A 72,089-nucleotide genomic window follows, 5' to 3' on the forward strand; every position below is an offset into this window, starting at 1 on the left:
GAAAATTGCTGACTGATGGGTCTTTAGCATTGATATCTATCCAGCATATTTATATATTAAGTTTTATTATGTGATATTGGATAAACTGCAGTGGTATTACATATAATATTGTATGCTCATGTGTGTGTGCGCGCATTTGCACATTCTTTTCTGCGGAATGAATCATCTTCAGTTAATAGAATACTTCATAACGAATAAATTTACTATAAATTTCCTGAGTTACAGCTGGACATCTACAATGGTGTGGAGGAAGTTAATCATTATAATGACATATCCATGAAAATGAAGTTCCAGTACTTATATTGTTCCTAACTGATGAAATAACGGTAAAGAGTTTTAAAAGATTAATCTTGTTTATACTTCATTGAAGATGTTTGTTTGAAATGGATAAGACAGTTTTAAACCAGTGGGATTGCTGATAAATGTATGTTTTCAAAAATCTGTTGATTCACTCCACTTACTTTAAATAAATAAAATCACTTTGACATCTTTGGGTATATTGCATATGATTCCCTAATTAGTTACACAAATACCTTTAACCTGTGCCAAAGTCACCTTAATGTTTCATTCCAAAACTTTGCTGTGAGGATTTCAATATAGCATCCCAAAAAGAGAAGCACAAATAGCTTACATTGCATTAAAGGCATTGGAGAAGTATCAATCGCATCTACAGTTATTCAAATTAACATTTATCCTATTTCATTTAAGATAACTTTATCCTATTTTGTTCCTTGAACTATAATGTAATCTTGATGTAATTGTTACGTATCATTGGTGTTACTTGCCTGGCCTTTAACCCATGAAGGATATGATTAGTTGTAACTGCAGAATAATATCGAAAGCACCCCAGCTTCAATGTCTTCACCCCTAATTAGCAACTGAAAAATTCCTTATAATGATAATTTAAGTAGAACACCATTAAAGCTAAGAGCATTTTATGTTTCTTAATGAAAAATACGTTGCATAGATATGGCTCTAAATTTTTCCATAAATATAAATTCATAATAGTGTGATTTAAACTCATGATTAGAATGATCTGAAGGAACTTTTAAAAACAATCCCTAGCAAACAGCTAAAATTTTCTTTTCACTTTTCACTTTTTTCTAGAAGGTTAACTGTGCAATTTACACTAACGTTACATTAGTACTGATCAAATGGGAAGTGTTGTACAGATTCACAAGGTCTGAGTAAATTGTGAAACTAGCATTATAACTCCTATCACAAACAAGAAAAAACCCTCAGATGCTGCAAATCAAAATAATACGCACTAAATGCAGGCTGTGGAAAAGAGTTAACAGTCGACGTGTATTATAACAACTATCTCCCAGTCTTATGTTAACGTGAACAGAGCATTATCTCAATCCTATTATGATGGTAGGGCAGCAGTTAGATTATCACATAGGTAATCAACAGCCAGGACTAAGATTCCAGCAACATGAGTTCAAATCCCAAGGTGGTGAATGAAGAACATAAATAGTTAATAATCTTTAATTTAATTAACCTCATAACTAAAGAATAAAAGCTACTGGATTGTTGTAAAAGTACAGCGAGTTGGGCAATATCCATAAGTAGACATTATTATTATTGTTGTATTTTTACCTTTCTCAGCTGAAGATGATAAAACCTGAGGTGCGGCAGAGCCAAGCACCCACATTTCTCAATTCCTAGGAATTTTCGGATTACTCTAGTGGTGTTTAGTATAATAGCTTTCTGGAGATTTACATGCTGTAGATATTGCTGTGTAGGCCTAATTGTTTAATGCTATTGTGGTGACTTTAGGATGACACCAGTTGTAGATATTACTACTGAGACAATCTATACCCTGTTCATGTTCCATAGTCTTTCAATTTCCTCCTTTAATTCAGCCTATTTCTAGTGTTTTCCACTTATTGATTTCTGGACATTATATGTCTTTGGAATTAAGTAAGTTGTTCTTGCTTGTTTATCCTGTAATATTATATCTGGATGATTATTATGGATAATCTTATCTGTAATAATGGATCGGCTGTAATATAATTTGTGGCACTCTGACTCAAAAATTGGATTAGGCTTGTATTTATACTAAGGTATGGTTTCTTTTATGAGTTTGTATTTTAAAGCAAAATTTTGGTGAATGATATTTGCCACTTGATTGTTCCTGTGTAAGTAATCAGATTGAGTTAAACTGCTGCAGGATTTTTAGTTTTATTATTAATAGACATTGAGGTGACATGGTAGCATACTGGTTAGCATAATTTGCTTTTCAGCACCAGTGATTGGGGTTCAATTCTTGCCACTGTCTGTATGGAGTTTTTACGTTCCCCCCACATGGGTTTCCTCTGGGTGCTCCAGTTTCCTCACACATTCCAAAGACGTACAGATTGGGAGGCTAATTGATCACATGGGTGCAATTGGGCACTGTGGTGTCATTGGGCCAGAAGACCCTGTTACTATGCTGTATCTCTAGATAGATAGAGAGAGAGTGAGAGAGAGGGGGGGGGGGGAGAGAGAGAGAGAGATGTAAGAATGTGGCTGTCCTTTCCTGGGCTGCCCCAAGTGTGACTCCAGACCTAACAATGCCATTGTCTCTTGGTATGTCCTCTGAAAGGGCCCAGAAAGTCATTCAGTTCAAGTTCTATCAGAGACAGTCAATAAATGCTGGTCTTCCCAGCAATGCAATGCTGAACAAAAATGGGCCTTTTTTAAAAATATGAGTCCTTACTAACAGATTTCAGAAAAAAATATATTATTTCCCAAGAGTGAATAATCATACCTTTAAAATTACAGGACTAATATATTGCAATTCTGAGAGTGTTGTTAGTTTTTAATATCTGCTGTGTTTCATAAGGAGGACGGTGATTGCGATTTGAAATATAGTCTGCTCCTGATAATTCTAAGCTCCCATTGCCCTAAAAAGTGAATTATTCAGTAATTTGAATGAAGCAGTATAAATAACATGGAAAGGGACCGACGGAGTAGGTTAAAAATGAATTATCAGATAATTCAAACTAAGTGACTTTGAATTAAACATACATAGTATTATTCAGTCGGAGTGATGAAAGTTCTTATTAGCCCAATAACTAACAGTGAAATGATCTCGTCTTTGAAGCTGTAAAGGACCGTATGCTTATTAGAAAAGGAAAAGAAAACGAGCGGGTGAAAATGAGAGTTTCTGGCACTGGGGACACTAGCTTGCTTCCTACAGTATAGGATAAAATATCTCACAGGAGCGTACATATCGTCTACCTCCGCCGTGCTCAGTTTATTCCTTGGCAGCAAACTGTTATTTTGAAAAAGTTGGAAATTGTTTAATTGAATGGACTTTAGTTGGAAATTGAGAATGGGAAATGAGAATTTATTCTTCGTGGGTTGTTACGAACTGTTTATTCCAATGAAAACTATACCTAACTGCAATCACCTGTGTCATTTGAACTAATGTCAGTGAGTTCCAGGTTCACTCTTGTGTAATAAGTAATCAGAAGCCGACAGTTCTGACTCCAGATTTGGCTTTCCGATCAAACTCACTCCTTCCTCCAGCGGAATTGTGAAGCTGTCTAGATTGAAATGCAAAGATGCTTAAAAGGAATCCGCATTATCATTCTAACAATCCTGAGAATTGGAAGTGAAGGAACATTGAATCAGGATGGATTTTATGACAATAAAACTAGCTGAGACCTTCCACGTGACCTGAAATAATTTCTGCTGATTTTTCAATATCTCCAGAAGCTATTAAACTGAATAATATCCTGGAAATTTTCGAAGACCAGCTGTATTTTAGAATATTAATAGCTGCATGTCTCAACACTTGAGGATAGGATTTGATCATGTGTTATTAGGAGGAGGTTCACTTCCTTGGGTTCTAAAAGTAAATGATGGCTAAAAGGTTAAAAATTCGTGACGAATTGATCGGATGTCGAAATGGAGCTGTTCGCCAGAAAATAACGCAAAATCATTCCGCTTCCCGTCTGCAATATTGTTACTGCACAGATCGGGGTATGTCAAAAAACAAAATTGGACAGAAGCGACCATTTCTCAAAGGGCGGAGATGCAGATTAACTCTAGTTGTAGATTACATGTGTTTTATTTAAATAAAACCAGTCCTGCCCGCTCCAATGAGATCGCTAGCTAAATATTTATGGCCTTTAAATTAGCATGGCGAAGTCTCAATTTGTTTATGGTGTTTTGTGTAAAAGCTTCGGCTAACTCGTTGAACTTTGTGTTCTTTTAGTTTATACTGCTGGGATTGCGTGTTGTTTTTACAGAATCGGCAGTGTGACAATACAAACGTCAAATTATAATGACAACATATGAAAAATGCCAAGTATCATAGAATCCTCCCTAGTTAATGCGCTGTTTCATGTTTAGTAAGTGTGCCTGATTAGAATTTGCTAGTATCAGATAACTTAGTTGTGAATGGGGTGGGGTTGAGATTATGATGACGTGTAGTAAATTTTCCCGCTTACTGACAAATCAGTGAAGCACTTTTAAGTCCGTTTCATTAATTTACAGCGATTCTGCTTTGCTGATTTCGAATCATTTTAGAGTATCTCCGTTGAGAAGAATTAGCTCAAATACAAAGAGAGGCCAAAAGATGTTGCTCAAATCTGGAATACAGTTGATGCAACTTTAAACACGAAAATTCAAATCCTGTAATCTATTGTTTGTTGAAAGTGTGTTTGTCATCTGAAAGAACAAAGTAGTACAATAGCTTAAATCGAACCCGGGTGCTGTCTCCCCCGAGCACTCAACGCAAGCTTTACATAGGCAAATATTCTGACCTGCCCAGCCTCGAAGAAGTGCCGAGCGTTTAACATTTGAACTTTTGTCGCCTTTCTCTGGCAGCTTTAGGTTGTCCTGGGGTCGCTGACCCTTCTGGTTACAGATCAGCTGCCCTGAAACGTTAATTGAATGACAGATGGTCAGCTTAGCCGTAAGCTTCAACTGGGCAAGTCAACATCTAGATCGCTAAAGAAAGGCAAGTCACCTATACTGGTATCAAGAAAAATCAGCCTCATCTCACATATCTTTTTGGGGTTTCCCATAAGTTGTTTGCATTATTATCAATAGAAAATTGATTGTAAGACGACTAAGGTCTGCTCTTACTATCCAAATAATTAGGCTAAGCGAGAGGAAGACGCGTGCTGGGTTGCGTATCAGTTAAGTGTCCCTATATGAGTGAAGTCAGTTGTCAGCACAGGGTTTTAAGTTGTCGCCCCTCTACATGGACGAGGAGGATGCAGGCAACACTCCGTGGGGCTCCATCGACGTTGAATATGCGCCTAACCGTCCAGCGACTGCAGGAGGTTGCAAAAGCACAGGGATTTGCTCGAGATTTTAAATGCTCGAAGTGATGACGCCAAAATCCGAAGCGTCAAGAAACAAATACTAACGATTTTATATCTTAAAATTACGGGAAGGCGTTTCACTTTTAAACATATATTTCAGCAGTTCTATTGTTAAGTCATATGCTATCAATGTTATTTCAAAAGAGCAGTTTTACGGATTTATATCTATAGTAGGTTTTTGCTTTCTGCATCAATAAAGAAAAATCTGTTTAAAATTGCGTTGGTGATTCTAGGGTTGTTTTACCGGGAAACCTTGTCATGTGGTCACATTTACAACAGCGCACAGCTCCGGGAGCTGTAAAAGGCAGTTCGGGTATCAATGACCTGCGTTCTGCTCAAAGGCAATTTTTAAGAATCAATGAACTATCCATTTTGATGATAAACAGCACAGTGGCCAGGCTGAACTTTGTGCTTTTTTTTTCTCCCAAAACCGGATTTAAAATCTATGGAGAGGGGGGAAATTCAAATTGCTGTTACTATTTCAAAACATGGATCCTCCAAACATTGGCCTGTGAGCGCTGGTCCCTGACACGCTGCGCACATGCTCGCTGATACTGCATTTGGATTTTATTTGATTTCTGGCCATGTATGGAGAAAGGTCAGAAAGGGCAATTTTAGCCTATAGCAGAGGGAACAGACCGCAGATTACGGCAATCAAAGCCATATTTTTTTTCATATTAGAGGTAGTGTGAGGTTAGACCAGGTACAACTGACGTTAGGAAGCGGTGTGTGTGATAAACCAAAAAAACCGCAGCAACACATTTTGCTGTGTTCATTTACTGCTTATATTGATTGGTAAGCGTTGGATTTGCAGTGTAGAGGCTCTGAAAAGGAGCTGGTGTCCAACCCCCTTCGTCCTGTTTAAACTGCAAGCATTTTCTCTAATATACTAACACACATTGCAACCCACCAGTTAACACCTGCAGAATGATAATTGTCTTAAAGGGGCTATTCAGCCTTCACTGGAGGGGTTGTTGGGGGAGGGCAGTCGTGTTGTGAGCTCTGTGTTTTTTTTTAATTAACAAGAATTTAAAACCCTACTTCACTGGGCAGATACATCTCGACTAATCCAGGGAGAGCTGACATCAGCTTCCGTTAGCGAGCACCCTCAGATCGAACCTTTCGATTGTAACTGAAACAATTTGCATACTGATTCCCTTTCATAGCCATCGAGGTACATAACAAGCCAGAGCTATTCGCATGCAACTGGCATTGCGAGGATATACTGACAGAAAGGAGCTGCTTCACTCCACGGACAAGGAAGAAGGCTAGAACGGCTTTATTTTGTTTTAACTGTTTTAATATATTTTCTTGCTATTTCCGGCGACTGTTTCGAAAGCAAGAGGGCGAGGTATAGGATGGGGCGGCGGGAGGTGAGGAGGGAGGGCAGGGGACCTTTGGTCTTTCTCCTGAAGTCCACAGGACGGGCCAAAGGTGGCTGCAGATTCCCCGACCCCAGGACAGAACCTTCTGACTCTCCGGCTGATGCGGGCGACTCCCCGGACAAGCTGATAAAACTTTTGTATGCTAAGAGGCAACCCCGAGCCCGAACCCCGAACAACCCTTCCCCACCACCCAAAAAAAAACAGGCCCTGGAACTGAACGGGAGATCTTCCAATTGAAATTATGCAGATCTATTTCTCCTTGGGGCACATACGACATTTGATTATCCGTGGATGCTTATAAAAGCTGCAACATGCCACGAAACAGCTGCAAATATGCCTTTAGCACGGATTTCGGTAAGTATGGCTCAGAATTGCAAAGAGATCCAAGGGGTACGATTATCAATAGCTATCGGCTACGTCCCAGTTACATGTGGCATCCCGCTGAGTTTGGAGTGGCAAATCCGCTGGTAACTCCGGCGAGGGCGAGGGGCATGTGTCACGGACGCGGAAAGGGACCTACAGCATCACACTTGTGTTAGGGAGAAAGGGCGGCTCATTCAACCCTTGTAAATAGATGTCAACATCCGGGCGGGGTGGATAAGGGAGGGGGGGGGAGAAAGTGTTGAACTGAGAATATGTTTTGATGTGATCTGGGAATGGGTTTTGAATTGCATAGGAACGATGGTGGGCGGAGGGGTGGATGACGTTGAGAATTTTTTAATACAACATGCCAACAAAAATATTAAACACAATTTGTATGTGCGTCTGATATCAAGAATGAATTGGACATTTGTGATTGAGACTTTTGAGAAATAAGCAAAAGTCTTGATAGGCGGGAGAACAGGTCGGCTTGTGGCAGTGACGATACGTGAAGGATTAAGCAACTAAGACCCGCTTGACATGCTTCAAGGGGGATCATTCATTAACTCTATTCCTAGCTTCCAAGAACTGCAGAAGCAGACCATTATAAACTTACTTGAATGGATAAAAACAGGAAGTGACGTGACAGGTCACAGCTCATAATATTTCATATATATTTCAGGGAATTTGAGAGCACACTAGCATACAAATCACAATGCGATTGATGAAAGATTTGCGTGATGGTTTGATGGCCGTACTAACGTGTAGTTTCCAGGATGTCTTGTTCGTAGTTCTTGATCGTTTAAAAATACTAATATAGTTTAGTTAAAGTAGATAAATCTCAATTATGTGACAGTTTAATAATATATTTTTAAAATATACAAAATTGAGATGCCTTCCTTTGAACCGAGATGACCAAATCAACTAAAGGACTTCTTGTGTAAATTTCAACAAGACAGACTATTATCTACACTCAGCTGCTTCGAACACAAACACTTATTTAAGCGTATAAAATTGACAGAGCAATTGCTTCCAGTCAAACTGATATCACTTCCTTAAATTGCATGCATAATTCGCAAAGTTGCGTATCTTCCTTCTGTTTTTAACTAAATGACATTTAAAACTTAATGTTGTGAAAAGTGCGTGAGTGAACTAGCAATCAGATATAATGGGTGGCCTGGCCTGTATTATCCATATAATGATTTTAAAGTACATTTTTTTTCAGAGGTTCAATAGTTAGTGGACCTTTATATTTAACCGTAGGTGTGCTTTCATTGTTAACGTGGAGAATACTTATAATTAAAACAGACGACATAAAGATTTCGCCTACTGCCTTTTGGTATAATAAATGCATTCAGTATATTGTCAGAATAGTAAACTCCGGATATATACAGAACTGTTCATGCTATGTATTAATGTTGTTTTAGAAGTAGGTTCAAATGAAACCCATATTAGCTCCTTTACCAAGACCGGTGAAGTTTTTGCTTTAGTTCTGACCTGTTATTAGGCTTAATATTAACATTGGGGATATGCGCGTTGTACATATTGGGGTAATAAATGTTACGCTATCTGAAATATTCTATAATTGTCTCAGGCAATTTACTGTATTCTATTTAAGAGTCTGTTTTAATTCCCTTCTTTTATAGTACCTGAGAATGATGATCATAATTGTAGAATAAAGATTGTGGATTAAGATGGGAAAGAGATGGCCGTTTGGTATTACAGTGTTAAAGGTAACAATTTCATCAATGTCAAGGTTCAGCGTTAGTTGTTTCCAAATTTCACAATATCTTAGTTAATTAGTTACTAGGGGGTGTGGTAATTTACAAGATATTATTTTTATCGTGATGGATTTCCCTGTACAAAATGCAGTGCTAATTTTATACAACAATTCTCGATTCAAAATCATGTCCCTGATTGAGTTGCAAAAATAAAAAAAAGAGTTGCAGTTCTCCTTGTTAGTTATGCTGTAGTTGACGCTATTAAGCAAAGTTCTGTTTCTTAGTTTGACCAGGGCGGCTGCAGAACACAAGGAGTAGTTCTCCTCCATGTTTGCCCGTTAAGTGCGGATGCAATGAGAGCTCCTCTGCATTGGTTGACAGAGCGACACTCAATGATCAAGTGGCGAAGCAACAAATAAAAAGATTTTTTAAATGTCATATACAACGATAACGACGCCAATTCTTAATGGAAATTTAGCTTATTGTGATATAAATTACGTTGCATATGGTTAAATGTATATCCAGTAAACACTGAACGTTTGTTGTGTGAACTATTTCAAATATCATTGAATTGCTTTGGTCAACAGTGTGAAAATGCTGAACTATCTTCGTCTCATTTATTGATTGGTGAATCGTGTTTTCGATTTTGTTCTCGCTGTACATTCTTTACTACGTCTGTGCGGTAAACCCGCAAAGGCCCACAGATTGATAATTACAAATTGATTGGCGTGGAACCATCTCTGTGAAACGCTCTCCTGTTTTAAACCTGCACATAGTTTCACTGAAAGATCTTGATAGGTTGTGCAGTAATAACGAATAGACTAGGCACTTTAACAGCCATATTTGTTGTGTTTATATTTACAAGACCATTACGATAAACCCAACGCAGTTCACATTGACCAATTTAACATAAATTTAGGTTACAGAAGAGACGGCGAAGCACCTCACGTTAACTTTCTGCATCTGGCCCTGCTTTGAATTAGATGAGAGTTAATTATTTTATTTTGCTGCAACATATCAGTTGCTGCTGTTGTTAATAGGCTATTTAATTGTCACCGGATCTTGTCCACTGGCCGCCGCTCTTCGGATCTTTTAACGGTTGGGGAATGGGGTTGAATGAGGTTATTTAACTGAGTACACAGTACAGAAACTTTCTAACCATTGGTGGTACACACTCGTCTCATGCGTTTAAATCCACACATTTGTACACACGCCATTCATTAATCTGTATTATGTCTGATGTTTCATGTTAAATTATACTAACTACTTTTTTTATAATTGAACGATGCTTGGGTTCCGCCCTCGCTGTTTGGTCTGTATTGGGCATTTTAAACATTAACAATTGCTTAACTGCATGTACGGATGATCCTTTTGTTGGATATGACAGGACGGAGCGGTTCGGTTTTGTTTGTGTTGTCATTTCAACCGGGAGTTTTCCCGCGCTATTGACTTTTTACAACTGTGTCGGAAAACCAACACAGCTTTTCAAACCTGTGCCAAAGTCGGCCCGAATTAATTAGCCCCGTCAATTCCGAGGACGATTGAGACAGCAAACTTTGTTTTTAATTTTGCCACTCGGCGCTGGGAATCATAACCAGAAACAGAGGATCACCTCTGGAGAGTTCAAAGGAACAAAAGTTTTAGTAGCATCTTTCAAGTCGTTTTTATTTTTGCAAATTCGTAATTCAAATCAATTTTGCTATCTAGCCAATTGAATTTTCTCCCTTGGTGGGTTACCTCCACTCGCATAGTGAATTACTATTAAATTTACACCAGTCTTTTGATTGCTTCTTTAAAAGTAATGATTTCAGGTGACGTTGAATGATTCAGTTGCTAGTAATGGAAGTTTTGTCAGTTACATAGAGCTCGTTTTGACACTTGAGCTTGAATATGCAGTGCATCAGGTAGAAGGAACTATCACAAAACCCTCGGAATTTATTTACTCATCATTACAGTGGGTAATATTAGGAATATTGGAAAGTTGAGTATTCAAAAATCCTTCCCCATTCCCAAACGGGGTCGACACTGAATATTTTGTCGTTTTAACAACTATTACCAGTTACTTGCTGGTCTTACAACATTTTTTTACCTGCTCTCGGTTGAGCAAGAATATCATTTAAGCAGCAGTATGGAGAGCTGAACAGAATTTCTGTGCGTGTATATGTCCAATGCTCAGATATTTAAATCGACTTTATTGTTTTAAAAACGGTTCACCCCTTCTCCTGTCACTGATTGTTTCGTATCCATTGAAATTCTGTAAAATATATTCCTCAACTTTTAGAACCGTCAACATTATCAATGTCGGGAATTTAATAAAGGATTTCTAGAAGTATGTATGGCAGTTGGTAGCAAAGTGTTTATTTTTAACATTTTTCCCCTAAAGCAAACTTGATCTGTGGTTATCTAGTTACACATTTCCTACCTGTTTCAGCACACGCCCAGCTCTGAATTCCTCCGTTGCTAGGGACGGAGTCGTTTGTATGAGATTTTGGTTAATGTCAATGTACGTGGACCTGTATATTGAACGTACCAAAAACCGAGTAATCGTATTGCTCTCACAAATTTGGCGCATTTAACCAACCCAGATATATCACATCCATTAATCAACGTTATTCTCCGTTTTCCAGATTGACTTGCCGTGCGGAATATGTTACGTAAATTCCGCACTTGTGTAACCTTTATAGATTTAAACTTTGCATTGTTTACCCGAATTTCTTGATTTACATTAAATTAATTAGTTTTTGAAAATGACAAACATCTTTTCTTAGTGGCTTTCGTTTGAAATGTGTGTTAAATACATTTGTAATTGCACCGGTTGGACTAAACAGGACAACCACTCTCCCGAGTTCTTTTCAAACGATGACTTGGAATTACCAGCTACATCTTTCCCTAAGTTAAATTTCCTCCATTCAACCGGTTGTATAAACTGATGGTTCCTTCGAAAAATTGAGCGATTTCGGCTCGCAACATTTTTTTTACAATTTAAATTTTAAAATATTCCAGGAATCAGAAAAGAAATTAAAAGTTGCATTCAGTTGTAAACTGTTTTCGATTATGGAAATAAAACCAAGTAATTTTAAAAAGCTACGTCTTGCGTGAAAATAAATGGTAGCAGTAGCTCTACTATTTTCAAATAAATATAAACCAGAAACAATGCGTGTATTAAAGAAAACGGAAGGTGATGTTGACTGAATATCTAAAGTGTTTTATCGACAATTTATTTTCAAAGCAAAAATGAGCAAAATGCCTTGATATTAACGGCACATGATCAAAGTGAAAGTCAATATCAAATATATTCGGACTGGATTACAAATGCTTTTTGAAAAAATAATACTGGTAAGTATCAGTATATTCACGTTTAGTTTTAGTGTGTGGTATCAAAGTAACGGGAAAGACGAATCTTTAGTTAAACATGTTGAGGCTGACTGTTGCTTAAGAGTACTTGAACCGAAATAGAAAGTTGATTTTAAGTTGTTAAAATACGAGGGAAATGGATCCGTCTTCTAACGCTTTTGCATTGATTTCTATGCAGAAAGGGTCACTTGGAATCCTCGCTGGTTACAAGTAGTCGTTATTCTGACAATTTCTCCATGTTTCTGGCGTTGTTACTGCAGATATACAGCAATTTGCCCGTTTTAATCCTGATTATTGTAGCTTTACGTTCTTATTTATTTTATACTATGAAGTAATTTACATGCCTGCTATCAATAATGCTGTCATTTGCAGACTTCCAGTTCGCGAATTTCACATTATTGATCCTTGAAGCTGTTAATCTCTGACGTGCAAGACATGAAATAATTTTCGCATTATAGAAGGCAGTAATAATTTGAAATCATATTTAAAGCCTCGCAGACTCTCCATTTCAACTTAAAATGACCAAAGGCGCCTAATTAATAATTTGAAACAAGAAGACATTAGAGTGTAAATATTTAATGGGAACAACTCTGCTTGCTTAGCAAATAGTTCATAAAATGCGAAATGGGGGGGGGGGGGAAATAATGTACCGGAGCAAGTGCAATAACTTCTGTTGAGATGGAGCCTGCATTAGTGGTGTTTGGGAACCATTATTTTGCAGTCAATAACAGATTTACCTGGACAATTATACAATGTATTCTTTTTATACTTTTGTCCAAGTGAAATGAGAACAACGCCTTTCCACACTGCCCATTATTTGTCAGTAGCCTCTCTCCTTCATGTTGGAACAATAGAAGGGTGCTTCGAACCCTAGTGGCTGAACTATGATAAAAAATACATTCATGTAAGTCCCACTTCCTTCCTCTTCACCTTATTCCTCTCGTTCCCACCACAGTGCCATTACCACCCCACACAATGGCAATCTTGAATCTTCAGTCACCAGTACATGGGCAATACCGCCCCACTTCCCCGGCCAATTAAAACAATAGAACCGAAAACGAATTAAGGTAAACCACGTGTTATTTGTATCAATTTAGTGAACAATACAACCTAAAAGAAAATATAATTGAAAAAATTAGTAAGTCTCCCAAAAGCCTTTATCACACACGAAATTGCTTTAAATAAGGAATAACCCCGCAAATTAAAACTAAGTACAAAATGTTTGGAAATTCCAACAAAAAGTGTATTTAAAAGTTGACCGCTTTAAAATGACGAATATTTATATTATAATTCTACAATAAAATCTAAAGTGAACGTGTATAATAATATAACAATTGTATAAAATTAATTTAAAACAATTTGCCAACAAAATTGAGAATGCCAAATATTTCCAATCCACGTGTATGTTTCATTTGATATTAATAACACAGGCATTTATACCAATTAATCTCCGCCAAATTAATTGCCACGTGCCTTTTTTCTAATCCTATTCTTCGTGTCTGCTGGCTTAGCGGTCGGGCTTTTTGGAGGATACAGAAGTGCCATCAGGTCACGACCATTTTACATTTTAATTCAGTCACAAAACATATGCGACAAACTCGCGTTCTAACACGAATAAGATTTGCTTGAGTGAATCTCAACAAAAGTCTAATTTTCCCTTTACAAGCCGCGGAGATGTGAGTGTGAATGAAAAATATCGACCAGTATGAGAATATGAACAGATGCAGTTTTAGCGTGAGGGCCGGCCTCTGCTTTGCTATGAGGGAACATGCCTTAATGTTCATTAAAACTACATGCGCCGCCGTCAGTATAATGAAGTTTGAGGCTAAACAGTGAAAATCTAAGTAAGGTCAATGAGTGTTTTCATTATGAAGATATCACTTGCAAGACAATTACCAAATCTGATGTCAGCTTCTGCCTTGCGTCGCGACAACGGTTAACTTAAGGTTCCTGTGTACTTCCAAAATAAATCGTGTTTACACTGGTGCTAATCACAGTGAGGCAATTAACTGAAATTCAAAATATTTCCAACTTTAGCGATATTTGCATTGAGCTGCTGGGCAGTGCACTAGGAGACTGGAATACTTCTAACGTAGGAGACTAACCTAAACTCGTCATGTTTTCAAGAGAATAACACATATATTTAAATACGGTTGAAACGGTGGCTCAAAACTTTTAAAGATTTACCATTGCTGCTGATTATCTTCCTGCTAACTCTAGGAGCACGTATTTCCTGTCACTCTCTGACGTTCAGTCCTGTTTATCGAGAGATCGTTAATGGGAAAACGTCGATACGAGGAAAAATGTATCTTGCATTTTTTTAAGTTTGATTTTTTTTTGTGCATGATTTTTGTGCAGAAGAAATAGTTGTTCAGGAACAGCTGCATTTATTTTCACTATTAGTAATTTTGAACATCCGCCTGGTATTTCTTATATTTTTTGGACTGACAGATGTGTGTTTTCTTATGACCAAGTAGGCTCCAAGAAGATCAACAGGCGAAAGTACAAAAAAAATCTCCAGTTAATCTGTTGAAACGGCAGCTGTTGGCTTTTGGAGTTTTGAAGCGTCACCTTTGACATGTCCCTTTTCAATCAAGACAGACCTTCAGCAACTGACCACTACAAGCCCCATAAAAAGAAAAGCAAGAAGACGCCTGCTCAAGATGCTGCTAAATTTACCCTTAAGAGTCTTTTCAGCGATTTGTTGGATTATCTAATGCCGGCCTTTAGATCCTAGCCACTACCCTTTTGATTTCAAATATGTGTTTTCTCCTCATCCTGTACACCCCCACACCTCCCCAGAACAACAAATACACAAACGTTGGCCGCAATGCTTCTGGTCCATTAATAATCACGTACACACGCTGGCACCTAGAGCAGCTTTATTTCATTAAACCAATGAGTTATAATCAGGTCTTGTTGCAACCCAACGTTACAAAATTCGCCATTCTCCAATTTGTTCTCTTATTAAAGTTTTGTGTGGTTCTTCCTGGGTCAACTAAAAGTCGGACCTTTAGAAACGCAAAAGAAATGCTCTGCACGTGTGCGAGTCCAACCTGTGCTAATGTCAATGCATAAGTAAATTAATTTTGGGTTCTAATATTTCCATGAAATCGTATTGACAGGGTTACATAAAGGTCGTTTCGTCCAACTATTTATCGCATCTAATCTATTGCATTGACTAAGATTCCACTGAATTAACACAATCAATAATCAGAATATAAGTTATTAATTGATAAAACTGCTGAGGAATATTTGAAGCATGACAATAGCTTGATAAATCATGGTTGTTCTTAATAATGATTATTTCATTGTTGCCAGGAATATATAGCAAATGACTACTTGAAACAAATATTGTTTAATGCTTCTGCTAAGATAGCGGCTTAATGATATAACTGATGTAATGTATCCATCACAGTGCTAAGTGGGGTTTGATTAAACAGATAATAGTAAGGCTGCTGCTGCGATGATCTGTTTTAAATTCTTTTCATCTGTTTGCTATTGATGTTTTCCTGGCTAATCGCATTTTGCCATGTCATAATTGCCATCATAGTAATTTTGTTCTCCTGAAATATAACACCGAATGATTGATTCCTTCTCACACTTACATATATGTGTATTAATATTATATATGAGAATTCTGATACGTAATTCGACGCTTGTTTCGTTTGCATTCATCATTCGATTCTCTCCCATCCAATCAATTTGATCAATTTCTCGTAGATCTGTACGAATTCAATCAAATATCATAATCTATTATGTCATAATTCCGTCCCTCCCGCGGCTCGCCTGCGAGAACAGGGCCACATTTTCCATACCCTTGTCTAGCCTCATCCGTTATTGTTAATCGTAGAACAATGGGCACATCTGTCCCGTTTTTGCTTAGCACCTTATCGGACCTGCGCCTGGAACAGCAACAGTAGCATGTGTCACGCCGCGTCCCTTTTAGAAATAAAACCATTGTCTTTTAACACATTTCAGCACCTCTGCGTTTTAATTGTTTAGCCGGCAAGCGTTAACCTTTAGAGTTTTAAGGGGAATCCAGTCCATTAAGAGAAAACTATTACTGACCTAAAAATAGATTGGTGGCTTGGAGTTTCTTTTCTCTTCCATTTAATTTGTTTGCCAATTTTGTAGCACTGTGCTCGTCAGAAGTGACTTGTGTGGTTAATTAATTCTACATCATCACCTTTTGTTGGCCTATCCAAGCTCAGTTTATTGATCAAACATATATTATACAAATTTAGCTAAACATGTTGCAACCAGTTTTTGACTGCACTTTACACCTGCTTCATTTTGCCGGAATATCCAGCCGACATGTTCGTCTCGCTGCTTTGCCTCGCTGCGATGGAAACCCGGGGGTTTGTGTTTTTTTTATCTTTACAAACCCTCTCGATCCCAAACAAGGAGATGGACCAAGGTCTGATTTACATCTTCAGCCCGAGGTTGCGGTGGAGCATCACATTAACCTAACGTTCCCCAAGGAACAAGAGCAAAACAAACTGGTTTCGGTGATATTTTACCCCCGATTTCAAACGTGGGATTAACAATCGTGCATTTGAGAAGAGAATGGATCTGGACAGGGATAACCAGTACGGAGCAGTCTTCGTCCGGTGCGATGCCCTCACTAAAATATCTCGGCTACCGAACAATATCGGGTCAGTTCTAATGTGTTTCTGGTGATCCTGTCCGCATTCTGCATCTAATGTATAACAATGAAGCAAGCTAAAAATAAAATGAACATGGGGAAAATGCACCCTGAGTGTTAGATGGAGAATTTGCTGCGAATGCAATGTGTGTTTGTGAGAGGGAGGAGGGGCGGAAAAGCCGCTGTAATGGGCAGCTTGGACCCAGCGCTGCTTTAAGCAGGAGGCTGTGATGTGATTTGATTTGATTTCCACCCCCCCCCCCCCCGGCTCTTTCTCTCCAGTTTGTGTTGACATGGGGAACCCGGAAGCAAACGCCAATCTCCAATTGGCTGCTCGACGTCAGGGCGGCTTGCAGAGGAGTGCGCAGACGGTGAGTGCGCACCGCTCGCGGCAGGAGACGGGAGGGAGAGTAGTGGTGGAGGGGGGGTGGTGTTGGTGATAGTGGTGGTGGGAGGGGGGAATGTAGTCGAAAGGAAGGGAGGGAGGGAGGGGGGTGGAGGATGGGGGAGGGTTGCGGCAGCGGCAGCGACGGCTCGGGGGGCCAAAGACAAGCGAAGTGTGGACCAAACACACACAGTGAAGATATGGCTGCAGAGGCGGCGAGGGACCGGAGCGGGCTGGCACCGCGGCTACTGGCGTTCTAAGCAACGAATTTACCAACAACAAAAAAATAGAATTGGTGGGAGGGAGGAACGGGAGGGGAGCCTTACAGCAAAGCAAGAAAGAGAAGAAAGTCGGGGCAAAAGTCTTGGGGTTGCTGGGGGGGAACAATAGACCAACTCGGGAGTAATAAATGAATGAATGAAATGCAAAGTACAAGTGACCACCTTGATGTGGAGATCTCCCAGGGACACGCCAGATAGATGTCTGGTGTAAAACCGTGCGCCAACCATGAATGCTCAGCTGACGATGGAGAACCTGGGCGATTTGCATGGGGTGCCTCATGAACCGGTGCAGCCGGGAGACCTGCTGAGTAGCCCCAGCCCGCACAGCCGCTCGATCGGCCATCGGAATCTGCCGGTACACGCTCGCTCCATGGTGTCCAGCATGGCTTCGATCCTGGACGGTCCCGGAGACTACCACCGGCCCCCGGACCACGCGCTGGCCGCCCCGCTGCACCCGACCATGACTATGGCTTGCGAGACGGTGCCGGGGATGAGCAGTACGTACACCACGCTGACCCCTCTGCAGCCGCTGCCCCCCATCTCCACCGTGTCCGACAAGTTCCCTCACCACCACCACCATCACCACCAGCGGCTGGCCGGCAACGTGAGCGGCAGCTTCACCTTGATGAGGGACGACAGAGGCTTGACTTCAATGAACAACCTGTACAGCCACTATCACAAGGATATGAGCGGCATGGCTCAGAGCCTTTCCCCGCTCTCCGGCTCCCCTCTTACCAACGGCCTGGGCACCATCCACAACTCCCAGCACGGTCTGCCGCCCTACGGGCACTCTGCACCCATGCCCGCCGACAAGATGCTGACCCCGAACGGCTTCGACGGACACCCGGGCATGTTAGGCCGGGCAGAGCAGCACCTGAGCCGGGGGCTCAGCCCTCCCTCCGTGGGCATGGTGCCTATCAACGGTCTTCACCACCACCCCCACGTCCACCCGCACGCACAGGGCCACGGGCAGGTCCTGGGCTCGGCCAGGGGCGAGCAACCGCCCCCTTCCTCCAACGGGTCGCAGGCGGGCGGCGGAGGAGGAGGAGGTGGGGGTGGCGGTGGAGGAGGAGGTGGCGGCGGGTCAAGTCAGCTGGAGGAGATCAACACCAAGGAGGTAGCGCAGAGGATCACCACCGAGCTCAAGCGTTACAGCATCCCGCAAGCCATCTTCGCGCAGCGGGTGCTGTGCCGCTCGCAGGGCACTCTGTCCGACTTGCTGAGGAATCCGAAACCTTGGAGTAAGCTCAAGTCGGGCCGGGAGACCTTCAGGCGCATGTGGAAGTGGCTGCAGGAGCCCGAGTTCCAGCGAATGTCGGCCCTCCGCTTGGCAGGTAAGCAGAGCTCGCCGTTTCATTGGGGTTTATGTTCAGTCCTGCGGCCACCCTATGGTGGTCTAAGCAAATATATAAGACGGGGATATGACACCGTGATCGAGAATCCGATCCTATTTTTTTTTAAAAAAACCTCAGAATTAGTCCAGTTTGTAACTGGAACTGGCCATACCCCAACCCAGAACAGCCCTCCACCCCAGTCTCTCACTGGTATGGTAGCATTTCCTTTATGTTACAGGCATAGCCGCTACCTGAGCCGGTCTTTCTCTGTCTACCCCGGTCTCTGCTGTCTAGCCCTACAAACTAGATGGTCTCACTGTACCGCAGCCGATTTGTCCCCTGAAGAACGAGACACATCTCGCAAAATGTCACCTCATTTTGTGACTTGGTTACTTTCGGGGCAAGGGTTTGGTCCAAATGCCTTTGACACTGAGCCGCTCCCCTTACGGTAACGGTGTGAAGATAAATCGGAATCCAGGAGAGACCGGCGTTTAATCAGCAAAGCCCGTGAAAGTAAATCACTATTGTTTCACGTTCTGGGTTGACATTGAAGCCAAGCGAGATATTAATTGGCGTCATTTCGAGCCCTACAGTTTTATTGAGCATTAGATTTGTAGCGACCGATTTCGAAAACAAAAGGCGAATCGCTACTTTGGCCAACTTTTTGATTGTATTGTAGTGAATGAGGGAAGTCTGGGGTTGCTCTCTCGGTGTGGCCCTGCGTGAGGTTTTGTTAATTAACTGATAGGTCTCTATTAATTTTTCCCAAGAGAACGAAAGACAGTCAATCTGAGCCAGAGTCAGGAGCAGTGATCCGTTTCACACAGACCCTGACGTGCACTTGCGGGCAATTTTAATTCAGATCTAAGTGCACAAAGGAAGGCCGTTCTTGTATTTTTACATAAATAAGCACGTTTATATAAAATATGAAAGCGATTAATGCGCATGGTCCCTCCATATCCCAGCTGTAGATTCTACAGGAAACTTTGTTTTTGGTTTTCAAATGAATTATAGTGCATTAGTAGCCTGGTTATCGTTTATTTGGAAATTGATCACCAAGTATCGCAAAAATCCTAAGATTACACCTAAAGATGTACTTTATTTTGAAAGGAGTAGTCCGGCGTCTTTAAAAAGCGAAGATTTGTCGAATAATATCGAACAATGTTCCGAATTTCTTCTATATTAAATCAGGTTGGCAGAATATTGTCCTTTAAAATACAGCAGTGAACCCGTGTACATGTATTTAAATGATGTACCCCGAGTTCTTTGTGTTCTATAATTTAAATCCAAATTCAATTGCTATGAGAACATGCGTACGCTTGAGTAAATAACCAGCCAAGAAATCTCCATCGAACGATTGATAACATTCGTATTGTTCGATTTTTAGACGCTGCCTTGAGTGTATTTTTACGACAATTTTGTCGACCTCAGTCTACATTTATTTGCATGGATCGATACTGGAAACAACCACTTGAATTAGAAAATGTTGTAGAGTCTTATGGGTGTTATCGGAAGGTAAACGCTGCCAAGGCGGGTTGGCTGATAATGGAACAGGTCACGTCTCCATTTCAGCAGAAAATACCCTCACACTGATTTGGATCGCTAATCACTTCTTTAACCACAACTGTTCACTTCACCTTATTAATATGCATATTTCAGTTAACCGTAGCCTTCAAAAGAGGTTGCTGTGTTCGTTCCAGTACCTCTGACATTGCGATTTTTTTCCGTTGTCCATTATGTAATAAATGTTTACGTTGATCCATTATATTTATAGCTGCTAAACATAACAACCCGATGGAAAGCTATCCAAACGTGCCCTAACCTGTGATCTATTATTCAGTCAATTCATTTATTATTTATTCTTTCACACTGAACAACTCAGGACCTCGTTTAAACACAAAACGAAAGGAGCATCTGTCTGAACAAATTGTACAATCACCCGCAGAAATGGTTTAAACAAACCAAATTCCATTTCTTTCCTTAATAAATAATTGCCATAAAAAATCCCACGACGGGCAATTGTGTCAGATCTTAGAGGTACTGAGCATGTTTCATGAACTTAAATGCCTTCTTGCTATGTTTTAATCTTTGGGAGAATGAGCACAGTGAATGTTTAAAGCTTATTGTGAAGGAGTGATCATTTGCCATTGTTAACACTGACCTTCTCTTTTTCTTGCCAATCTGTATCTGAAGGGCACCAAGTTTCGTTGCTTTATATGGGATATTTATGTTTTTTTAAAGAAAAGGTCTTGTAAGAAGAGGGCGAAGCAATCCACTAAGTGAAATGCGTAATTCATCCAGTCCCCTTCTTGCTTTGTCGAGCTCGCCTCCTGTGTTTGCCTCTTCCCGCGAATCTCTGGGGGATTTCTAGTACCGAGATTACATTGAACCTCCCGCAAACAGTCTCAAAATTGGTAGTTACATGTAAGGAATATTGAGGTCTTGACACTTCCTGTACCGTCCCCAAATGCAAGCAGAAGATACTAATTGCGAGGGTGACCTCTTTACACTCCACGTTGTTCTTTCTTTGTCGTAGGTAATCTAGATTTACCTATTTTATATACATTTGATTTAATAACTGTCGTTGAACAATTTTTAACATTATACCCTTGTTTAGTATCTTGCATTTTAAAGGAGGGCGATAAGTTCATTAGCACTTGGGTTCACATTTCTATACACAAAACAAACGACCTAATACATACTTTGAACGTGTCATAATTAATAACTTTCAGGTATTAATTTTCAGACTGGAAGGCAATCTTGGTCCTAGTTTGGGGGGGGGGGCAAAATCAACAAAAAAAGGCTTTTTTGGTGTATTGGTGGTGGTAACAGGTTTCGGAGATGCTGGTAAAGGACTTTAAATGGCCCTGTCAATTGAGACTAACGCAAGAAGTCGGTAGTTGCTGACAGGTGCGACAATGGCAAAGCAATTAACTCCACGACATACTGTATAGTTTGTTCGAAATTAATTCCTTCCCGACTATATCAATAGCTACATTTTAATCTACATAGGGTGCATTATAATTGCAATGTAGAGATTAAGAATCTCTTGAGAATTTCATTAAGTAGGAAAGTATAAAATGGGGTCATTAATCAAGTATTAGATTAAATAGTAAGAATATAGTGTAAAATATGCCTATTAGTTCAAATAATTAAAACATTCAGAATGCTGGATTGTCTCAGTGTAAAATCACCAACGTTAACAGCGTAGGTTTTTCTTAACATAACAACCTAAATGTGATTCAAATCACAAAGTGCGATTCAAATTAACACTGTTTAACAAATCTCATTAGTTGTACCTCCAAAGGCAAATGAGGGGACCATTGTTACTTATTTCTCCCTGTGAGTTTTGATGTGTTGTACCCAGATATAACTGGGGACGTTAGCACTGGTGGATGAAGGAAATACTCTTAATCCAGACATCTATAGAAATCTGTTGAATTGAAATTAGCAACTGTGGGGAAATGTTATCAACAAGCCAGCGCATGCAAATAGGCTTTTGAATGTGAATATATTGGCATGGTAGTTCTTCTGTTGTGACCTGTGTAACAGTGAGACGAACAAATGTCGCGGGTTTAAGGCGTACATTCATTTAAGACTTAATTTGCCAACATTTCTAATTTATAAGAAGAGACATCCGTTTCTACAACTGGCTACAACAGTTGTCAGCATTCGCTTTGTCTTTTCGTCGCCCTCCCCCTAAATAGTTGATTCCAAACTATCATTTACGGACACAAGAAGTGTAAAATGTGGTTGGTGTAGACTCCAATAGCGATCAACTCAACCACATTTTTTGCCCCAACATTTGGAAGATAAGTTCTTGCCCCAAGATCAAATGACATGTTTCGAGGAATTTTCACAACTGCCGATGTCTTTGCACTTTCGATAATAAAAATGACCATCAGTAATATTGGAAATTTGCTATTCTTTTATTTGCTTCCGGGCCCTAATTAGATACTGTAAAATATAGTTGAAGGGAGGAAAGGTCATCGCCGTACTTTTAAATGTTAAACTTAAATTGTGAAACAATCATTACACTGTGAATAATTTCCTTCGATTATGTTTTATATGTTTTATGTTGCGTTGCCTGGAAACCAGGAATTATTAATTATTTCGTCTGTCTCTTCTAACAAGGCATTGATATGTTCCAAGAATTATAGGATGTACTTTCCAGAAAGGTCTCTTGTGATTAATTATTTAATTAAAATTCTGACCTAGAAATCCCCTTCTGTGGAAGTGTACAGATGTGCACTTCCCTGCTTTGTCTGAGCCGGTTCCTGGTCTACAGTAGGTTTCTTTGTGTGGTCCGAAGAGCTTCACTTGGACGGGAGCTTTTGGGTTCTCATGAACTTAGTTACATTTGAAAACCACAGTTTGCAACCTACGCTGCACGCTGTTTGCTTGTTTGCATAGTAAAGATAAGGGAAGTGATACGAGTTATGGTATATTTTAGGCTAAATGCTTGGGCTCTGGGAAAGTTCTACACCTGTGACATTTCCAGATTTTGCTTGACAGTGTCCTTGTAACCTCATTGATTTATAGCTGCCTAATATCCAACCACATTTGTTTTCTGTTAATGTTTGTCTAAACTGAAGGCATTTACCAGCATTAAAACGATGTTACTGCTATTTGAGCAGTTAACACAATCGCCCATTTAAGGATATTAATGATTTTTTAAAAATATCACGCAGTTTTTGAAATATTTAACCTTTAGTTTTGTGCTCGGAATGCTGGAGCTTAGATTGCTTGTCATGGTGCAGAGAATGACTATAACACACGCAGACTTTTAGCCGATGTTTGTGGGGTCCAGCAATATTACAACCAAAGCGCGCTGTCAAACTAGTGGTTTTGGAATAGAATTACAGTCTATTGTTGGTTCATTCTGTGCCCATTTGTGTAACAATTTCGCCTCGATTAGGTTTCAGTAAATAATTAAAAGCACAATTGATAGCCTTTTTGCACTTACAGCGATGACGACAATTGTAATTAATAGTTAAATGATGAAGTTTAAAGTGTTATCTGCCTATATCTAATTTGAGTGAGTGATTGATTTAGGTCAAATGACGTGGGAGCAATTAAAGAGAGGCAAAAGAGGACGCCCTGTGGCAGCAGTGAAATTGGCACAGCTTGCACTCAAGGCTTTTCAGCGGGAGTTTGTTTTAATTTGCCCCATTATTATTCTGGACACCTTGCTACTGGTTGTGACCAGAGATACTCGGCGGAAACATCCAGGGCAATTATGTTGACCAGTTTATTCTCAAATTAGGAAGAAAACAACGGCAAATTAACCAAGATCTTCCTTCTCTGCCATTCCATGAGCTTGCTATTTTGTTCAGATATTGAGTGATTAAACACGCGTGCTTAGTGGATATGTGTTTGATAAATCCCTGGGATTAAAATGTTCGAGTGGTAAATGGGGGAAACTTTCCGTTTATCCAAATTTATAATCTTTACAAAATAAAATTAATTTCTTATATAAAAGGTGAGAAATGGCGCATGTCTGCCTTCGTTCTAAAATTATTTTCAAAGATTTTCTTTTCCTTCCATTGTAATCCAAAACGCAGCAAGGTGGTAGACGTACGTGGAGCATTTATGCGTTAAAACTAATCAGAATCTTAAAGATTTTTCTTCGCCGTCGACTTGTTCCAAAGTACAAGTGCGCCATCGTCTGGCTGGTTCTCCAGCTTCAGCTCCTCCCGTCAGGAACTGAATAAATATTTACAAGTGTAAGCACCTACGTTTACAGCAGTGGGCAGTGAGATAATTTAGCACAAGGATTCAAAACAAGATGTTGGCTGGGGAAACTGGGCCAATGCATAATTATGGATTACTCAACGTATCTCTGAAAGCCAATCCCAGGATGATTTCAAAACGAGTTTGTCAAAGTTACAGTCGGCTGAGGTTAAATGCGGTTTCGGTGTCTATTTTGAAAACAATGTGTGGAAATGGAGATTAAGTGGATTATTGCTTTAACTATAATGTAGACTTCAATGCCACGGAGTGTTTACTTTTACAACCGAAGATTGCTTTTTAAAAGGATTACAATAGACAGCAGCGCAAGCATTCCTAACTCAAGATCTCTGCGAGACTTCGCGGTGGAGATTGCGTTCAGCACCGCGGACAGATCCCTGGCTTTTTTTTTTCCTTGGCGCTCTAATGCCCCACTATTGTTTTTGAAAGTTCACATCCTATTTAAAACAACGACCTTAACTTGCAGTTTTGATCGATTATTTCCTTCTTCCCTCCTAGTTTATTTACATGATAAATGACAACTGACAGCTCTATCTTTATCTTGGGCTGCAGGTTAGGAGTCTCTCCGCGTGGAATGAGTCTTTTACCTCCCGAGATGAGACTGTTGACCTCTGCAGAAGCATATTTCATTAGACAACCACAGCTCAATTTTGTATTGTAGTCATTGACAACCGAAAGCTTTTAATAAGTAATGTGGATTTTAAAGAAAAAATAATGCAACCAAAACGAAAGTGAGTTCCTTCTTGATTATGGTGTTTACAAGCAAGGCACAGAGGTTGAAATCGAAGGAAATCTTCATCAACTTGAAAAGATCTCTGCATTGTAACTGAGCGAACTGCTTATTGTGGGATTTAAATGTTCACTAAATTTTGTTTCGGTGCAGTATATGTACAAAGAGGATTTAAGATTAAGGTGGTTGGTACAATTGGTACATTTCAGAGAACGATAAAGTAAAATTTAATTTAGCTGACAAGTTAATAGTACTCTTTTTAAGCCGTTGATCTCAAATTGCAGGAAGTAATTGTGTTTATCAAGTCAATCTAGAATTCGCCTCTGCTGCTTTAGCTTATTTTCAGAGTAGTCGCAGTTAGTTAGTTAGTTAGAACTGCGCCATCTATTGATTCATAGTTGAACTTCATCTCGCTGTTTTAAGGAATCTAATAATAAACTTTCCGTATCTTAATCGGCTCTGGTCAGTTAGTTTATTTCACCATACAACAAAAAAAAATTCTATCCACCCTCAAATCAAATTCCGGCGTCCGTTTGTTTTTACACATAAAGGGAGCCAGATTGGGAGACAAAATGATGCCAGGTACAGGGCACCCACAACCTGGCAGCTTTACTCGAGAGAGTTGGGCGAATTCCTGGATAGGGAGAGAACCGAAGAAGTGGACGTGGACTTGGAGGCAGATGGTTCTAGACAAGGTAACGCAGAAATCACTGCAGAGTTACGCATCAAAATGAGTTAGTTGGCCTGATATGGCATGTATTCCTCGTTAAATTTTTAATGTATCATCTCATATTGAGAGTATTTTGATTTGGGCACGTGTATAAAGCTATTTAAATGTTGCTCCGGAGACCTCGTTGGGCGGTGACTTGCGTGTAGTCAATAATCCCAATCACACGCAAGTGGTTACATTTAAATTGTTGTCAGTAATCGACCCGAAATTGACAAATAGCTGCTTGTGAATGAGTTTTCCAATCGTTAAACGACTAATTGGGATCTTATTAGAAAACTAAGAAAGTCTGGTCTAAATAATGCAGCCCGATCTTTCTTTTTTAGATAGTTGTATCCGTTTCTCACCTTGGCGTTGTGTGGGATTTTCTCCGGCGTTGAGCGGGTATCGATTAAATATTGCGTCTTTGTCTTTCAGCGTGCAAAAGAAAAGAGCAGGAGCACGGTAAAGAGAGGGGCGCCGCGCCCAAGAAACCTCGGCTGGTGTTCACTGATGTTCAGCGAAGAACTCTACACGCAATATTCAAAGAAAACAAGCGTCCGTCCAAAGAATTGCAAATAACCATTTCCCAGCAGCTGGGCTTGGAGCTAAGCACCGTCAGCAATTTCTTTATGAACGCGCGGCGGAGGAGTTTGGATAAGTGGCAGGATGACGGCACCTCCAATCCAGTCAACTCATCTTCCTCATCAAGCACTTGTACCAAAGCATGAAGGAGAACCCCGGACTAATCCTCGGTGGAATAGCTTTAAAATCAATGACCAGGACCTCCAGGCAGCAGGTCTAATTAATGAACTCAAAGACAATATAATATTTATATGTCCAACGAAACCAAAGACTTAATTGACCTGCATTAGGACTCCGTTCTACAACACTTTATTATGACTTTTGCAAAAAAAAAGAATGAAGCCACTGGCCGTACACCTTCATCGTCCAGCATTGTTCAGTGTGTGTGGCTGTAAAGTCGTTGGAAGCATCGTCATGAAAAGAACATTATGTCAAACATTGACCCATTTCACTTCCTCGGGTATACCACCAAGGTGTATGTTGTAGAGATACCAGTGCACGTGCCAGTGGCCAGAAAACTTTGCAAGGGGCTGGTCTGTGGGTTGTGCTCAGGCACGACCCTTACGATTGTGGAGTCGTTCTGTGTACATTTGGAATGTGATTGAATTCGAGCTCTTTGCCGGTTGAATGCGAAAGCTCCAATTCTGGGCACAGTTCAACGCTGTAAGAGCTCTTCTGTCACCTCACACTAGTGCATTCTCTTTGTACCACAGGCCGAGGAAATGCAACAGCTAACGACCAAAAAAAATACCCATTCTATTTCACCAAACCCAGTACTGTAGATGAAAATTCTGTTGGATAACAAAGAGCGGGATAAATGACAGGGAGATTTCGTCAGAAGCACAAATATTAGTTGTACTAGGAGCTTCGTTCATCTACAATGAAATACGCCACTTACACTTTTCTATTCTAGTATGTTTTGCACACCAAATTAATAATATGGCATTATATTGGCTTTATATGTTGCAGACGTGGTAGTAACTAGAATCCATGAGCTAACACACATTTGATCCCTGTTCTTTGCTATCCACACTGCTGCAGAGGCAAAAAACAAAGGATACTTCCATTTGGGGTTAGGATTGTCAAATATTACTAACGGAATGAATACTGCACTGACCACAGTAATGAATACCGCAGCCTTTTCAGTGTCAGAAACACCAGCCTGTACTTACAAGCAACAGCAATATTAAATTCGCCTAGGTTTAACACAAGATTCCATGATACAGAGCCCTACAAACCACTGCGGCTCGCCCTATATGTTTGAGGGTAAATTTATTAAACTCCCTTAATACCATGCAAGGAATATTCTAAGACACGGTGGTTTACAAAATGAATATTGTAACACAGTTAGTAAAAGATAATCACCCCACCTTATGTGTTAGAAAAATAATAACTTACTAGGTTTGTTACATCTATTTAGATAATCAACTCCAAAATGAAAATTTAAAACAAAATCCCTTTCATTAAACGTATATTATGGAGTATTCCGTGTTATGTAAATTATTGGTCGACATAACAATCTGCAAAATTTATAGATTCTTGTCCCTTATGGAAGTATATCTACACATAATGGTCTGCACGGACCGGGAGAGGTAAAGCGTATAACCCTGGGAAGTCAGTACAGTACATTATTTTTCCCTTAAGTTACCATTACCAAATGCTGACAGTAAAGCCATCTAGTTGGATGCACCAATGAAAAGGGAGGCACTTTACTGCTCGGTGCTGTTAACACCAAGAGTTGTTATATGATTCAGGTTAGTTTTCCATAGTGAAACCGAACAGAGGTCGAACTCTGTTGAATACAGATCTGGGCTACTGAACGGTATGTTTCAGGTTTTAGTCAAGATGTGATATATTCTTGACAGAATGCAACACTTCAGTCACCCAGTTGCAGTTACGTATTACCCTTTGTGCTTTAAAAATTCTGCTAAAGAACCAAAGATAACTCTTTATTCAGGAACATTGCACTTGTCAGCGAGCTACAATGCAAAACTAGTTTTAATTAAATCGATCAATTGTATTAGTATCCATCTTCGGGATAGCTTCTCACACATATTACAATGCTCTCGGATGAAGTGGGTCAAGGTATCAGCAAGATACTTGGAGAAAGATCTCATGGGGCCTATGACACGACACACTGATGTCTTATGATTGAACAACTATACCTATGGCGGGAAGTAGATTTGCTCGAGAAAAATAAATCAGTCGCAGATGTAGAAGAGGAACGGCCTCTTGCAGTTTAATTAGATTTAACAAACGTACTACTCGCTGTGGTGTTTTATTCTGCTACAACCCTTTCATGGCATTTCTGATAAAAGTCAATAACACTAGACTTGCATAAATAATGATCGAGGATTAAATGTATTTATTCATTGCAACAAGTCAAATGACTCCATTAAAATAATTTCTTTACCTCAAGTCTAACTTAATATGCAAGCAAATCCATTATTTTATACTATTTTTTATTTTGCTCAGTGGTGTTTTTTTTACAGAAGTACTGTCAAATAAGAATCACGCGATGTAAATATATAACATGCGGCAATAGTCAGAACAGAAAATGGTGTGGGTGGGCGGGTATGCTGCATTATATAAGGAATTCACACTGCTTTCATTTCCTGAAAGGAAAATGCCAAAAATATTTTAGCTTAGCAAAGATTTCTCTTCGTAGGAAACACCTACCTTTTTGAAACAGATAAATTCCTGGAGAATTTCTTCTGGAAAAGCTAAGTGCTTATTTGTGGGAATAATTGATTTTTAAAATAGACATCACAATTGTGAAAATAATTGGAGACTCGAATTTAGTCAGACTTGAAGTAATTTCTCTGACTGCTGTTTGTGCACCAGTCACTCACCCCAGAAGTTATGGAGTTAGGAAATATATATTTCTGTCAGATATTGCTCTCGTAAATTTACACGCCTTGAGTGACTTTTTAACTAGTGTTAATTCCCGCTATAGACTTCAATTTTATAAACGCCCTTTCCCATTCACCCGTCCCTTTCAACCCCACAATGACCAAAGGCAACTGTCTAGCTTTATTTTTGTTAAAGGAGGCTCCTCGCACAAAGAGAATGAACTAGTGATTTTTCAAAGGTGACATTTAGCCAGGTGCGTTCATACGCAGGAGGCCATTGTGACGGATAATAATCCGGATTTTTAACAATATTCTGGCCTTGTGTTTCTTGTGGTGTGGTTAGCTTTACGATACATTTGGTAATCATTTACTATTATTAAGACAAAGAAGCAAAGGTAAAATAGCTGCTTCCACGTGTAAAAATGTGTAAAGATCGACTATTTATAGTGTGAACCAAAGACGCTACCTCACTCGATTTCCATTCGTGATTTTAATCACATTGATGATACCAAAGAATACCAAAGATTTTTTCTTGCACGGCCTTCGTGAGTGGGCTACTCGGCGTTCTTTCCTTAAACCCTCAACTGTCACTCAGTGTGAAGTTTTCTTCATAAAAGCTATAGGCAAACATATTGCAAAATTTGTAAAATCATAGGACGAGTGCCTTGCTTGAACCAAAGTGTTAAACCGCTGTTGACCTCTTCTCACCTTACTCTTGAATACCTCAGCCTCTAGAAAGGCCACTACTTAAAAAAAGGAATAACTTTTCACCGTGGTGCTTTGCATGCAACCATGCAATGAAACTTTCTTTGATACCAAAGGATATTTCCACTTTTTGCTGACTACCAAAGCTCTTTTTTGCGTCCTAGAGTATTCACACAACGCAGGCCGTGCATTCCTTATCAATTTCTCAAGATACCTCATAGTAATAAATCTTTAGGGTTATGTTGTATAGAGAGTCTATGTGATATGGCAGAACTTAATAGTTTGATAATTGTTAACGTTACTTCAAAGCTTTATAATTATTTATTTTGTAGATTTGGCAGAACTCTGATGGGCTCGAGGAAGAAGTATTTTGCAGACGAGGTGGTAGTGCAGGGTTGGTTGCTGTTGGTTCTGAGAAGAAACCTAAACTTTCTGTTAAATTAAACTAGGTCTTTGTGTTATATTAAAAATAGTCTTTTCACAGGGTAAGCCATTCTCTGCTAAAGTGTGTGTAAGTATTTCTTGCAAAAATGTTCGTGTGCTGTGATTTATTTTAATTCACTTTGTCTTATGTGAATATTTGTTTTGATTCTTGTATTAATTTATGTATCTGTACATCTTTAAAATAGTGTACATAGTGGGTTCCTAAAGCAACCGAACCTATCTGATAACAATCTGCAGGTAATGAGTTCTGTTCTCGTGTCCCGAGAAAGCTGGTGGAGGGAGGGGGGGGGGGCGTAAAGCTGTAGAAATGCAAAGTCCAATATCATCCGAAGTCTTGCAGCAGGCACTTCAAGTGTTACAAACACTACCAGATCCCAACAAATCAAAATGGCAAAAAAAAGATTCCATTATCACTAAAGTTATCACTTCGTCACTTAGAAAGCTTGTTCGATTTGTTTAGTCTCTTTTTGTGTGTTTTTTTAAATATGTACTAATGAAGGGTCTTTCCTCGGGGAAGACCGTAGTTCCAAAGAATTTTAAATTTGTTTAATGTTTAAAGCACTGGTATTTGTGAAGACGAAGCATTGTTTTAATGTGTCATTCGCACGGGCAAAGAAAGCAGAGGCCGAAGAACTCTATGGGCAACCTAACCTGACGCTTGAAACCATCATCCCACTTTAAGTTCCGTATTCCAGGACGCGATCGTTAGTTAAATAGTGCATTTGAAATCTATTTCCCAAAATCGCCAAGAGTTCCTGAAGTTATTTGCCCGTGAGGTAGCATTGTAGGAACGGTGGCGATCCTATTGTGGATATAATGCGGAAAGTTAATACCCGACCTTAGAAATACTGAAGTACAGTTTTGAAACCGTGATTTATGTTATTTAATAAAGTTGTATTTGACGCACTTACCAGCATTTTAACGTGCATCTATCTGTCTTTTAAACCAAGAACTTCTCTCTGGTAGTCCTTGTTTCACGGAAACATGCTTATTTAACTAGGATAACTAGTGGTGTTGGACTCTGGAGTCTGAGATCATCCAACTCAACCCCTCTGATTAATGGGGAATATTTAACCAGATGTTGGAAACCCTTTCCTTTCAGTATGGCAATTCTATCAATCATGGTTGGATGTTCCCATTACTCCGCTGATTGTTCCGAGACGTTAGACCAATAATAAACTGAAACTGTGTGGGATTGGTGATTTTGATGTAGACAACTTCTAACCGTGCAATACGCAGCACAATTTAAAACTGCACTAATAAACTAAGCTGTAAGCTATTGCCAGATACATCGTTTGAATGGATGTTACCGACCTATGTTGGAACGCGAGTTTATCGATCAAATATGAAAAGCAGCTGATGGAGTTGCATTCATAATTTTCCAATAATAATAACAAATAGCAACTAATAACAGGTCTCTCCAACACGTAACTGCAAACGTTGGTGGTTCATTGCAGACTAGATTTTAGAATAAGGGGGTGGATCTCATTGAAACCTATTGAATAATGAAAGGCATAGATAGAGTGGATGTGGAGAGGATGTTTCCCATAGTGGGGGGAGTCTAGGACCAGAAGGCACAACCTCAGAATAGAAGAACAACCTTTCAGAACAGGGGTTTCCAACTTGGGGTCCACGGACCCCCTTGCTTAACGATGTTGTTCCCTGGCATAGAAAAGGTTAGAAACCCCTGCTTTAGAACATAGATGAGGAGGAAATTCTTTAGCCAGAGGGCCATGGATCTGTAGAATTCACTGCCACAGATAGCTGTGGAGGCCAAGTCATTGGGTATATGTAAAGCGGAAGTTGTTAAGTTTTTGATCAGTAAGGATGTCAAAGGTTATGGGGAGAAGGCAGGGAAATGGGTTGAGAGGGATAATATATCAACCATGATGGGATAGGGAGAAGACTCAATGGGCTGAATGGCCTAATTCTGCCCCTATGTCTTATGGTCTTAAATTCAACTGTGCTTCTTGTCATCAATAATGCACACTTTCAAGTTTATTGTTCCTTGATTCGAGAAAGGTTAATTGGACAGCATTTTTGCACTTCCGCTTTCAAGTTAGATTGCCTTGGAGTTAATACCTAAAAGAGAGCGCCTAAGACAATCAACAGGTGAAGGGTGCATAGTTAATAGTATCTCTTCCAAGAGCCAGGGGGAGTTCTTCCATAGCAATGAAATCAGAAAAGCTTTAAAAAAAAGGTTTTGATATAAGACAATTTGCTGACATTTTGCAAATTAGAAAGCGGTAGTAGTTTATGCGTTTGCATCTGCATTTCCAACTAAGTGATTCTTGTATATGATTACAGTTTATTGCTGATATTTTGTCAATCTTTCTCTTAGTCAAGCGCTTCTTATGTATTTTTGTGCTAGCTGTGAGTGTAATGCAATAGGCATTATTCTGGTTTGTTTCTAAGTATCTTTCCTGTACTGCGTTAAGAAAATTTAATTTAGTTTTGAAGCTTTGCTAATGTTCTCACTATATGCCGTGCAATATCATCTGCTGTGTTTGCTAAGCAAAAAAAGCAAGTGATGATGTCATCATGCTTTTTCAGTGTTAAAATGTTTCAGCGTTTATGTAGTCACAAAAATGTAGTAAATAAAATGTTGGATTTTCCTGCACTTTAAATGTATATAGTCTTTTGTTTTTTTAAATCTTTGAATCTTTGAACCATTACAATTAGCTTCTGGTCAGACCCTAGCATTCTGGGCTCTGTGGTAGCATGGTGGTTGTCTCACAGTTCCAGTGATCTGGGTTTAATCCTGACCTCTAGTGCTTCTATATTCACACTGAGACTATGTGGGTTTAACCTTGGTGTGCCTAACAGAGATGCATGGATTGGTAGGCTAATTGGTGACTATAAGTTGCCCCTTATATGCCGATAAGTATGAGGAGAGTCGATAGGAATGTATGTGAAATAAAATGGTATTGGTATAAATGCATGATTAGTGGTTGGCACATACTTAGTGGCCAGAAGGTCCTATCTATGTGTTGTATGTCTCTATGTCTCTTAATAATGTAATGGATAAATGTCTGTCTCTGAAGAACTGAGGCCAAGAGCTAAGCTAACACCAGTACAATAGTATTGAGGTGCTGTTTTTGAGTTGGGACACATTCCTGAAGCCACACCCGTTTGCTAAGGTAGGAACAAAAATTCCATGCCATTATTCAAACAAAAGGAGAGAGATTGTCCTCCAGGTCCAAGTTACATTTGCGCAGTGAAATGGATTATCTGATGAACATCAGATTACTGTTTGTGGCATTCTGCTGTGTTTATGTTGGCACCTTTGAACATTGCAAGATTTATCATATTTGTATTAATTTCTCTGGCTGGGTGGTGTTCTAAATTTGTGAATGCGTTTTGGAGTTCATGATATCAATCTCACTAAAATCTGTCCACTTCCCTCGAGCATTTTTCCGGGCAAAAACCTGGACAAAATATCTTTGGTTTTTTGGTGACTTTTCATTTGTTCTGTTATTTCATTCAGAAACATCAAAGTCAGCCCTAGACCCATCCACAAGATCATAAAGTATATCCCTCCAAAAATATTATGAACTGCTAAAAGAGTAAGTATTCTCAGAAACATTTTAGACATTCACAGAAACTAACAATCTCAAAAAATCTTCAGAAAGGTTTTTAAAATTCCAAATTAGTAAAGTTCTATAAAGATTTTAAGATGTTTGGAAATACTTGGAAAGTGTTTTTGAATTATTATGCCAATGGAAATATTTTAAGAAGTTTCTTTAATAAGTTATTGGAAATATTATCAGGATTATATTTAAATGAACAAGCTTTTCAATGGTTGTTAGCACAAATGGTGCATTTCACTGTCTGATTCAATGTGCATGTGATAAATAAATCTGAATCTGGACTTTACCACATATTTTGAAAGAATTCACACCACTTTATAAAACTATTAAGTGGTTGTTTAAAATGTTTTTCAATTAATGCTCTATTTAAAATCTACCACCATGTCTTGCACTACTATTCTTCATGATCTTCCAATGGAATCTTCTTCAACTATAGGAAAACACACCTTACGACTCCAGAATGCCAGTGCAAATTCTTCAGCTAAGTTAATTTAGTTAGTAGTAGGAAATAGCCCAAGTTCACATTATTTATATTACAAATTAATTTTGCTGCACTAACAGAAGGCAATGTGGAATCAAAGGACATGAGCAAATTATTCCGGAATCCCAGAATTCTAAATCTAAAAGTAAAAGATAAAGTTCCTGGTTAAGGATCAGACATTGAAGATTGAGATTAGGAGGAGTTCATCCCTGTAAGTGGGTTGAAAAACATTGCAATCTATTTATTTATTTATTTGTTTGTTTGTTTATTTAGCGATAAATCACGGAACAGATCCTTCCGGCCCTTCAAGCCACACTTCCAGTAACCCCTGATTTATCCCTAAAATAAATTATAATGACCAATTAACATACTAACCAGTATGTGTTTGGACCGTGGGAGGAAACTGGAGCACCCGGAGGTAACCCACATATTCCACGGGGAGGAAATACAAACTCCTCACAGAGGACTCAGGGATTGGATTCCAAACTCCGATGCCCCAAGATGTATTACATCACCATGGTGCCTAATTGTCCGATCCTGAGTTATTCAATACCAAGATCTATACAGAAATCAAGCTTTCAGGTGATTTCTTTTTAAGTTGCAGATGGTGGTTATCCAAATTAAAACAAAAGATAAGAAGTGCTGGAAACCTTTAGCAGGTCAAGGAGAATCTGCGGTAAGAGAAACAGAGTTAATGTCAGAAGGGGCATAGACAAAGAACAGACTAGTTTCAAATTGTGAATTAGTTTTTAATTTAAGAGGGAGGAATGGATCGAACAAATTGAGTACCTCTGATAAGTCCAAGGTTGCTAAAGGTTTAAGTTATGGAGGTCATCTGATAAAATTAAGCCAATATCTGTAGCTCTGATACAGAGCAAGTGGCTTCCAGAAGTTATAGGGTTCAATATGGAGTCCAGAAGGCAGGAATCTGCCCAGATGGAAGATGAGACGTTGTGCATCACACTTTCATTGTGCCTCGTTATAACAGAACCAGAGACCGGGTACAGATAAACCTGGGTAGGAGAACAATAGACAATGAAAGCAGCCAGCAACAGCAGCTCTGAATCCATGTTTGGTTTCTCCAGTGTTGATTATGCCACATGGTGAACACCAAATGCAGTGTTCTAGATAAGAAATGTTCAAGTGTATTACTGCTTCGGTTATTATGATTTTTTTTGTATCCCTGGATGGTAGGAAGGGAAGAGGTAAAAGGGCAGGTATTACATTTTCTGTGGATGCCTGAGGAAGTGTTGTTAGAAGGGAAGTCGTGGGTGAGGACGGAAGAGCAAGTCGGTGAGCCACAAGGACAATGGTTCTTTTGAAGTAGTCAAAAGAGAGAAAACAATGTGCCTGAAGGTGGAATCTCGTTGAAGGAGATGGAGAATGTTGGTGAAGATGAGGACCAAGAGAACTTGATCTGTTCAGGAAGAGAGGATCTGAGAGTACTACAACTCCATTACTTCACACTCCCATGCAACCAGGCAAGAAGCAAACCCCTTCGCCCTAACATGACCCAGTAGTCCCTCCAGGTAAAGCAGCCATTCACTGGCTTTTCTTCTGATCTAGTGAAATGCAATCAACATTCACGATACTGAAGAAATCAAATGCAGACTATGAACTTTAAAAACATAGGATTAACTGTGCAAAGTACAAACATAAAATGCTGGAAACACTTAACAAGAAAGCAAAAATTAAATAGATTAACTTCTGTCAAAGATCCTCAATAAGAATAATTGAGGCATCGATCTAAAACATTTGAAACACTTTTTCTATTCATAGATTTTGATTAAACATATTTTTATCACTTTTTATAATATTTGCTGTTTGTTAGAATACTCAAAATTCTACTCAGTTGATAGAAATGGGGCAGATAGCTTTTTAATTATTTAGGAGAGTAAACATAAATGAAGACTTCATTTACCTGATCACATTACCTTGCATTAAGTCCTGGCTTGAGGAATGTTAGATCAGAGCTGTTAAAACTGTACATCACAAATGCAGAATAAAAAAACAGGGTAATGGATACGAACATGTAAGGAATCTAGAAAACAAGTTAGCCTTTCATTTACAGTTGTATCCAACTTAGTAATGTAGTTTATACTGTTGTACTTACTGACTAAAAAAAAATAGTAACTCATAAGATGCATTCAGCCAATAATCACAGTTCAATAGTTCCATTTAATGTCAGAGTAATGTATACAATGTACAACCTGAAATTCTTGTTCTTTGCAGACATCCATAAAAACAGAAGAGTACCCCAAAGAATGAGTGACATTAAAAATGTTAGAACCCCAAAGCCCACCTACTCCCCACTCCCACACACAATCAGAATGACACTCCCCTCCCCCCACTTATTTCAGCAAAAAAGCATCAGTACCCTCTATCCACCAAGCAAGCCCACAAGAGTGACATGATATAGAGTACAACAAAAATGTTTGTTCAGCTGACAATAGGAGTTGACTTTGTGCCTTTATACCACATAGGGTTCTAAGAAATAACATGCAAATCAAGCAAAAAATCTGCAGGTGCTAGAAATCTAAAAGAACAGAAAATGCTAGGAAGACTCAACAGGGTCAGGGTGCGTCTGTGGGAAAAGAAGCACAGTTGAAACATTCACTTTGTTTCTCTTCCCACATATACAGCCTAACCTGCTGAGTCTTTCTGGGATCTCCGTTTTAATTTTAAATAACATTCAAACCAGTTCCTAAGCTTCAAATAATTATGTATTAGAAATGAAAAACCACCTAACATTTTGTATATAAGCAAACAAATTTCGTACTTTCTTGCTTACGTACAGTACTCAGCAAAGGTTTTAGCCACCCTAGCTATATATAAATGTGGCTGAAATATATGGACAGTATGGTATGTTATTCTCTAATGCTAATTAATCAAAAGACATTATTAAAACTATTTGCCTTACAGGTGAAAACACTTCCCACAATTGTCTTCATAATTTTTGAGTTCATCCATTTGATTGACTTCATCATTGTTTTCCAACAAAGTGAGATCTTTCAGCCCTTTGAAAGCTCTGTGATACCTTTGCAAACTCCGTAAAAATTAATCCATCCTTGGACAATGAAGATTATGTTTGAAAGAATGTAATGGAGATTTACTTGCCTTTCTGCCGGTATCTTCTGGTTCAAATGTGGAAGTCATACAGGTAAAGTTGATGTATGCAGAGTATTGTTAAAAATGAATTGAAACACAAGAAATTGCAGATATTGGAATCTGGAGCAGCAAACAATCTGCTGGAAGAATTTGGTAGGTCAAGCACCATCTGTGGTAGTGGGAGGGTGAAAGGAAGAGTTAATATTGATTTCCCGCCCCCCACAATTCCCAATTGTGCTGTTTATTCACTGAGTTTCTTCAACGGGCTATTTGTAGTTAAAAATCAATGCTCTATTTATAGGTGCATTAATATTAAGTTCATGAATTTTGGCATAAGGCAGCTTTGCGTCACTTTGATACTGCATTTAGACCATAAGACATAGGAGCAGAAGTATGCCATTCAGCCCATTGTGTCTGCTCCTCCATTTGATCATAGTCGATTTATTATCCTTCTCAACCCCATTCTTCTGCCTTCTAACTGTAACCATTGATGGCCGTGCTAATCAAGAACCTCTCTGCTTTAAATATACCCAGTGACTTGGCCTCCACAGCCATCTGTTTAAAGGGTAGAAATAAACTGAGTTCGGACATATCTTAACCAAAGCATGAGAGAGTGAAACACCTTGGAAATGAGAATTGTTACCAATGCTTTATTGGGTGGTGTCTGCATTGCTAGGTGTACCTTCCCAGTAAAATCAATATGGCTTTATATTGTCATTAAATTTTAACATTAAATTTTAAAGATGGAGTACAGTATAGGGAAGTATATGGTCATGCACTTTGGTAGAAGAAATAAAGGTATTGTCTATATCTTCTAAATAGGAGCAAGTTCAGAAATCAAAGGTGTAAATGGACTTGGAGGACCTAGTACAGGGTTTTCTAAAAGGTTTACTTGCTGGTTGAGTAGGTCGTAAGGAGTATTGTCAATAGCTTTGGGCTCCTTATGAAAGAAGGTTTAAGAAAGGATGTGCAAGCAGTGGAGAGGTTTACAAGAATGATCCCAGAAATAAAAGGGTTAATGTATGAGGAACCTTTAATGGCGCTGGGCCCGTGCTTGCTAGATTTTAGAAGAATGATGGGGTAGAATCTCATTGAAACATTGAATATTAAAAGGCCTAGATAGATTGAATAACCTTTTATGTTATTTGAGCAATAATTCATAAAGAAGTTTTTCTAAATTCCAGATACATACAGACACTACGTGCAAGCCCTTTCAGTAGGAACAGGGACAACATTTGAGAATTCAATTAATTCAAGAAAAGAATTACTGGATCATTGCAATGAACTCATGATTTTAGCTTCTCTGAAACCAAACATTAATTATGACGTGCTGAAGAAAGAGTATATGAATGTCTGCTAAAAGAAATTTCCAAGTCATTTATAGATAATTTTGTTGTCAATATGGAGAAGTGGTGGGTCATCAAACAAAAAGTTGATTCAGTGCAAATGAAAGGCAAATGCATATAATCCCTGTGATTTTGATGTATGCAGTGTTGAAGAGGAGAGTGGATCAATAGCATCTCCTAAATGCCGTCACTGAGAAACCAAATGTGATGCTTGCACTGATGAACGTTGCACACCTGGACCATTAGCATGTCTTTTCTCTAGGCAACTACAGGCAACCTTTGCAGTACAGCCTTTCGTATCATGGAAGAATTCAAAAATGCCCAAATACTTGAGATGGAATAAAATTCACTCTCTTGAAATTTATGTCGTGGGGAGTGGGAAAAAAATCAACGATTTATATCGTTATTGAACTCTCACTTATTGAAGCTTCTGCAAATAACATGGCTTCACATGAAAAAAAATCATGATTACAGATTTCATTCTTGTCCAGCTCTTTATCTTTCCAACCCAGCTGGCTTCACCTATCACCTTCCACCTATCCCCCTCCCCCCCCCCCACCTTTTTACTCTGGTGCCTTCTCCCTTTCTTTTCAGTCCTGAAGAACGGTCTCGGCCCAAAACGTCAACAGTTTATTCATTTCCATAGATGGTGCTTTGAGTGTGGCGCATGGCCAAGTGGTTAAGGTGTCGGTCTAGTGATCTGAAGGTCGCTAGTTCGAGCCTCAGCTGAGGCAGCGTGTTGCGTCCTTGAGCAAGGCACTTAACCACATATTGCTCTGCGACGACCCCAGTGCCAAGCTGTATCAGCCCTAGTACCCTTCCCTTGGACAAAATCAGTGGTGTGGAGAGGGGAGACTTGCAGCATGGGCAAATGCCAGTCCTCCATACAATCTTGCCCAAGCCTCAGTCATCATCGAAAGTTGATGGACAGACAAAGAAGAAGATGATGCTGCCTGACCTGCTGAGTTCCTCCAGCATTTTGTGTGTGTCGCTTTGTATTTCCTGTATCTGCAGATTTTCTCGTGTTTATAATTACAGCGTTTTGAGGAAAGCAAACCCCTTTCACCCACAAAGCATTGTAGCAATTAATTGTGTTTGCTTCTGAATTTGTGCAAATTTGCTAGAATATGATATTTGTGTACCTGATCTAGATTTTCACCTTTTTCTCCACCCATTCCTTTGTCTTTTTAATAAGTATTTATTTATGAAAATTTGTCATAAATATTTTGTTTTTTTCTCACATTGCCTTGCTGGTGAAATGTCTTTGACCTAAAATATTAACTGTTTCTGTCTTCACAGATGCTGCCTGATTTGCTGAGTGCTTCCAGCAATTTTTATATCAAAATGGGGTAGGTGCAAAATCCACACCCATCTGCTAATCTTTAGTTCTAATTTCCAGTTTGCAATTGTCTTCAACTTTATTTTTTCAAGATAATCATAATATTTCTTTAATAGCTTTATGCATATGTTTAGCATCATGACAATCATTATTTGCAAAATCTTCTGTTGGAGGGGAGTCAGTGTTATAATTTCATAGCTTGATTGGTAGATTTATTAATTTTAATGTATAATCATGATGAACAAGATGGTCAAGGTCGTATTGAAACAACAATGGATGTTGGAGAATAGGTTTATTTTGAAAATAACTAACCAGGCAGCTAAGGAACAGAGTTTCCTATTTGGTTGAAAAGCCAGAATCTGGTTATTATCACTGCTTTATATGACATGAAATTTGTTGTTTGCACCAGTGTAGTGCAAAGACATAAATTACAAAATGAACAACAGTTCAGAGAAAAGGTATAATGAGATGGTGTCCATGGACCGTTCAGAAATCTGATGGTGGAGAAGGAAAAGCCAAAGTCGTTTCTGTTACACTGGGTGTGAAGTTTTGTTGCAAGTAAACCGTCTCTAGCACATACCTAGAATTTGAAGCTGTGTTTCAAACCCTTGTAAATCTGTCCTTGTATTCCCAAGAACCAGGTGTTAAGTGTCCCATAAAAAGAAAAGGGTCATGTAAGGTTAACGTGGAGAAATTTCTTCATTCAAATGGTTGTGAATGTTTGGATTCCCTATCCAAAGGTCTGCAGAGGCTCAATTTACAGAGCAGGAATGATGGATGTTTGGACTCCATGAAGACATCTTGAAAGTTAACCGAAAAATTTAAACTGCTATTGACCAAAGCATGGTATCAATGAAAAAAAACACAGATATGTTTGCACTGCTTGCCTTCGAGATGGATGGCCACTTTTATAAAATTCTTTATAATTGTTGAATGTTGCATGTTGTGCCAACACACCACAGCAAATTCCTAATACATGTAAATGTATATCAAGAATAAAAACTGATCTTTGATCCTTGCTGGGGACTGGGGAGAGTTAAGTTGCGTCAGAGAATCAGCTGTGACCTTTATGTATATGAGGCCGACTTGACGAACCTTGTGGCTGACTGCTCCTTGCTGCTTGCATTTTAAATGATGGAAGCAGTGTTGAATGAATTTTATGGTAGAAATCTAAATAAATGCTAATATATAAAGTAAACTTTAGAAAGCACAAAGTTGGAAAACTGAAGTGGTCTCAGCTTTTCACAATGTAGCACTGAAGATCTTGAAAGCATCAAACAAGAAGAACATAATAATATAGAGTCATAAATGCAAAGTTACATTTTCAGTCGTTATAAACTATAGACTTAACCAAGAAGTGGGCACTGTTATTCATTGTTAGAAGAAGAAATGCCTTTTTTTCCCAAATTGTTGCCAAAATTACCTCCAAATAACATAAATGAATGACTCTTCACATCACAGGATTGCAAGCTGGATCTATATCTCTGGTCTCCAATGTATCCAAACATTGCACTGACAAATACAAGGGATCAAGTTATGCAGTTGACAGATGAAAGTTGAACAGAATGTAAGGCAACAGTCAATGCCCCAGGGCAATGGAGAAATGCACAAAAAATATAGTTCCTCATGTCTATTAGTCATGTGCTGCTAGCTGGGAATTCTTGCTAACACAACTGAAGTCTTCTGGGATGTAGCAACGTATTTTTCCACTGATGTACATGATCTGAGAGTTAACCCGTTTCCATCCAACCAATTAAAATCCAGCAGTGTGTGATATCGTTTGCATGATTGGATGCCATCAGGGGCTGCCGAGACGTAGTGTTTGTCAATCACGTGCCAGTTTTCCATTCCTTCCAATAAAATGACTCTTTGCATCCACTATCCCAGGAATCAATAAAAGGCTCAGTGGATCGTTGGTTTGTGAATGTGGGCACCAAAGTAGTAATCCAGTCACATCAAATCTTGTTCTGGCGATCGCGACCCTCACGGAAGATGGCCATCAGCTAATTCAATGTACTCTGTGTGAAAGCAAGAAGTGAATGAGAGCACTGCATACAGTCAAAGATTTGCACTTCAGCACTGGTAATGCCTCTAGCTGAGCTGATTTGGTACAGCTATAACAACAATAAAAACATAAAATGCTACAACTTTCATCAGGTCAAGCAGCATCTGTGGAAAAGCAGTTCAGGATGAAGGATCAGCTCCATCTCCTTTTCCATAGAAGTTGTCTAATCTGCTTCCATCATCTACTTTTTTCAGATCGCCAGCATCTGCTTTTTCATTCTCACAACCATAAGAATATCAACTTCCATGCCTATCATCTTCCCCTGAAGTACCTCCTCCTTCCCTTTCTCCCATGGTCCACTCTCCTCTCCTATCAGATTCCTCCTTCTTCAGCCTTTATCATTTCCACCTATCACCTCCCAGCTTCCTACTTCATCACTCTCTGCTGGTTGGAGTTGTATTTAGCACAAAAGTTGTTGAGGTCAATGATCTCAACCCCAGTACCTCAAGAGCATGTCATAAGCCTAATGAAGGGTCTCGGCCCAAAATGTTGACTCTTTATTCCTTTCCAAAGATGCTGCCTGATCTGCTGAGTTCCTCTAGCATTTTGTGTGTGTGTTACTTTGGATTTCCAGCATCTGCAGAATCTCTTATGTCATAAGCCTAACTGTCTTAAACTGCTTCATTAATGACTTTCTTTTCATCAGAAAGTCAGACACGGACACAATCACAAACTGCACAGGAGGAATTGTGATGCAATACTCTCTCATTACCTCCAAGAGGACCAGAATCTTGTCGTTGGGTTTGGAGGCTTGCATGCCTCAGTGACCCAGAGAGCTATGCTGGTTGTAGTCAGAGCTTTATGCTTTGGCTCTTGGTAGGGTCTCAATGCCAAAAAGGTCAAAAGGTCAAAAGGCCAGACAAGGAGTGCAAAGAGTGGTCCACCATTCCTCCAGGTTTGGAGGTTTAGCTCAGGGCTAGAAACACTGACTGGTGTAAAGCCCGGGGATAGGTTTCACTGCTAGTGTAATGGTTTTTCTGTAGAAGCAATGATTGGGTTATGGCTAGAGATAACGGGAGTTTTGGAATGTGCGCCATCCAATGAAGAGAGTGCTTCTTTTTCTTGTTATGTGCCTGCGACCGAGGTGGTCTGGGTCTTTTGTTCAGCAGAAGATGGAAGATGCCAGAAAGGAGAGGTCGTAGACACCAGAAAGGAGTGGACTTGGAGTGGGGCCGGGTGTCGACAAAGCCTGGGGAAATCAATGGATGACCAGCAAAGGGAAGTGTGAGCTCCAACATGTGCATTAGGCTATTTCATTAAAATGGGCCTTTTTCTTTTTGTTTTACTTTACTAACCCTTTAATCAAATTAAGAATCATAAAGCTAAGTCGTTTAATTGCATGTTGTGCTCTATCTGTTATTTCGTGGTACTGATTTGTAACAGAGTGACACATCACGCAACATCCACACAAACAGGAGATTTTGCACCTCAGATTTCACACATTTGACAGGGCCAGAGTCTGTCTTCCCCAGACTAACACAGGCAGCCGAACCTGAGGGTTACACTGATGAAATGAAATTGTTACGGAAACAGCAATGATGAATCCTTCTGCATCTGACTGTGATGGTATTCCTGAGTCTCCACCCGGAACTTGCATGACTGACAGTCATGAAAACCAAGAGGAAGCTCCTGACATGATGAAGGAAGCCCTGAACACCACCAGAGATGGAGGACCTTCACTACTGCCCGATGGTGTAACGGGCAGTAAGTGCTCTCCCATTCACAATTATACCCTATTCTTCATACTGACCCTTCCCTCTCTCTGCCACCGGCACACCAGCAATACTGTACCTGTAATATATGACAATGGTATATCAACATACAACTAAACGGTTTGAGATACCCATTTCATAAATACGACTGCGCCAGCCCCATGTGAACCCTGTGGTCTGTGAATCCTGAGATCTGCAAGCCCCTGAGCTGAATATCACACTAATTTGGAAATATATTGCTGTTCCATCATCATTACTGATCTAAATCCTGGAAAGTCCCTGCACAACAACATTATAGGAGCACCTTTGCTACAATAACCGCAGTGATTCAAGAAAGCAGCTTCAGTTATTTCCATTCCATCAGGAAAATTTGGTTGCTCTCATTGTCTTCCCTCCCCCCACCCCCCACCCCCAAATTTGATTGCTGGCATTCATCAAAGGAAGATGCACTGAATTTAAAGCTGATTATTTTTGAAAGGGAGGACAGCATAAATATACAGCTTACACATGTGCACGAAACTGAAATAGGTCAGACTATGTAATCACTGGCCTGATGATTCCCAGAATATGATACCACATACACTAAGTTGTGTATATCTGGAGTTTATGCAGTGAAAATACTATAAATACTGTGAAGGTACTGTATAAGGGACTCCTTTATCTGTTGAGTAAACATTTCTGATTTTTGCCTTCCCTCAGTAATGTGTCAGCAATTATTTTACTGAATCCCTTAAACATTAATGAAAATAAACTAAGATCATCCTTAACCCATCAATGATTCCAAGCAATTGAAGAATCCAAGAGATATTTTCCTTTCTTATGTTGATGCCAAGCAAGCACATTTGTTAATTCAATGAAACCAAACCACAGGCCAAAGTGAATAATCTTAAGTGCTTCTTGTGATTGATGACTTGTTTCAGAGATAACTTACTTAGAGAGCAGGTACAAGATTATAAGTGGATATTTCTCAATGTATACTTTACACCTTACTGGAAAGAGGTATAACCAAAAAGAACTATTGAATGATTTCCCTGGACCTGAAAAAAAGAACTTAATTCCTTCATTTCAAAATTGTGTTTTTTAAATAAAAGTAATTTTATTTTGTCAAGGTTCTTTTCTTATCTTCCATCTTTACTTTAATCCAAGGTGTATGTTCCAGTCTTTGTTTTGTACTACAATCAATTCTATACTGTCAAGCTGTTTATATCCTTTTATGCCAGTGGTCCCCAACCAAAGCATGTGCTACCGGGCCACGAGGAAACGATATGAGTCAGCTGCACCTTTCCTCATTCCCTGTCACGCACTGTTGAACTTGAACTGTAAGACATGTTGAGGTAAGTTTAACCCTACTTGAACACCCCCCCCCCCCCACACGGTCGGCCGGTCTGCAGGAATATTGTCAATATTAAACCGGTAAGCAGTGCAAAAAAAGGTTGGGAACCCCTGCTTTTATGCTGTTTAAAAAAGTAGTAGTTAGCATGGCATGTTGTACAATTTCTACTGAACACATTCCTCTTCTGCTAGTATTTACTGCACTTCCAAAGGGCCTTGATGTGATTGCTGCAGGAACACTGTGTAGAGATCTGTAAACTTACCAAATAAGAACATAGTGTGAGAGAGGGACTGTAATGAAGGTTTACTAGATTGATTCCTATGATGGGGGACATTGCTCTACACAGATCGTGTTTAAAAAATGATGGCACAGTGGAAGAACTATCTGAGGAGGTCTGTTTTCACTCTGAACTGTGGAACTGGAGTCACTGCATTCTTGATGAACACTGAAGTCAGCTAGGCATTGGAGGCTACAGATCTACTGCTGGAAGATGGGAATATTACCAACAAGTTGTCTACAGATGACATGGACAAGGCAAAGTGCTGGCCTACTTCCATGCTCTGTGACTCTAAAGGAGTTGCTGCCTCACACTATTTTTCTGACATCTACTGATGTCTGTGAGGAATGTGCGCGTTCTTATTCTGACCATGTGGGTTTCCTCCAGGTGCTCTGGTTTGCTCCTGTAAGGATGTTCCAGTTGGTAGCATAATTGCTCACTGTAAACATCCCTGAGTACGTATGTGACCAAGAGAATCTGATGGTTGGCTTAGATTTGTTGAGTTGAAGGGCCTGTTTCCGTGCCCTCTGACATGATTACTCTAGACAGGATGTGATGTCATTGAGAGTCACTGATGGATACAAGGATGATGTTTCCCCTGGCCATGGCTGGAGACTCGAAGTAAGAGATTGATGATTTGAAGCAGAGAAAATGCCTCTTGTCCTCGGTCTCAAAAGGCTAACACCTTATTTTGGGACTGAAGGGGAAAAAAAATCTCTCCATAGTTTAGTGAATATAAGGGGACTACAGAAGGTCAGTTGCTGAGTTTTAATCCAGACAGTACAGCAGTATAGTGGTTAGAGTAACACTATTAGAGCACCAGCTCTCGGAGTTCAGTTCCTGCCTGTGGATGTGAGGAGCCTGCATGTTTCCCTGTAACCGTGTGTGTTTCCTCCGGGTGCTCCAGCTTCCTCCCACTTTCTAAATACATACAGGTAAGGGTTTGTAGGTTGTGGGCATGCCATATTGCTGAAAGCATGACAACACTTCTCAGCTGCCCCCTCCCAGCATATCCACAAACCCTTATTGGTCATTGACACAAAACGACACATTTCACTTTACTTTATTGTCGCCAAACAATTGATACTAGAGCGTACAATCATCACAGTGATATTTGATTTTGTGCTTCGCGCTTCCAAGAGTACAAATCGATAGTAAATATTAAAAATTTAAATTACAAATCATAAATAAAAAATAGAAAAATGGAAAGTAAGGTAGTGCAAAAAAAATCGAGAGGCAGGTCCGGATATTTGGAGGGTACAACCCAGATCCGGGTCGGGATCCGTTCAGCAGTCTTATCACAGTTAGAAAGAAGCTGTTCCCAAATCTGGCCGTACGAGTCTTCAAGCTCCTGAGCCTTCTCCCGGAGGGAAGAGGGACGAAAAGTGTGTTGGCTGAGTGGGTTGTGTCCTTGATTATCCTGACAGCACTGCTCCGACAGCGTGCGGTGTAAAATGCACTCTATATTTTGATGTACATGTGGCAAATAAAGCTAATTGTTTATCCTTTTTGTATTAAATGGACTTTTAGAATTTATGAGTAATAAGGGAATAGAATTAACACTGAGGAAAGAGATCTGCCACCTTATTGAATGGGGACAGAGAGCTGATGAGCTGAATTACCAATTCCGGTTCCAGTACGTAATGTTCCCAGAGCCAGTGCTTTCCTGACTTCCATACTTGTGCACTATAGCACAAAAATACACAACGTGCTGTGGTCAGATTCCAGACTAGGTCAGGCTCTGTGAGTGAGCTGGATTTGCTTCATATCTGACCTAGCCCGGCCCAATGACCCCTCACGCAATCATCAGGGGCATTTGGAAATAGTTGAAAAGGCCTCTCATAACCTGTGCTGTTAAAAGAGCTTTAGGGGTCTGGGGCAGGGTCTCTGGTTCAGCTACCTGAGGTCACACCGCTTCCCTGATCAGGCTGCTCCACTCTGTAGGGTGGCTGCCGTGTTAAAGCCTCCAATCTGGAGGGCAGTGAAAGGTGAGTGACCGTCTGAGGCCTGGGCCAGCTCAGGTATGAGCCAACCTTGAATTTAGTGTTTGGTGAAAGAAGTTTCTGACAGTAATTTGTTGGTGGTAATAGAAGAAGCAAGATCAGCAGATTCATTGGGCAGTATTGTTCACAGTTCTTACTCCATCAAAACTCCAATCTCAACTCCTAATTAATTATAAACTTAACATATGACCGGTGGTTTATAGTTCATAGAACATAGAACATAGAAGAGTACAACACAGGAATAGGCCATTCAGCCCACAGTGTTGTGCTGAACCAGCTAAAAAGCAAATCCAAAACACCCAAACACCAATCCCTCCTTCCTACACAATGTTCGTATCCTTTCATCTTCTTCACATTCATGTCTCTTAAAAGCCGCTAATGTATTTGCCTCTACCAGCATAGCAGGCAGTGCATTCCAGGCATGCACCACTCTCTGAGTGAAAAAACTTACCCCTCGCATCCCTTTGAAACTATCCCCTCTCACCTTCACATTATGCCCTCTGCTATTCGACATGTCAGCCCTGGGAAACAGGTACTCCTCACTACTCTACCTATGCCTCTCAATCTTATAAACCTCTATCAGATCTCTCCTCAGCCTCCGACGCTCCAGAGAAAACAACCCAAGTATGTTCAGTCTCTCATAGTCATAGTCATACTTTATTGATCCTGGGGGAAATTGGTTTTTGTTACAGTTGCACCATAAATAATTAAATAGTAATAAAACCATAAATAATTAAATAGTAATATGTAAATTATGCCAGGAAATAAGTCCAGGACTAGCCTATTGGCTCAGGGTGTCTGACCCTCCAAGGGAGGAGTTGTAAAGTTTGATGGCCACAGGCAGGAATGACTTCCTATGACACTCTGTGTTGCATCTCGGTGGAATGAGTCTCTGGTTGAATGTACTCCTGTGCCCAACCAGTACGTTATGTAGTGGATGGGAGACGTTGTCCAAGATGGCATGCAACTTGGACAGTATCCTCTTTTCAGACACCATCATCAGAGAGTCCAGTTCCATCCCCACAACATCACTGGCCTTACAAATGAATTTGTTGATTCATGATAGCACGTGCCCTCTAAACCAGGCAGCATCCCTTTCCACAGTCTCAACATCCTTCCTAAAGTGGGGTGACCAGAACTGCATGCAGGACTCCAGATGTGGCCTAACCAGAGTTTTATAAAGTTGCAACATAACCTCCTGACCTTTGAACTCAATGCCTCAACAAATAAAAGCAAGCCTTCCATAAGACTTCTTAACCACATTATCAACCTGTGTGGCCACTTTCAAGGAGCTATGAACTTGGATCCCAAGATCTCTCTACTCAGCAACACTGTTAATGATCTTACCTTTAACAGTGTACTGTCTCCTTGCATTTATCCTATCAAAGTGCAACTCCACACATTTATCTGGGTTAAACTCCATCTGCCATTTCTCTGCCCATATCTGCAACTGATCTTATCATAAGAACATAAGAAATAGGAGCAGGAGTAGGCCATTTGGCCCATCGAGGAGCCTGCTCCACCATTCAATAAGATCATGGCTGATCTGTCCATAAATTCAGCTCCATCTACCTGCCTTTTCCCCATAACCCTTAATTCCCTTACTATGTAAAAATCTATCCAACTGTATCTTAAATATATTTAGTGAAGAAGCCTCAACTGCTTCCCTGGGCAGAGAATTCCACAGATTCACCACTCTCTGGGAAAATCAGTTTCTCCTCATCTCCGTCCTAAATCTTCTCCCCTGAATCTTGAGGCAATGTCCCCTAGTTCTAGTCTCACCTACCAATGGAAACATCTTTCCTACTTCTATCTTATCTATCCCTTTCAAATCACACTGTATTCTTTGCCAGTCTTCTACACCATCCACAACTCCACCAATCAAGTATGTATATGTCACCATATACTACCCTGAGATTCATTTTCTTGCAGGCATTCACAATAGAACAAAGAAATACAATGGAATCAATGAAAAACTGCACACTTAATGGATATTAGAAGGATATCATAGTCTTCAAAGACTGACAAAGAAGCAATGTGCAAATACAAAAAAAAATAAATAAATAAGTAAATAAATAATATTGAGAACATGAGTTACAGAGGCTTGAAAGTGAGTCTATAGGTTGTGGAATCAGTTTAGTGTTCAGATGACGTTTATTGAAACGCTCAATAAACTACTACAAAGACATGTCTCAAGAAAATATTGTGAACAGGCAACCAACTGATAACAAATCTGAAACCTGCTTTGAAGGGAAATATTGAAGAGTGCTTGGCAGCATCTGATAAATCAACGTTGCCCAGCTAGGTAATTCCCAGCATGGGATCATCTCCAACTGGATGGATCTGTGGGTCGGGGAATGAATTTCTAAGATCCTTTGGTGAACCATGTTACAAAATGTCCTTCAATGTGAAATTGCCAAAATACTGATAGGGCTCCATACCAACCAATTAACCGTGAAGATTACTGGTGCTGCCTCTTCTCAAGTTAAGTACGCACTGGTAAATAAAAGTGCACGATGAGTCTGTGACTTACAGTAAAACCCGAAATGGAGAACAGCCAGCTGCAGCACAGTGGTATAGCTGGTAGAGCTGTTGTCTTTCAGTCCTGAACCTGGGAGCGATCTGTGTGGCATTAACACTTTCTCCCCGTGACGGCGTGGTTTCTTCTTGGTACCGCAGTTTCCTCCTGCATCCTATGTTGGAAGGTTAATTGGCCACTGTAATTTGCCACTCATATGCGGGTGAGCTGTAAATTCTGAGGGGAGCTGAGGAGAGTGTAGGGCCAGACAATGTAGGGAAGGTGGAAATGGGTGGCTGTTGCCTGGCATGGGCTCAATGGGCCGAAGGTGTATCACTGCAGTATCTCTGTTGCGGTCTCAACAGTGATAGATCTAATTTCAGAATAAACTGGCACTTCATCACATCAGGGTAAGAGTACCATGCAAAGCATCATATTAGAGATACACAGCAACAAATACTCAAGCTCATCATGTCCACATCAACTATCCTTTACCCGCCTATTCCAATGCCAGCACAGTAGTCTGGCATTGGAGAGGGTCCAGAGGAGGTTCATGAGAATAATTCCAGGAACAAAAGGATGAGCGTGTGAGGAGTGTTTGATGCCTCTGGGTCTGTACTCGCTGGAGTTTAAAAGAATGGGGGGGGGGGGAAGAATCTCATTGAAACCTATTGAAAGGCCCAGATAAAGTGGATATGGAGAAGATGCTTCCTATAGTGGGGAAGTCTAGGACTAGAGAGCACAGCCTCAGAATAGGGCAGGGGTTCCCAACTTTTTTAATGCCATCGACACCTACCATGAACCAAGGGGTCCCTGAACCATAGGCTGGTAACCCCTGGAAGAGAGGGACGTCCCTTTAGATAGAGATGAATGGATTTGCCAGAGATGGTGAATCTGTGGAATTCATTGTTACAGATGGCAGTGGAGGACGTGCCACTGGGTATATTTAAAATGGAGGTTGATTAGTTCTTGATTTGTAAGAGTGTCAAAGATTAAAGGAAGAAGGCAGGAGAATGAGGCGAGAGGGATAATAAATCAGTCATGATGGTGGAGCAGACTCAATGGAACGGCCTTATTCTGCTCCTACAGTATGTCTTACGGTTTTACGGTCTTATGGTAATCTTATTTATGGGCACTTGGTCCATCATCTTCCATGCCTTAGTAATTCATGTGCTCTTCCAGATACTTCATAAATATGAGAGTACCTGCCTTAGTCAATATGTTCCAGATTCCATCCATCCTCTGGGTAGAACGTCTTCAGATACCTTCAACATTTCAGGATGTCTGCCTCACAACCGAGCAACAATACTTTTGGCATTCAGATAGTGCGTTAACTTTGTAAGTAGGTTTTAGTGAGGCTTTAATGGGGAAGAGGGAGTCTTAGAATATCAAAGGGGTTTAGCAAGTAAATGAGGGGTCTATATAGGGAATAGGTGTGAGCAGGTGTTCAAAAAGATTGAAATTACATGAGCAGACAGTTGTCACTTTGGACAAAGTAATAAAAGAGCAAGTCCGAGAGAGGGTTTATACATGATTTAAGAAATATAACATTTAAGGCATTATGGTCGTTAAATAGGTCAACAAAGCCAGAGGAATTAGAAAGCGTGTAGTACTGTGAATTAGATCAACAGCAGAGGTTTGATGTGTTGTTACATTTGGCAGCAGATGAGCAGGTTAGTGGAGAGACCGGTGGGGTAGTTGGTTCTGGAGGGGATAAAGGCATTATCTGGACCTACTGTGCCAGGTAGGCAGAATCAATGTTGAAAGTAGTTGATTGGAATGCAGTGAGGATCAATTGGGATTCATGTAAGATTACTGGAAATAGCAACTTGATGGGCAAAGAGTCTGTTTCCTTGCAGTTTGTCTCCAACGACATTTTAAATATGACGATTTTGGTCTCCACCACCAACACAAGCAGTGAGTTCTAAAATACATTCATTTCTGGGAGAAAACCATTCTTTTCTAATCTTCCTTTTAACCCTTCTACCAAATAAGTTAAACCTAGTTATTGGCCTTTTCAATGGATCTTTGCTCCTCTCTCTATCAAAGAGTTTATATACATGTATTCTGCCTCCCCTTCCGTTTTTTTTCAAATAGTTCCAATCAAGTCAATATTTCCTTAGAACTAAAATTCCTCTGTCATTGTAAACATCCTCTCTACCCTCTATCATTTGAATTTTTTTCTGTAACAGGGCGAACAAAAACATACAGATGACTCCAGCTTTGGCTTTCCTTGTGTTTTATACGCAATGTAAGCTCATATTATTTCACAGACGTGATAGTGACGTGCAAAGATTTCCCAGAACAGCAGCAGTACATAGGAAAAGCTGGTACAACAGATGTTCTTTTGAATTGCATAATATACAATTAGTTTAACGTTCAAAAAGCCAAAGGTGTTGGCAATAAAATGACGTCAAATGAATAATGAAGCCACTTGGGCCATTAAATCTGACCTCTTGTTTAATAAGTTCACACCTGATCTGATTGTAACCTGAACTCCAGATATTCCAGTCTATCTGTAGTTACCTTTCACCCCTATGTTTATCCCAAATTTCTGTTCTTCCAGGCTCCTCTTTCACTGCTGTTTGGGAAAGAGAGTTCCAAAGAGTGATGATACCCTTTTTCTTTCCACACCTGCCCTTTCTCTGCAATTTAAAGTTTTCCCAATGATTTAAGAAAGGTCATGTGGGCTGAAATATTCACACTCTTCCTTGCTCCAGAGGTGCTGCCTGACCTGCTGAATATCTCCAGCATTATCTATTTTTATTCTCACCCCACACAACATGTCATTCCAATCTTGTGGGTTAAATAGAGACACACAAATAAAATCAGGTTGCTAATGCTGAATTGTTCAAACAAAAATCATGTTGGCAGCACACTAGTCCAAATGCTGTAGTATGGACAAATAATTCTGAGAGCTTTATTTTATGTTCTATCATGTTAGCGAATAAAAAATGTATCGTTATCATGATAATTGGACAGCACAGTAGTGTAGTGGTTAGCACAACGCTCAACAGTACCAATGACCTGGGTTCAATTCCCCCTGCTGCCTGAAAGGAGTTTGTATGTTCTCCCCGTGAACGCATAGGTTTCCACCCACAGTCCAAGGACATACTGGTTGGTCGGATAATTGGTCATTGTAAATCGTCCTGTGATTAGGCCAGAGTTAAATCAGTGGTTACTAGATGGTGCTGCCCGAAGGGCCAGAAGGGCTTATTCTGTACTCTATCTCAATGAATAAATAAAATATACGGAAGAGAAGGCGCTCTATCGAAACATATGTTAAGCAGTGAATCTTAAACAGTCTTTGAACTCCTTAGTGCTGTCTAAGTAAATCGTTCTTCTACTATTTTAATTTAAATTTAAATAAAGTCTATCTAGTCCTCAACTTTCAGTGCCTCGTGGCTACAGTAGACTTGAACCGATGAGCGTATAATAGGTACTTGCTGAAAGATCAAGTGGGCAGGTATGCATGTCAATCACAGTAAATTCACTCCCCTGATGTTCAAATGAATAGCATGTCAATGAGTTATTTTTAAAAGCCAGATAAATATTTGAACAGGATTGGCATGTGAAGCATGAAAAGAGATTGAGTGCTGCCTGCAACATAATATGATGTAGCAATGATTGGGAAGTTACCAGCATTGTTAGGGCTACCCTATTTATTGTGATTGCTGGCCTTGGACCCAGGCCAAAAAACAAGCAACTTACAGGGAGAGCAAATTCAATGCAATAAAGCAGAGAGAAATCTGACTGGAAAAAATCCTCAATTAACTCCATAGCTGTAGCTCCGGTCCCTTCCCATCCCAAGGTCACAATCCTTTTCCCATTCCTCTTAAAGAATTCCAGTTTAAAGCCAGTAGGGAGGTTGAGGGAAAACTGGAAGTATAATTTTCTGGGAAACATTACTTGTTTAGTTAAATAATTTCTCCTTTGTGTTAATATCATAATATTTATCCAACAATTTAAGTCATTTGAGGTACATGAAATTATGAGGGTATAGATAGGGTAGATGCAAGCCGGCTTTTTCCACTGAGGTTGGGTGAGATTACAAATAGAGGTCATGAGTTAAGCGTGAAAGGAGCAACGTTTAAGCAGAAACTTCTTCACTCAGAGGGTGGTGAGAGTGTGGAATGAGCTGCCAGCGCAAGTGGTGCAGACAAGCTTGATTTCAACATCTAAGCATAGTCTGGATTGGTACATGGACGGGAGAGGAATGGAGGGCTATGGTCTGGATGTAGGTCAATGGCACTAGGCAGCTTAAATGGTTTGGCACACACTTGATGGACCGAAGGGCCTGTTGCCATGCTGTACTTTTCTATGACTCATTCACCGGGCCCAGAACCTGCAGTTCACATTCCATCTTGTTGACTATTTCCCCAGGTATCTTGTATTCATTCCAGGTTGCCTTGTGATATTAATCTTGGCTCTAATCGATGTCTCGGCTATGAGGTTGTGGTTTCAACTCTGCCCCAGAGATTTTTAATATGTACACTTCCCTTCTTCCCTACCAAAAATATACAGCTTAATATCTGCACTTGGAAAATTGGTATATTATTGTCACATATACTGAGGTACAGTGAAAAACTTGTCTTGCACACCATCCATACAACCACTTCAATACATCAATGCATTGAGATAGTTCAGGGGAAGACAATACCAGAGTGCAGAATAAAGTGTTACAGTTACAGAGAAAGTGCAGTGCAGCCAGTCAATAAGAAGCAAGACCATAATGAGGTCAGGAGTCCAGTTTACTGTAGTCCAGTTTACCGTAGTCCAGCTTACCGTAGTCCAGTTTACCGTCCAGCTTACCGTACTAGGAGACTGTTCAATATTCTTATAACGGAAGGATAGAAGCTGTCCTTGAGCCTGGTGGTACATGCTTTCAGACTTCTGGTTCTTCTGCCTGATAGAAGAGGGAGAGAGAAAAATATCTGCAGTGGGTGGGAGCATTGATTATTCTGGCTACTTTAACGAGGCAGCGAGAAGTGCCGACAGTGTCCATGGAGGGGAGGCTGGTTCCTGTGATGTGTTGAGCTGCGTCCACAACTCTCTGAAGTTTCTGGTAGTCACGGGTAGAGCCATTGCCAAACCATCCATAGAACATAGACATTTACGGCACATTACAGGCCCTTCGGACGACAATGTTGTAGGTTTACTCTAGAAACTGTCTAGAATTTCCCTACTGCAGCTCCATCTACCTATCTAAGAGTCTCTTAAAAGACCCTACCTAATCCACCTCCACCACTGTCACCGGCAGCCCATTCCAAGTACCCACCACTCTCTGTGCGATAAGCTTATCCCTGACATCACCTCTGTACCTACTCCAAGCATCTTAAAACTATGACCCCTTGTGTTAGCCATTTCAGCCCTGGGATAAAAACCTCTGGCTATCCACACGGTCAATGCCTCTCTTCACCTTAAACACCTCTATCAGGTCAACTCTTATCCTCTGTCACTCCAATTAGAAAAGGCCAAGTTCACTCAACCTATTTTCATAAGGGACACTCTGCAATCCAGGCAAAATCCTTGTAAATCTCCTCTGCACTCTTTCTCTAATATCCACATCCTTCCTATAGTGAGGTGACCAGAACTGAACACAGAACTCCAAGTGGGGTCTGACCAAGGTCTTATAATCCAAATAGTGCATTACTATATTCACTGAACAAGACATAAACTCCACTTATAAGATTTACATTATGTCCAACAGCCTGACATTTACTTTCCTTTGACAAACTTTCTATCGGTACTAAGTGCAAGTGGCTTTCACACACCTTTCGGCCACTCAGTGTGCAGTGGCAGAAGGAGCCATACTGTGGCCTTCTCCACTTCCATCAAGGCAGCCACATCAGGTTTCAGTGTGTCCCCAAGCACATGGTGCTGGACCATGGGATGCGACAACCTCCAGCATTTGGACAGTTCTTTGCACCGGAAAACCTTGCCAGTTTTGGGCAGATCAGGGACTGCCTTTCACCAAAGTGGTAACCTTCCACAGCAGCCGATGTCTAGCTCAGTGAGTGTCCCTGGGAGCAAATCAGGGGCACACTGAGTGCTCTGTGATGCAACTGTTGGCAGCGAACCACTGCATCACAATCCAGACCTTCTTAGCGAATGTATATTTCAAAGTAAGATTAAGACTGTACCTCTTCCTAGAGGATGAAGGGTCTCGGCCCGAAACGTCGACTGTACCTCTTCCTAGAGATGCTGCCTGGCCTGTGGCGTTCACCAGCAACTTTGATGTGTGTTGCTTGAAATTCCAGCATCTGCAGGTTTCCTCGTGTTTGCGAAAGAAAGAAAGATTTGCTTTATTTGTCACATATACATCAAAACATTGAAACATGCTGTTAAACGTGTTGTTTGTTTCAACGACCAACACAGTCCAAAAATGTGCTGGGGGCAGCCTGCAAATATCGCCATGCTTGTGGCACGAACTTACTAACCATAACCTGCATGTTCTTTGGAATGTGGGAGGAAACCAGAGCAGCCAGAGGAAACCTACATGGTCACAGTAAGAACATAGAAACTCAGTACTGACAGCAGAGGGAATTGAAAGCTGATGGCTGAGGCTGTAATAGTGTAATGCTAACTGCTACACTACCGTGCCATCCAAAAGGAGGTGGGTTATGGTTTGGTCCATGGCATATTTACCTCAAGCTAAGTGTGTGTCAGCCCTAGGAAAGGAATGGTTGCCAAAGACCATGGTCTCACCTGGTCTCTCAGATTCACTCTAGCCCACAAGGCCAGGTTGAAATGATCACAGATGCAAATCGATCTTGGACTGGCCGTGGCTGTGACAACACCATCCAAGTAAGGAAGACCTGAGCACCTCCAGTGCCTGGGCCTGTTGTCCCCTTTATGCCCGTCTCTTTGCTGGCACAGAAGGACTTGCAGATCCTTAACATGTCAGGCTGCAAGAAATATATTCCTCCTCGTGGCTTCACATCATAGCGCTCCCTCTATGATCATTTCGAAGAAGTGTGAGAACATACCCTCCTCTCCACAAAATCTGGATCAGAAGTAGATACTGGAGAACTCTGTAACAACGACAGAAACTTTCTTTGCACTCCTCCTTAATATCCATCCCATAGATCCTGCATTGCTCCTGAAGTTCATGTACCTTGACTCTCTCACCTTCCGAACACCTCTGAAAATAAACCTATTGATGTCCACAATCACTTCTTACCAGTGCATCAGGGAATCAAAGGCATGTTTTGTGGAAAATCCCTTTTAAGTTCTTCGATGTTTACGGAAGTCACCTGTTTCATATTGAGCTTTTGCACCCCCTGCTGAAGTCTCTAGTCCTGCTGAAGCTGACAATATGCCAGCAGGAGGGAGCAATGAGAGAGGAACACCAGTCCTGGATCTGACCTTGAGTGATTGCAGTACAAGCAGGAAGTCTACTTTAGACCAGACTATGTCATCAGCTCTTGGCCAGGTACTTTGCTGGAATGGTCCATGTGCACTTTATGATAGTTTGGCATCTTTGAATCTTTCACTCAAGACACTGGAGGAGGCTTCTAGTTTGCTGTCAGATCTGCTGGATTGTCAATTCACATAAATCGCAGTCTAGCACTACTGGTCAGATGTTGCCAGCAGTCTAGGTAGCTGCTAGAAGACAGCTAGATGTTTGGCCTTCAACCCAGGGCATACTTATTGATCAGCACATGCTCATTTTGTCTGCCACCACCCATCTCTTTGACCTCTGTGAGGATGACGTTGTCCCTCTGTGGCACAATGTCCAGCAGAGAATGGCGGCATTGCCTCCTGGTCAGAGCACCATCATGTCCACTACACGTTGTGGCTGAGATGCCGTGAAAAACAGGTCAGTACTGACCTTGGCAAGGTAACCCAGAATTGAAACATATCTCATTATCCTTCCAAAGATCTGCATGTTAAAGGATTCTATCTTTGTGCCATTGCACTGTGTGATACATCCTAGGACATATTTTCTTTTGTGCCAGGTACCCACAACTATTGTCCATGCATCAGCTGAGACACAGTCCTGCTCTCCCTCGGGCCATGAGCTCTGCTGCGATGTTTGGGAGGTACCTGCTTGATTCGTGGTTTGTGTTTCCTCATCCCTCTGGCTCTCAACTCCAGGGTTGCTGCTCCCAGATTCCTAGAGCACATCAATATCAGCCTGTGCCTAACTCCTGGTCTTCAGAAATTGTTATGCAGTGGAGACCATGCCTCTCAGGTTCCCATGGCTGAAGCAAGGAAGGGAATGTTTCTAATGGAATCCTGGAGGTTAATGTGGAGGAAAGCTCTCAGATTTCCAGAGATGGGCTAGAGGCCAAACCACTGCTCCCAGGCTCCCAGAGCCGGGATCTGGAAGCGATCACTGCTCGCAGATTCCCAGATTCATTTCACTGGGCTCTTTGCTTTCCTTTTAGATCATCGGCCCAGGTACCTTTTCATTTTCTGCCGTTTTGATTTGCTGCTTCCTTTGTCAGGGGTGTTGTTGTCCTCATCTGATGACGAGGAACAGCTGCTGTGTCTGACTGGGATTCTTGCCACTTTCTGCATCTTGTCTCTAATTTCACAGCAAGCAGAGCCTTATCCATCTCTATTCTGTGGCACTCCGAGAGTAATACTCACGTTCTTTCCCCTCCTGAATGCTCCTTCCCCTGGCCGCCACCTATACCCTCAGAGTGGAGATGGAGAGGGAGAGAATTGATTCTCCCCATGGCAGGAAGTAGCCTGTCACCATAAACTTGAATCTTCCTTTCATGAGTCGATCTGTCCACGAGAGAGAGAATTAAAACAAGTTCAAGAAACACTGTCAACCATTGCGTTTCTCTAGATGTCAACAATTCCTTTCCCATCCGTGTCACTCTTTAGCAGACCTGGAATAATGTGTGGATGAAACCTCTGCTGATAAACATTTTTCTTCTGCTTTTTATATATCAAAATAAATTTTATTCATAATAAAAAAGAATTACGGGAATAAAACGTGCAATGCCTTTCCATTCTTAAATTCATAGTGAATGCTTTAACTAGTGTTCCATTATGTTCTTTAAAAACCAGTAGGCCTGTTGCCACTCACATGGTTCTCTAGGGTGGTACATTTCTACAATAACTCAGGTGCTTCCTCGCCCAATCTGGCCCCCCACGGTCCACTAGCAGAAGAACTGTGGTCCTCCCCCATTGAGCTCTTGCGGTGGCTGCACCAACCTTCAAAGTTCAAAGTAAATTTATTATCAAAGTACATACAATATACGTGACCATATGCTACCCTGAGGTCGAATTTCTTTTCGGTATTCACAGTAGACACCGCACAAAGAAACAAAACGGAATCAATGAGAAATGACACTCAACAAAGACAATTATGTACAAAAGACAACAAATTGTACAAATATAAAAAGAAAAACAAAATAATAAATAAATAAATAATACTGGGAGCATGAGTTGTAGAGTTCCTGAAAATGAGTCTGTAGGTTGTGGCAACACACATCAAAGTTGCTGGTGAACGCAGCAGGCCAGGCAGCATCTCTAGGAAGAGGTACAGTCGACGTTTCAGGCCGAGACCCTTCGTCAGGTTGTGGTATCGGTTCAGTGTTGAGGTGAGTGAAGTTGTCCATGTTGGTTCAGGAGCCTGATAGTTGAAGGGTACTGTTCCTAAACCTAGTGATGTGGGTCCTAAGGCTCCTGTACCTCCTTCCCGATGGCTGGAGTAAGAAGGGGGCATGGCCTGGATGGTGGGGTCCTTGATGATGGATGCTGCTTTCCTGTGACAGTGCTCTATATAGAAGTGCTCAATGGTGGGAAGGGATTCTGCTATGATGGACTGGGCTGGGCTCATTACTTTCTGTAGCCTTTTCCATTCAAGGGCATTGGTGTCTCCATACCAGGCCATGACGCTAACAGACAGGATATTCTCCACTGTGCATCTATAGAAGTTTGTCAAAGATTTTGATAATGTGCTGAATCTTTGCAAACATCTAAGAAAGTAGAGGCGCTGTTGTGTCTTTGTAACGGCACTTAACGTGCTGGTCCCAGGACAGATTCTCTGAAATCTGATGTCCCTCTCCAGCCGTGATCCCTTGATGAGGACTGGCTCATGAACTTCTGGTTTCCTCCTTTTGTGGTCAATAAATCAGCTCCTCGATCTTGCTGACATTGAGTGAGAGGTTGTTGGCGCGGCACCATTCACCAGATCTTCAATCTCCCTCCTGTATGCGGATTTGGTGCCATTCCTATTTGATTCGGCCAACAGCAGTGATACCATCAGCAAACTTAAATATGGCATTGGAGCTGTGCTTAGCCTCACAGTCACGGGTGTGAAGTGAGCAGAGCAGGGGGCTAAGCACACAGCCTTATGGTGTACAGGATCTGAAAAAAGGGTCTTGGCCCAAAAGTCGACTGTTTATTCCTCTCCGTAGACGCTGCCTGTCCTGCTGAGTTCCTCCAGCATTTACTATGTGTATTTTTACACTATTTTCTGGTTGTAGAAAACAGAGAATATTGCCTTTATTCTCTTGATGATCATGCATAGCTGCAGTATCACTGCAAATCTGGCAAAATCTCTTTGCAGTTCCAATAGAGCACAGAAAAACCTCTTGCGACTGTGGTTGGCACAGCGGTGCAGCAGTTAGGACCACTAGTTCAGACTGAGCTGGGTTCAATCCTGACCTTCGGCATTGTCTGTGTGGAGCACACATGTTCTGCCTGTGAGCACATCGGGTCCCCCTAATTGTTTCTCTTGCACCCACGTCCAAAAGACACGCAGGTTAGTGGCTTCCTTGTCCATTGTCAATTGCGTGGGCATGATAGAAATGTGGATAAAAGGAAGATTAGTTGGGAGGAGGGATAGGATTGATCTGTGAGCACAGACCCAGAAGACTGAATAGCTACCTTATACGTATGTTGTAAGGAAGATACACAAACCTGTTTCTAGCCTGTACAACTCTATGATTAAAAGGAAAGTTCCTCCTGCATTTTATGTGTTTTGCTTTGGATATCCAGCATCTGCAGAATTTCTTGTGTTTATAATTTTAAGGTAATTAGAGGTAAGTTTTTTACATAGAGAGTGATAGATGCATGAAAATCCCTGCCGGGGTGGTAGTAGAGGCAGATATTTAAGGGGCATTTAACAAACTCTTAGATAGGCACATGGTTGATAGAAAAATGGAGGGAATGGTTAGATTGATCTTAGAGTAGGTTAAAAGGTCGGCACAATATTGTGGGCCACAGAGACTGTTCTGTGCTGTAATGTTCTATGTTCTATGCTTTAATAGATTAATTGGCCACTCTAGATTTGAAGAAACAATAGGATGTGATGGTGGGCCATGGAGTTGAAGAGAACGTGGAATAAATAAAAAGGGCTAGAATATTATTAAAGGTTCAAAGGTTCGTTTATTATCAAAGTATATGACTCTGGATTTTTCTTCTCTGGATAGCCACGAAACCAAGAAAGAAAAGAATGGCAGCACGATCGTCAACCCCCAAATCTCTCCTCCACGCACGAAAGATGAACAAAAGCGGAACAGGCACATTGACCCCCAAATCCTCCTCCCACACACACAAAAAAATGAGAAAGATTGGATGAAAAACACTGAATATAAAAATCTATAAGACTAAAAAGAAGTCTATATTCCAAGTCCATCTCCAAAATGCAGAAAAATCTGGGTAACATTCTCCGAGCATAACGGCAGACCTTTCCTTCTCCGGCAGCAAGTGTTCCCACCCGCGATCTCCCCTCTCCAGCAGCAGAGTGATCTCCCAGTGATAGAAAGGCAGGCAGCCAGCTCTCACCTTCTACATTCTACTCGATATTTCAATCCCCCTCATCACTTTAATCAGCAAATAATGGAAGCTTTCCTCAGTGAAATGGAGTCGAACATGGCCTTGTACCCAGTCCCGCAGCCTTCTCACCACAAGGTTCTCTGCCTCCTGGAATCCCCTCAGAGACTGCAGAGCACTGCAACACCCGAACAATCTCCAAACTGCAAATCACAGGCTCTAACGGTTCTAGAATCACGTTCAAGACATAAAACAAACATAAAAGACATAAAAGAAGTGAAATACATGGTGTCATGATCTATCCAGCAGATGTCGACTGAAGGACTGTTGTACACAGGGGGTCACCTTGACCGGAAGACAAGAATGTATTGTAATTCCATACAATTAATGTAAAAAAGATGGATGCTTGATGCAGACTTGGGCCTGTTTCCTTGCTGTATCTCTCTGCGAAAGAACAGGGGATTGGGAGCCACTGAACAAGCCAGTAGATACACGATGGTCTGATAATTTCCTCACATTCCGTACTAACCTAGGCAAACTGTACATTATCAGAATTACTTGTGTAATCCTCAGGTTCGGCCGTCATGCGTTTGTCTAGGCGAAGACAGCCTCTGGCCCAGCCAAACTGAGAAATCTCGTTTGTGTGGATGCTGCATGATCTGCTGCCCAGTTACAAATCTGTACCGCAAAAAATCAGACAGTACACCATATGCAATTAAATAATTGAGCTTTATAATCCTTATTCTTACTATAGGGTTAATAAATAAAGTAAAAAGAAAAAGGGCCCATTTTAATGAAACTGTCTAATGTGCACATTGGAGCTCAGGGTTGTCCGTCCATTTGTTCCCCATCGACCTACTCCGAGCATCGTTGACTCATGGTCCACTCCGTCCTGCAGTCAACCGACTCTCTCCCCTCACGTCTTCTCTCTTCATCTCTCACCGACAAAAAACCCGCGAATCCCTTCTCTCAGACACACGAGAAGAAACAACAGGCCTCTCATTGGATGGCAGACATTCCAAAGCCCCCGTTATCTCTAGTCATAACCCAAACACTGCTGCAACAGAAAAACCACTATACAAGCAGTGAAAACTTACAAAGCGTTACACTTGCATTAACACATGCCAGTTTACTTAGAAAGTACAATTGTGATAACTTCTAATCTTTAGGAGTCAATCAAATGAAACAAATTTATGAGATCTTAGTCTACATGAAGCTAAGAATTAAATTGTCTGTGAACCATGTCAAGAGTTCACTAATGAAATAGAAATTACCCTTTGTTCAGAAACACAAGAGATTCTGTAGATGCTGGCAATCTTGATCAACAAACACAAACTGCTGGCGGAACTCAGCAAGTCAAGCAACATCGATAGAGAGATACGAGCAGTCAATGAGACCCTTCTACAGGACTTTACCCTTTACTCATTCCCTCTCAGCATCAATTTCTTCCCAATGAAATCAGTGTCCCTGCAGGACCTGTGCTGGTGACATGGTGTCAGTTATCAGCCATGCAGGAAAAGGGATCTCTTGCTGGTCTCAAGGAGTCCCGAGTTCCTACCCAGTTGACTAGGTAAGAGCCGAGCGTGCTTGCTGGTTTTCCCATTGGGTCAGATGCTTGTCACATCCCATTATCCCATCCCACAGCCACATTTGCCTTTTGCAACTCTTGCAATATCAATCGTGCTCAAGGCCGATGTTCAAGGTGGAACAGGCCATGAACAACAGCTAGGCCTCTGATGGTGGATGTCAAAGCCCTGCCCCTGAAATATACTGATAGATTTTTGACATTTTTCCCCCCATACATACCAAGGGGAGTGGCCAGAGGGACATTATCTATCCCTTACTTTATACCAAGGAAGTTTATAAACTCTCTAATAATCAGAGGCATTAAATTCATCTAAACAACTTTAAAATATCAAATTGAAAAGGAAAGGTACGTCGCATCTGGAGTTTCTCCGGTTAGCGGACGATTTCCCTCCACACCTCTCTGACGTAGTGGGGAACCGCATACGAGGCCAGTTACAGCGGTGGTTTGCCATTGCCTTCTGCTGGGTGAGTTTCCAAAGAGATCACCAGCTCGTAACCCAGCACGGATGGAAAGTGTGCAGGGGAGCCGGCTGGCTGGATTTGAACCTGGGACCTTTTGTCCCGAAGTCCGACGCTAATGCCACTACGCCACCAGCCAGGTCATCAAATTAAAAGCAATTAGAAATAGCTTAATTTACTAGAAATTCATTATACACAATTATAAATAATGCCCTAGGTAAGATTTCTACTGCTATGCTGTGAAGTATTTTTATTTTAGCAGTTTTCTGTAAAAGCAGTGTGTCCTGCTAGTAAGAGTGTTTCAGCTTTGGCTGAAGAACAGGAGCCATGTTGTCCAACTTGGAAACGTGGTGTCAGCCAGTCTGGGTTGTCTTGGGATGGGTCGTAACTTTCTGCCCAGTGCAACATCTGAGAGTGCTAGGCAGTAGTCTAGTTTGTTTATTTTGTGTGGGGTTGTTGTAGAGCAGGGGACAAGGGAAGATGCCACAGAATGCCGTTTGAAGGACAGTTCCCACTGTAAGGAGTGCTTTGTTCAGATGAGTGGCTCCAAGGAAGAAGGGGCAATACTCCTGAGAGAGCCAGTTCATTCAGGATGGTCTCGAGGGAAACTTGGGCTGTAGTGGGTGGCCTCACGCAAACCGTGTGTTCAGCGCATGAGTAAACCGATACACCCAGCTACTCCGGAAATGAGCTCCAACATTTCCGTGCACATTTAGGCTGATTTAACTATAACGGGCCCTTCCAATTTTCTTTTCATTCTTTGTAACTGTTTGTTAAAGTTGAAAATTTGCTAAATATTTTTCTTTTGTAATTTTCTGCTGGTGTACAATCTATTAATTTTTTGGTGAACAATAACTTTGCATGGAGAAGTATTTACACAGCATTCACTACAATTCATGTTCCTTGATCGGAACATCCCAATTTTCCTGTTTGGTTGAACCCCAAATCATACCCACCGTAGAGACGTGATGCTTCCGAAAGGCGGTCCTCTCACCGTTGAGTCATGTGGTTGTTGAGGTAGCTCACGAGCTGTTTGTGTATGGGCCCAGTAAGAGGGTTGCATTTGTGGGGGCTAGTCCGGGATGCAGATGCTATGTGAATACTGTATAAGGACTGATTAAACTGATTACTTGTGTGTTTATTTCAGCCAGTGTTAAAACCAGCGTGTGTGGAAAGTGAAGTGTGTCATGATTAAGGTACTTTATTATGGATGCCGTGAGTCATTGCCAGTTGGCTGCATTGTCTGCTTATGATTTTAGCCTTAAATATCGGCCGGGGATGGGGAACGTTGATGCAGATGCATTGTCACTACACCAGGTATGGTCAAGCCTTCCCCACAAAGGATCATTTGCCAAAGTGTTATGGGGGAAATATTTTGTTCATTATGGCCTCCCAAGAAGGATACACAGTGATCAGAGAAGGGATTTTGAGGGTCGGCTCATACATGAATTACTCAGCACGCTTGGAGTTGAGAAGTCAAGGACCGTGCCACATCACCCTCAGGGTGATTCTCAGCCCGAAAGGTTCAACCAGACATTGCTAGACAAGCTTGGAACCCTGGATATCAGAAAAAAGAACAAATTGAGTCAGCATATTAGCATTTGGTCCACTGCTACGACTGTACACAGAATGAAGCTACTGGCTACTCGCCATACTATGTGATGTTTGGACGTAAAGCAAGATGACCTGTAGATCTCTGTTTTGGAACAGGCGGTGAAGACTTGCCACAGAAGACGTATCTCAAGTACGTGCCTGACATGAGGAAAGAACTACAAAAAGCTTATGAGCTAGCAGTTGTTTCTGCTACCAAGCAAAACCAAGGAAACAAGAGTATGCATTGAGCATAGGAGTTGGGATGTAATGTTGAAATCGTACAAGGCATTGGTGAGGCCAAATTTGGAGTATTGCGTACAGTTCTGGTCACCGAATTATAGGAAAGATGTCAACAAAATAGAGAGTACAGAGAAGATTTACTAGAATGTTACCTGGGTTTCATCACCTAAGTTACAGAGAAAGGTTGAACAAGTTTGGTCTTTATTCTTTGGAAGGTAGAAGGTTGACGGGGGACTTGATAGAGGTGTTTAAAATTATGAGGGGGATAGATAGAGTTGATGTGGATAGGCTTTTTCCATTGAGAGTGGGGGAGATTCAAACAAGAGGACATGAGTTGAGAGTTAAAGGGCAAAAGTTGAGGGGTAACATGAGGGGGAACTTCTTTACTCAGAGAGTGGTAGCTGTGTGGAACGAGCTCCCAGCAGAAGTGGTTGAGGCAGGTTCGATGTTGTCATTTAAAGTTAAATTGGACAGCTATATGGACAGGAAAGGAATGGAGGGTTATGGGCTGAGTGCAGGTTGGTGGGACTAGGTGGGAGTAAGTGTTCAGCACGGACTAGAAGGGCCGAGATGGCCTGTTTCCGTGCTGTAATTGTTATATGGTTATTTGGTTATATAGATATGATCAAAAGATTAGGTCCTCTCAATTGATGCCTTGTGACAGAGTTTTAATAAGAAATTTTGGGCTACAATAATGTTATAAGCAAAGATAAAATAACAAAAATAATTAAAGCACTTACAGTATATGTGCCTATCCTTTCAATGATGTTCAGAGACCAGACTGAAAAGAGATACACAAACCAGTCATTCTTGCATCAAGTTAAGTAGCTAGCTGCCACGTGTTAAGTTTTGTAACTCCAGAAACTAACTGAAAGGAAACACGAGAGCCCAGGGAAATGTGTCCACTACTGCTTTTTTTTACTTTAGTGAGGCACACACATAAAACATGGTGGCGTAATGACGTATCCCATTGACGTACTTTTACATATAACCCATAATGAATTATAGAAACAAATAAAGAATGTTTAATCAAAACAACATATTTAAAATATTACTCAAATATTAAATACACTAGACCATTGTGCAGTCAGAACCCCAGGCTAGTAGTTTTATGATCCACAGAGGTAAGCGGTGGTGTGGGTGCTAATTGCACGGGAGGGAGGCTGTCCTGCTGTCTGCTTCTGGCTTCATTCCACAGTTGCGGAATTCAGAGATAAACTGACCCACGAACTTAACATAGGCCAGAGTTTTCTACAGCTACTGGTACGAACAGTCTGAAACATTATTTCTTCCTACACTGTGTGTTATTGAGCGCAACCAGCAAAGGTCAAATGAATGAAGTTACAACGGAAAATCCTGAAAACATTCAGCTGGTTAGGTGACGTGTATGGAGAACAAGATTAAATATTACACGTCAAAGACCCGTTCACAGAACTCAGAACTACTTGAAAGTTCAAATGTACTTTAGGGACGAGGGAAGATCACAGGGTAGATTATGCTGAGATCCAGGCATGTAAACATAATCCAAGATCCACTCTGAAGTCTTGCATTTTTGTTGTCCTTCCATCATAACAATCTGACCAAACCTACAGCAATTGAAGAAACAATAAAGTCAGATATACCAAATGAGATTCTTGGCAGGACTGGTCAGAGAAATCTTCAGGCTGAACTGTGACAGGAAAGGCTGCAAGTACTGCTGGACGTAAGAATTTTAATTATATGTCTCTTTCGCCTGCCATTATGGTGCTGAATAACATCTTCATCAGCTTTGTGACCATTTTAGTTTTTCATCAACAAACCTGTTAGTTGAGAGAACATCTCCTAACTTCTGTCAATTTTGTCATGCCCACAAACATTATTTAATGCTTACAGAGAATTCTTAGCACGATAAAGTTTGAATTAATTTGCCATAAACTTAACTGACACAAGGAATTCTGCAGATGCTGGAAATTCAAGCAACACACATCAAAGTTGCTGGTGAATGCAGCAGGCCAGGCAGCATCTGTAGGAAGAGGTGCAGTTGACGTTTCGGGCTGAGACCCTTCGTCAGGACTAACTGAAGGAAGAGCTAGTAAGTGATTACTCTGCTGCGTTCACCAGCAACTTTGATGTGTGTTTCATAAACTTAACAGATCCTGTATTTTTGAAACTCGCTACTGGTAACGATTGCCATTAATTGTAATATCAGCTACAACCACAAGGTGTCAGCCGTGCGTAGAAAACAAAATAAAATTCTTGAACCAACAAACTAAGCAGCTCAGCTATTCAAAGATAAATGTTAAAATTAGTGAAATACTGTTCTTTAAAAGTTTTTTTTTAATTTCAACTTCCCATAGAATGTTCAAAAGGCAAACTAAGATTGAGTCGCCCTACAACTTTGGTTTGTCCTGAGGCAAATATTATTGACCACGGTGCATCTCCATTTACTGATCACCAACCACTATTCCTAATCCAAAGATCCGAATCCTCATTCTGCTCTTCTGAAAGTTGCCATGCCAACCTTGCATTACCTATTACTGGTTCTGATGCTGTATTAATTCCATCCCGGTCAGGCCTGTGGCTCACTATCCACACTTCTCTCAGCCTCGTAAAAGCTGCGAGAAACTTCCCTAGTAGGATAAGATGGTTTCCTGACCTCACAATCTGCCTCATTATCTTCTTGCACCTTACTGTCTAGTACTTGCTCTGGGTTCAGTCGCTGCACACTGGCAACGAGTGAACCCAAGTGCGGAGGAACGACAGACTCCCAGGTGGAGACGGAAACAAGATTTCATACAAACCAGTACAAACAGAACATGGTCGCTCGACTGAGCAACACCGCAACACAAATCATTCTCAAAGCAAGGACCCTCCAATAAACCCAAATCAGGAGCCTGCTTTAAGTAATCGCAGTACACAGAAAACCCATGCCAGTCAAGATAAATTTACCAAGATTAAGCAGAAAGCATAAGGGATTAACAACTCTAATTAAGACAACAATTAACAAATACAGGTGCTGTAGAAACCTTGGAGCCCAATGCTCTATGCCTTGCCGCACAGGCCCGCAGGGCTCATCGCAGTGTGATGATTCGATCTGCATGAACAGTACGCAAGATAAACTCTTTGCTCTACCTCGGGACAAGTGACAATAGTAAACCAATTTCAACTCCAATTCCAACAATATTTGGGGATTTGTGTGCCTCATTTCTGAAGTTGTTGATTAATATACAGAGTTGAATGAAACTTGAGTGAATCCCTTAATCGAGGTTTCTTCGGACAATTGGTGAGTCAATGGAAAAGCAAGGGAAGAGATAAGGATTCCCAACAGAAGAGGTTTATGGATCGAGGGATATTAGTGTTGGGCATGTGGCCAAGTGGTTAAGGTGTTCATCTAGTGATCTGAAGGTCGCTAGTTCGAGCCTCAGCTGTGGCAGCGTGTTTGTGTCCTTGACCAAGGCACTCAACCACACATTGTTCTAGTGTCTGTGCGAGGAGTGGGGCCCCACACAGACTTCCAACCTGCACATTGTAAGGCATGGAAATGCCCAACACAAACCTCTCATGGTCTGAGTCGACGTTCCCCCTCCCTTATCCCAATAAACACTCTAGGTACAAACATTATATATGCTGTATTTTCCTTAAGGAAGTTCTATGCATTTACGAATGGATATGGGTGCAGACAATATGTTTGAGAATAAATTACAGGAAAGAGTTCAATATTGAGGGCCAAAGAGGTAGAGTGGTTTCGAGGCTGAAGCAAATCGGAGTGATTGGGAGTTTGTCGGTTTGAAGTTTCCTCAGCAGCAGACCTTGTGGTGAAGATTAGTGCGGTGGTTCACTTTGGCTCTGCTCCATCTGTTCCCTCCAGTCTTGACATGTGAACTCAAAGCAGTGATTGGAGGGGGCTCAACCGTAGCCGGGATTTCCATCTCCGAGCAATACCCCAAACAGGAAGGCATTATATTAGGCCTGTCAATAGTGACATAAACTGCCTCTAAACTGGTGAAGTGCAGGTGTTGTTCTGGCTGTAGTTTCGAGAGGGAATGGGGTGATAGAATTACTGCTAATTACAGGTAAAGAGTTCCAGTATATTTCTGTAAATCTTCAGGGAATCGTTTCAATGAGCTTCTGTATTGCTGTGGGGATGAAGGATTCTGAACGTTATGGGTGAACTGAGCACACTTCAGATTTTGCTTTCAATCATTCACAGCCTGTGCTGAGAAGGCCTGCATTGATATCTCATCCCCCAACTGCTGGACCCATCAGAAAACTAATACCACCACACAAGTAATATAGGGAATAGACTGAACAGAGAACCATGCTGGGTACCTCCTTAAACAAAGAGATAGAAAGATTGTGAAGTTATCTCTGAACTGATTCCACAACCTATGAATGCACTTTCAAAAACCCTACAGATCTTTCTTAGTATTATTTATTTATCTATCTATCTTTCTATCTATTATTAAGATTATACTTTCATTTTCTCTTAGCTCAAGCTGGTAAAACCTGAGGTAGGGGCATAACCCAGGCAGTCTCATTTCTCAATTGCTATGAGTCTTTGGAATATTCTAATAATGTTTAGTATTGTAGCTTTCTAGAGATTTACGTAGATATTGCTGTGTAACCCTAATTGCTTAATGCTATTGTGTAGTGCCTTTGGGATGATACCAGCTGTAGATATTACTATTGGGACAATGTATACCCTGTTCATGTTCCATAATCTTTCAATTTCCTCTTTTAATTCAGCACATTTCTGGTGCTTTTCACTTATTGACTTATGTGTCTTTGGAATGGCTACATCTTTCAAGTAAGTTGATCTAGCTTGTTTGTCCTGTATATTATCTCTGGATGGTTATTATTATTATTATCATTATTTTTCTCAGCTCAAGCTGGTCAAACCTGAGGTACGGACATAGCCTAGCACACGCATTTCTCCATTGCTTGGAACTTTCAGACTATTCTAGTGGTGTTTAGTATTGTGGCTTTCTGGAGATTTACACAAATATTGCTGTGTAGGCCTATTGTTTAATGTTGTTGGTTATTATTATTATTATTATTGCTGTACGTACACGGTTAGTCTTCTTTTGCACATTGGTTGCTTATCAATCTTTGTTTGTGTGTAGTTTTTCATTGACTCCATTTCTTTGTTCTGCTGTGAGTGCCCACAAGAAATTGAATCTCAAGGTGGTATATGGGGACATATACGTACTTTGAAAATAAGTTTACTTTGAACTTTGACACCACCAGGGTAAAAAAAATTGGATTCAAAGTTAAGCTGGGCATACAAAGAGAAATACTATTAAATTAAAACAAAATGGAGAGAATTGTAATTCCACAGCAGCTTCCATAATCTGAAGATATCCCAAATCCAGGAGAGAGATTTGGAAGTTGGTCTCTGTGGCGTTGTAAGGATTGCAGCAGAGAATTTGCTAACAGCAGAGCTGCCACATTCAGTAATGTGATAACAGACACATGACTGCCTCTGTTCTCCAGAAAGACAACCTTCACTGAAGTGAATATCCATCTTATAGCTGGGCAAGATTGGAGTTTAGAAATCATTTGGAATCATAAATTTATCAATTTTCATTGATGCACCAAAGAAAACATCCTGTGCAGATGCATCACGGATTGGTACGGCGACTGCGAGAAACTGCAGGGAGTTGTGGCCACAGATTAGCACATCACAGATTCCACCTTCACCTCTATGGACTCTGTTTTCATTTCTTGCCACCTCGGTAAAGCAACGAGCATCATCAAGGATCCCACCAATCGGGCAGAAGTTACAAGAGCCTAAAAGTACGTGCCACCACAGTTTCTACCCCACTGTTATGAGACTATTGAATGGTTCCCTAATACGATAAGATGGAGTCTTGACCTCATAGTCTACCTCGTTGTGTTCTTGCAATTAACTGTCTACCCTCACTGCACTTTCTCTGTACAGCAAAATTTTATTCTGCACTCTGTTATTTTTTTCCTTGTACCACCTCAGTGCAGTGTTGTAATGAATTTATCTGTATGGACAGCATGCAAGACCTTTCTCTCCATATACCTCAGTACATCTGATCATAATAAACCAATTTACCAATACAAATATAACTTTACACATGGATGCCATGTACTGTATTGATGAACGTGTAGGTTTCGGCAAATAT

At 40.7% G+C, this 72,089-nt stretch overlaps 1 protein-coding gene and 1 long non-coding RNA gene across 3 annotated transcripts; both read left to right on the plus strand.

Moving 5' to 3' along the window:
• The first annotated feature begins 6,756 nt into the window (after positions 1-6,756).
• On the plus strand, positions 6,757-16,887 carry LOC134355974 (uncharacterized). Its single transcript, XR_010020239.1, has 3 exons — positions 6,757-7,063; positions 8,716-8,802; positions 14,619-16,887. It is a non-coding gene; the product is annotated as an uncharacterized LOC134355974 (long non-coding RNA).
• Positions 16,888-17,325: 438 nt separating this feature from the next.
• onecut1 (one cut homeobox 1) lies at positions 17,326-29,110 on the plus strand. Of its 2 annotated transcripts, XM_063065963.1 has the most exons (3): positions 17,326-18,792; positions 25,825-25,968; positions 26,418-29,110. In XM_063065963.1, the coding sequence occupies exons 1-3, from the start codon at positions 17,685-17,687 to the stop codon at positions 26,708-26,710; spliced, it is 1,545 nt and encodes a 514-aa protein (XP_062922033.1). In that variant the 5' UTR covers positions 17,326-17,684; the 3' UTR covers positions 26,711-29,110. The 2 variants fall into 2 exon arrangements, with proteins under 2 accessions (XP_062922033.1, XP_062922034.1); XM_063065964.1 differs by lacking the exon at positions 25,825-25,968.
• The last annotated feature ends 42,979 nt before the right edge of the window (positions 29,111-72,089 follow it).

Source organism: Mobula hypostoma, chromosome 13 (genome assembly GCF_963921235.1).
Source record: "Mobula hypostoma chromosome 13, sMobHyp1.1, whole genome shotgun sequence".
Taxonomy (NCBI): domain Eukaryota; kingdom Metazoa; phylum Chordata; class Chondrichthyes; order Myliobatiformes; family Myliobatidae; genus Mobula; species Mobula hypostoma.

What these genes read in the sequence shown, in the direction of transcription:
- onecut1 (XM_063065963.1), top strand. Translation starts at nt 17,685, where the DNA reads ATGAATGCTCAGCTGACGATGGAGAACCTGGGCGATTTGCATGGGGTG. An exon ending in GTCGGCCCTCCGCTTGGCAG is followed by an intron (nt 18,793 to 25,824) that starts GTAAGCAGAGCT and finishes TTACACATAAAG; the next exon opens with GGAGCCAGATTGGGAGACAA. An exon ending in GGCAGATGGTTCTAGACAAG is followed by an intron (nt 25,969 to 26,417) that starts GTAACGCAGAAA and finishes TTTGTCTTTCAG; the next exon opens with CGTGCAAAAGAAAAGAGCAG.